Source organism: Pollicipes pollicipes, unplaced genomic scaffold (assembly GCF_011947565.3).
Source record: "Pollicipes pollicipes isolate AB1234 unplaced genomic scaffold, Ppol_2.1 Scaffold_4002;HRSCAF=4701_pilon_pilon_pilon, whole genome shotgun sequence".
Taxonomy (NCBI): Eukaryota; Metazoa; Arthropoda; class Thecostraca; order Pollicipedomorpha; family Pollicipedidae; genus Pollicipes; species Pollicipes pollicipes.
In genome coordinates this window covers 11,124,481-11,196,569 of record NW_023596420.1, presented here as the reverse complement: position 1 = coordinate 11,196,569, position 72,089 = coordinate 11,124,481, and the positions used below count along the sequence as shown (strand labels likewise).

General features: G+C 50.2%; 1 protein-coding gene across 1 annotated transcript; it reads right to left on the bottom strand.

Annotated features, from left to right (window-relative positions):
- Positions 1-12,522: 12,522 nt before the first annotated feature.
- On the bottom strand, positions 12,523-61,078 carry LOC119093188 (muscle LIM protein Mlp84B). The gene is made up of 12 exons (XM_037216102.1): positions 60,940-61,078; positions 40,549-40,838; positions 37,753-37,889; positions 37,131-37,284; positions 20,390-20,519; positions 19,583-19,758; positions 18,645-18,777; positions 17,279-17,454; positions 16,940-17,072; positions 16,076-16,260; positions 13,959-14,073; positions 12,523-13,154 (listed from the first exon to the last, which is right to left on the bottom strand). Exons 1-12 carry the CDS (start codon positions 60,958-60,960, stop codon positions 12,984-12,986), a joined length of 1,821 nt encoding a protein of 606 aa, XP_037071997.1. The 5' UTR covers positions 60,961-61,078; the 3' UTR covers positions 12,523-12,983.
- Positions 61,079-72,089: the final 11,011 nt, after the last annotated feature.

Genomic DNA, 72,089 nt, shown 5'->3' with positions numbered 1-72,089 from the left:
TATACCTCGGAGCAATGACACACAGTAAGGTGTTCAGGTGGAGCAATTCCTGTCTGTTTATGTGAGAACAGCTTAATTCCTTTCTACATGGAAATGTTTAACACGTGGGATGAGCGTTTTCGCTGGTCCCCCGTCACATGTCTGCGTGTGTTAATCGGGTACGATTATGACAATGATGGCATTTGTGTGCAGTACTTTTTGCAGAACAACTTAGCACGGTACCTTAACATATGCTCCGTTTATTTGCCTTGTGGATAACGGCACCGCGCTCGTAAACGAATTATTTGCAAATGCATAGTTAAAGTTGAAAACACAGCGGCTCAAGAAAGGACAAAGGAAGTTGGGTGCTGTTTTGAAAGCGTGACGGGAGTTTGTCCACTGGCCACCGTTTTTTTCCGAAACTAATTATTTTGCTGCACAAGGTGCATCCCAAGGAATTTGGAAACCTCTATTGAGCGCATGATGACTTAGCAAAATATAATCGTTCGTAGCGTACTTTAAAACGGCTAATTAAGTCGTCAGCAAAATTATCTAGATCATCAGTGACAGTAAAAACCGTTCAGCAGCCGCAGTATACAATTCCCAGGAAAAGGCTCTCCCCCGCTGAGAAGCTTCTACCAAGCACAAAACAACTTCCTTGTCTCCTTTTGCTGCCTGGAACAAGATAAATTGACGGCCGTTTTTAAGAAATCGTGCTTACCAAAGCCAGATATGAACGATCTGACGATTTTAATTTGCTTGGCCTTGATCACCGCATGGCCAATGGAATGACAGGATTTCAATAACGTGATTTTCACATACCCAGAACAGGATGAAATTCTGGGGTCACATGATATACTTTGCAGCTGTACCGACCACATTGCTGGTAGAGAACAGATGAATTGTGGACGCAGTTGTTGAAATTCGTTATGAAGCACGACGCGGATAGGTCAAATTTATGCGTTTTAATCACGGCTTATCTGTCATGCATATGCGCGCACACCGTCTTTTTACGAACCGTCCTATAAGTTGCGTCCTACTTGCGTAGTTTAGCTCACCGTTTCATTTCCATTCGTGGGCGTACTTGCCATATATGTGAAAGCAAAGCGGAGCAATTCTTTGAAGGGAACGCCTCGGCAAAGTCACCAGCCCCGGCGAAACATGTCTCAGTTGCAATTAGGTCAATGAGCATAACTGTTCGAACATTCAAGGGGGGAGGGGGTGAATGCAGGGCGAAACACTGATCGCAACGACTTAGTTGTATAAAGCGCATGGTGCAGGACAAACAAGGATGTAAATCTGCTTGTTCTTTTCGCGTCATCATCAACTGACATGAGGAAATGATCAGTGACATAACTTGCTCTTAACGACAACTTTTGAATTGATGATATACTGCTGCATACCATGGTGTTGAAATATAATTTGCCACTTCATCGACGCCATTTGGGATGGGTGACTGGCACGTAACATTCCTACAATGTTCCAGAGTCCCGGTTGGTTTCAATCTCGCGGTCACAGCTCCCAAGGCAGGGGTCGATCGTGCCCGGTTATGTCAGGAAGAGGTCCCTTCAATATCTCTGTTTTTACTCGGAGCGGCGATTCAGCGGTTTCCAATTGGATATCGGCTTAAAGAAATCGAAGATATGCTTGACGCAGATGCATGTTTTACAAAAAGGTCAACGGTGAAATAAAAATAGCGCATATAGGTCACTATATGCACTTAGATGACCTTTGTTATATTGACCCATATCTTAGAACAATAAAGGTACTGTACTTTTAAAAACAGGGTTCGTAACGTCATCGCCTATTTTCATCTGTTCTTAGTTCCTCATCAGAAGGCCGTACGGCTCTAAACCTTACATAATCGCGTTTTGGCAGTGCAGTTTTCTAAGAGCCGTGTTTTAGTCGAATTCGAACTGGTAGCCGTGTCATACGGCGGTCGATTGATCGTGGAATGGCCGATAGAGACATCACATCAATGTGATGTCTGCTTTTTGTGCAAACAACAGCTTCAAGGTCGCAGTCGTCGCGTGACAAACTTGTCACAGGGTTCCCCGAAGTTAAATGGTGTTTGTGTGGTACATGCATGCTAAAGTTTCCTCAAATGCGTGGAGCATGTGATGATCCAAGTTAAAGGATGACTTATATATTTCCTCGCTGGAGGTCATTCCACGTCCTATCACAGCTTTGATCTCGGATGGTCTTGTACTTGAAGGCATTGCGCGAGAAAGCGATGTTGAAGACATTTTAAATTGTTCAGAATCATATTAAGTGACTGAAGAATCATGGCGTGTTTGTGATGAACGGGTACTTGTAGACTGATGGAATATATGGTGCGCTGGTCCCATGGGCTAGTTTGGAGTGATACGCTATCTCGCATGACATGACCTTGACTGTGAGTTCCTTTACCCATGTCATGGAGATTACCGACACGTACCATATTCTGTTGGATGCCATTAGAACCACTGCTTGGAAGATGAGCGGCAACGTGCTGTAGATGGAATTGACCGTATCCGAAAGCACTACTGATTTCCACATTCCTCGCGTCACAGTTCTTTGAGAAAAATGCTACAATTTGGTGATACAGCAGGACGCAGAATGGAACTGTCATGTCGGGTGTGAAGCTGATACAAATCTAACTGCGTTAAAAGTAGTTACGATTTCCGAACCATTCAGAATATTCCTAAGATACCCATGGATCACCGCCAGCTAGCGTTGGCCGGCGTTCCCGATATGGCAGCACTCCATGAAGTACCGCCAGCCAGCGTTGGCCGGCGTCCCATATGGCAGCACTCCATGAAGTATACCACGTTGCGGCAGCACTCCAAGCGTGTTGGCCGGCGTTCCCATATGGCAGCACTCCATTAGAGTAACAGCCCGGCCACCAGCCAGCGTTGGCCGGCTGTTCCATATGGCAGCACTCCATGAAGTACCGCAGCCACGTTGGCCGGCGTCATTTGTACCCAATAATGGCAGCACTCCATGGCATTGTAAATAATTCGCAGATAACAGAGCATGACCCAAGACTGTTGACTTTTCCAGGTCGACTCTACGGAGCGTCTTACAAACATTTTGGATGTGGTCCAAGAAGACATGCCAAGACTTGCAAAGGCCCGGGGACCGTGGTTGGCTTGACCAGACCCTACCATGCTTGCTGCGGGCCTCCCAGAATGCTTACCGGACCATATGCAACTGCTCCCATATCACCCTGTTGAACACTCGCGCCCATATGCCCAAGCCTCAGGACGTCTGCGAGCCCCTGGATATGTTAACCTGCAAGACGAACCCAGCGGCTGTTGTGGCGGAGATGAACCAAAACAAAGGCATATGCGACACCCAGTGCCAGCAGGTGCTGCTCACAGCCGTCGTCGCCAGCTCGCCAATCAAGCGACAGGTGCTGCAGAATGGCGACGTGTTCTTCGAGGGCGCCCCGAGAGAAGCGCTCGGCGGCGCGAACCTCACCTACACTGTCGTCGTGATGTTCTACTCGAACCTGCTCTCCAGAACCATCACTCTGTCCCAGGCCACCCTCTTCGAGTGGCTAGGCGCGTTCGGCGGTCAGCTCAGCCTCTTCATCGGCGCCAGCGTCATCACCATGGTTGAGATCGTCGCCTTTGGGGTGCGCATGCTCACGGCCATCTGGCGCTGTGCGGTGCGCCCTGTGTGCGGCGGCCGCGTGGAGGACTTGGGCGCCGAGTGACTCGGGGCAGACTGCGGCTTCGGCGGCTTCGGCGCTGAGTCTTTGGTTGCACTCAGCAACGTTCCAAAAGTATTTAATTGGTGGGGTGGCCAGCTACTTACCACTTCAAGTAGACTTACTACTTCAAACCTTCTTCGAATGCAAATATGTCCTAAGAGAATCAAACCTGGCTCCAATCAACTGCGATCTTTTATCACATCCTTGCTACTTCTTCCCTTTCCAGTCCAGAATTGCATCCCTGTGCTATAATCCATTTTCAAAATGTCAAGTCTCATGAACCCCTCGCACTTCAAGGTTGGTAACCGCGCCAGACTCACAGCGCATGTACCCACACGCCGGTTAAGAGATCCAGCGGAAGTACGCATATCACGTGATCGGATCCCTACCCTCTGATGGGATATTTCAGACAAGTGGAAGACGTTGGTACCAGTTAATCTTACTGTGACTAGCAAGGCATGTCAAACTTACCCAGTGCTGTTGTGTTAACAGACTTCATCGAGATTTTTCCATAGGTCAGACCACTGAGGTGACGGAGTCCAGAGTTTTTTTCAATTGCATTGATGATGATGATGTGGGGGGGGGGGGTCTTGGGTGGGATGCATGCGCTGCGCTGCTGCCTGGCCGCCGCTGTGGGGGGGGGGGGGGGTTTTAGGTGGGATGCATGCGCTGCGCTGCTGCCTGGCCGCCGCTGGGTGTTTGTGCGCCGCCGGCTGCTGCTGTCGCGCCTCCTCACACGGGCGAAGCTATACTCAGCAGCCCATTGGTCAGCACGCGAACAAGATAATGTTAGAGCACGACTCGGCACGTTGTGACTCCGGTACACCCGACATTAACACACTCTCATGTGGACCGCAGAGCTAGGATGAAGCGGGTGACCGGGGCATTGGCGAGATGGTAGGTCCGGTCAGGCACCATGAACGGCTGTCTCCCCGTGCATGGCTGTGCGCCCTTAACTATGGTACCCCACCTCTACAAACTCCGCTTTTGTAGCTCATAATGTTTCAATGGGGCAAAAACAGGGCACCGGATGCACTGATGATGCGCCCAACTGGCACGGGTCGCATGTAACCGGCGAATCACATCGGCAACGGCCCTCTGGATACCAACCCTGGGAGCCCCTCGGCCTGAACTAATCCGCGCAGATTCCATGCATTCGGCGCCCCATCACACTCGCTCCAAGCATACATATACGCTGCCGCCCACTCACTCTTGGCTCGCACATGGATGGGCCCCCCCCCCCCCCTCTTTTTGTCCAGGACCTTGGCATTATTATTGGCTCATATGCGTGAGTCCTTGTTAAGCTAACTTAAGATTCAGTTAAGGCACGTTTAAACCCTATTTGAAATAGATGATATTAATATGTCAGATCGGCACCAGCGCAGCTACCGAGCCGGCACCAGGTGTCCGAAGCTGGACGGCAACTCGTTCCCTCGCCTGACCTCCAGGTGATGGCTCCCTGTTCGGACGACGCTTCGCGCGTTCTGTCTACGGGGGGCGGCCCATTAGTCATTCGGCCACGCCCACCTCCGCAGCTTTCGGCTGCCGCGCACGCGCCTTAGGCAGCGCTTCGTCCAGCACGGATGCGTTGCCTCCGGCGCTTATGCGCCTTCCCCTCCCGCCTGCCGGAGCGAGCTTTGCAATGCACCGTCCCACGGCGCGTCCTTCAGAGACCTGGAGGCGACAGCGCGCTCAATGAGACGGTGGATCCCCTCGGCAGACAACGAGCACCCGGCATGACCTGCGCTCACGCCTTACGATCTCCTCAGCCGGCGCGCTCCGGAGACTCGGCCTGACCGGCCTGTCTGACGTCCTGTTTCCTTGTCGTCCTTCCTACGGGCGTCGATGGCGGAATCCCTATCCATCCCGAACATCCCGCCATTAAGCGCACATAAGGCCTGGCGTACACCACGTCGGAGGAGAGCGGGCCGTGTTCTGCTCTCTCCCGAAGCATGGTACACCAGCGGATAGACTCGGCTACCGACGTGGATAGTCCAGAGTCCCGGACGGTCCCCACTGGTCCCTGGTCATACCGTGACCTATGCCTCTTCATGCCGTTACGCCTGAGATCGAGTGAGCGACTAAACGAAGAGTCGTGCCTAATGTATGTTCACAATCACCACATATTGCTTCCAGTGGGGAATTCTTTACCACTAAGCACACACACACACACACACACACACACACACACACACACACACACACACACACACACACACACACACCACACACACACACACACACACACACACACACACACACACACACACACACACACACACACACACACACACACACACACACACAACACACACACACACACACACACACACACACACACACATATATATATATATATATATATATATATATATATATATATATATATATATATATATATATATATATGTACATGTATATATATATATATATACATGTGCATATACATGTGTATATACATGTATATATATATATACATACATGTATATATACATATATATATATATATATATATATATATATATATATATATATATATATATATATATATATATATATATATATATATCGCTTCAAATAAACGATATCCTGTTCATGCATGCAGTAAGTATATGTGTGGTATTTTAAATGCACTGTACCCTACAGTACTTGTACTTTTGTCCTTAGAATGCATTTATCTTGTAAACAAGGATCATTCTTTCACTAGATTTGAAGCAGAAAGCAATTATTACAGAATAAATGAAAACATTGTTATCAGGCAGTCGCAAGCAAGTCGTCAGGAACCCGAACCTATAGTCGAAGTCATTTCTTAAAACAAACTTCGCGATCAAGGAGCTTGCATCTATACACGCTAAAGATGTAAAGCAAGTTAAATTAACACATCCACACATGTTTGTTACACGAACAGTACAGATCATACCTACAGACCTGCCTAGTCGCATGACAGCCGGCCTAAGAACGTAAGCTGTTCATGAAGGCAGCCTTAACATGCGCTCGGGTGGGGGTCAAATTGCCCCCCCCCCCCCTAAGGTATTACCAGAATGCTTTCCGAACGGCGCTGCGTAGCCGCGCCAAATTTTGCAGAGCTATAGACAACTGAATAGCGGATCTTTTGACATCAGAAATTGAGATGTACCTTGTACGTTCGCTGAACTATGGCAGGTAAAAGTCAGGCCATGGTTTCAGCGAAGGCAATTTTTAGGGAGTCATCCAATCTGATAAAATAACGGAGTGTTTGACGAAGCCATACATCTCTGAGATGCTTTCTTAGGCACCATGAACATTAAATGAGGAAATTACGTTGGCCTAAGGTCAGGTATGAAGGTCAGACCAAGGTGAAAAACCAACCTGATTTATTGCTCTAGGGCTCGCTGTATGGGATAGTTTGTGGTGCTTATTTCGAATAGTTTGACAGCAGGAACCGCATTATACATCTTCCATTGACCTCTTCAAGGCCAGAATAGGTCATTGACCTAAGAATACCCGGGCCGACACTTTGCTTTAGGAACATACTGCCTAGCGTAATCTTTGTCGCTTATTCAAATCCGAAACTCAGAGCAGTCTTGTGTGATTTTGGTCACCAGGACCTCAAAAGGTCAACAAAGGTTACTGACCTCAAATGAACTTGTGACACTCTGCTTAGAAATAGTTGCCTAGGTTCTGGGACACTTTCGAGACCAATCTGGAATTTGACCATGTTTTACCTTATTTGACCTGAAGGCCATAACCTAGGAAGCTCAAACTTTGACGCAGGTAAGTTCACGTACAGGTTAAGACACCCGGTAAATTTGGTATTTCTAGCTTTCTTAGTTCCCGAGATTTCCGAGGGATCGAATTGACCTCCCATCCGAGCGAAGGGTATCTAGCCGGCCACCCGGGCGCGTGTTAACCCGCGCCCGGCCGGGGGGGGGGGGGGGGGCTTTACCTGACTCTCTCTATGGTTTTTCGAACACAGGTAAAAAACGGATGCTTCCGGAACCACAAAATTGTTACTACCTGTTCACCTATCAAGCTGACACTGTGTGCAAGTTTGTAGTTTTAATCCATCAAGATCAGTGACCTAAGTCAGGTCAGATGTCGAGCTCTAAAACAACTTTGACCTCACATAATCTAGTTATGAGTCAGCTGCCGTTCACATTTACTACAGTGAAATAACATAACAGCACCTACAGTTTGTATTTTTCTGCTTCACGAAACAGACGTGGTCAGTTAGCCGAAGTCAGGTCATCTGTGGGCTTTTGCAAAAAAAAATCATGAGCGCATTTTTAGGTAATTTTGGTGTTTCTAGATGACGAAAAGAGTGCTAATTCAAATGCACGACCATCATATGACCACAGAAAACAGGACGTTGGTCCGGGTCATGACCTGCCTGTATGGATCACTTCTGTGAAACACATGCTGCGTTCAAAATGAGCAGTTTTACTAGGCAACTTTGTACGCAGAGTTTGAACGCTTTGCTGAAAACACGTTGTGATAGCATTCTAATACATCTGAGGTCATAATAGGTCATTTGAGGTAATTAGGTCATTTGAGATCAATAGGTAATTTTCATCGCATTGACTTTTCAAACAATGCAATGAAAAGTCGAATAACAGCCGAAAGAGATAGACGTGACATGCCTGGTGGTCAAACAGGACAAAAGGCGAAGGACAAAATGCTGAAAGAGAGAAAAGTCCCCAGGAATGGAAATAGAGTCTGAAAGAGGTCAAAGGACAAAAAGATGACCGGGTTGAAGTTCGACAGAAATAGATAAGTGAAAAAGGATACAAGAAAAAAAGGTTGACAGGGATGAAAACAGAACCAGAATAAGTCAACAGACAGTACATTGACAGCAAATAGAATACCCACACGGACATGGGTAATGTTAGCTTGGATATGTTAACACAGCTGTAGTCCAAATTATCAAAAACATAAAAGTCGTCAGAATTTTGTGCAAAGTATGAGAACAGGGTAATACTGCGGCTAAGGGGAGAGACAGGTGGGACTGGATGGGACGGGATGGAACGGGACAGGAGCGAGGGGGGGGGGGGCAGATCACACCAGAAGAGACCGGGCGAAAACAAACGAGATAAGACTGCTTTGGTGACAAAGTGTAGAAATTGGCGTAAGTTACAACGGACGACTATCAGACGACGCCCCAAGCTTAGCATTGGTGTCCACTTACCTACGCTGGCAGCGCGAGATTGTGCAGAACGTGTTTCGGAAAGTTGACATAAGCAAGTTAAAGTGTCAAATGCTTACGAATTTATTAGTTTAGCTCCGGATTGTTTCCAGCAGGTGACGGAAATGTACAACAAAATATCGGTGCTGTCAAGATTTACTTCAAAAACCAAACAATACAAAAAAACAAATAACTGGACTCATTTCTAGCAGTGTAAATGGTGGCTCGCGTCAGCGCCTTGCGACGTACGAGATCGGTCTGCTGCGCCACGTTTGAAATCGTCGTGCCAATTGATGCAGGTGGTTTCAAATGCTGACCACGCGGTTATGAGCTGCAGGCTCGCTGTAGGACCGTGTATATCAGTGTATTAGTTGCTGCTGGTTGTGCTATCACCTTGTTTATGCTCTTGTCGTGATGGGCTCACCAGACATACCTAATTTCAAGAACCTATTCCTGTATACCTAATTACGTACCTAATCGCCAGGCTCTGTGAGGCGCTGTGCGGCTCTTGGTTGTAAGGATTTACCATGGAGGGCGTCCCTGGCAGAAGTGTGAGAAAGTCCTGCCGATGTGGAAGGCTAATCGTTTGAGGATACCCGAACCGCAGTTTCGCGGGGCAACGGAGGAAGCTGAAGCGACACATGAGAGGAATCCATCAGGGGCTTCCTGCAGCTAGGAAAATTTTGTCTCTAGGGTGGGAGTACGCTGGTTTAACTGCTGCAGGATTACTACAGGTATGAACCCAAATGCATGATCTTGTTATTTGTGCATGGTGTCGGCCAAGAAATACCATGTTTTTAGGTGGATGTAGTATAACAGGGAGGCAGCTTTGCAAAACACATGGAAGGAAGAGGGTTCAGCAAGAAAAAAATGGTTGTAGTTACCTGCAAAATACACCTATGGCAGACTCCTGCTCAGATAAGACCCTTTTTCTTCTCAGAGTCGAGGGTCGCAACTCAAACGGAAAAAACACACTCCTGTAGCACTGGTTAAGTTAAGTGTACTATTTTCTGCTTTAGCGTCTCATTATTTCCTACATTTCTGCGTTATTTTTAGTGTACATCCAGTGGACATCAGTGTACTATCATGTATGTCTTTCATTTTATGTTTGGGTATATTTTCTGATAGGATATTGCTTAAGGTCAGCCAGTTTAACAGCTGTTCTGAACCCAAATCCGAACTGACGGCGATGAAGAAGCTTGAACCATGGGCACACCACGGCACCTATGCAGACGAAATCACATTGGCATCAATGTCATCATCGCAGACTCGTGACGTATAATCGAATAGAATGTCTGCAGGGCTGGAAGCCAGGTGATCGCTGCGCGGCATCACGTCATACCTATACGCAGCCTTCGCCACCGAACAAACCTTGAGAGTTGTGATCATCGTGACGGATCGGCGGTTTCTTTCGCAAGCGCCTTTCGCTGCCGAAACATGGGCGGGTCGGTACCTGATGTTCACACACCATCCACTGGTGAATTCCAGGAACGACGCGCTGCGAAACGACGTGTCGTTGTCGGTGAGGAGCTCTCGGGGCGCAGAACTCCCCAGAAACACCGCCGTTCTCAGTTTATGGTTGCTGGCCGGAACACGTGGCTGCCAAGGACTTCATGCGGAACTTCGACCGCCCTCGTGTTGCAGTCGCGATTTATCTACAGGACTGTTTCTGCTCCCGTGTATTTCTCATTGCAGTTTCAGTTACGACGGCTTTAGGTAAAATGCAGAGCGATTTGTGAATGACACTGAAGCCTGCTCGCTCGGCGCAGCACACCGTGGATTCCAAATCGACCGCAGAATGCCGGTACTCGCCGCACCACTAGCGACAGCCAATCGACTCGAAGCAAGCCGGCGCCGTTATAGCTCTTTCAAGCCTGCATGGCAAGACATTTCCGTATACTTTGCCGCACATTTCTGCGACAGAGGCCGGCGTATTACACCATGTATTGACACGTTATCGACCGCCCCGCACGGTCCGCTTTTTCGTGTGAAGGCCTTGGCACACAGAGCGCGGTCGGCAGGTGTGCGCTTGGGGGGGGGGGAGGGGGGCATGGGGCCAGGTCGTTCAAATTGATACGCTGCTTTGCGCATTTGCTCCACCCTCGTAGCTCCTTTAACTGTCTTTTCCACGCAATGTCGCTGATTTCTTCGTCGAACATATACTTTTGGAGGAGACTTATACCGATGCCAAATGACCGTGCGGTAATTTTGAGTAGCACGCGGGGCGTTATGTGAGGATTTCAGGTCTTTCTGCGATGTTTGTTATGGTGGTGATCTTAAACGCTGACGTGATCTTTTCGCATCACATTCTTTGCTGGTGCTTGAGTCTGCCGTCTCCGACGCCCATCACACCAATGGTACATTCATGTAACCAGTCAAAATTATACTGGATACATGGGCATGCAGTCTATGTCCTTACACCATGCAGCCCATTTCATCCCGTACATCCCAGTGCCTGTTTGATATGCCTAATAAGGGTTGGAACACTGTCAGCGTAATTTTTTTCCTCTACATTTCCGGATGTTCTCCTCACTTTTAGTCGCTCCAGAAAGGCGGGTTTGTTGTGCAGGAAGCAAATTCGAGAAAAAAAAATGTTATTGTGATCATCTCTCATGACGGCAGCAAAAAGAGATGCGTCTCCATCGACTGTCCTGGGTTTGCACTCCCCATCACTGACGTTACGGTGGCTTTAGTCATGGGTGCAGCGATCTTTCGTAGCGGTAGTGGCGGTGATAATTCGGCGGGATGAGTCGCACATAGGTAACGAGCGCATAGTTTACAAGCGATGGCGGGTTCTCAACATGGTGGAGTACATTTCCTCACTCATGCAAGCTGCAGATACAGCGATACAAGTTCTCAGAGCGATGTCATTATGAAGTCGGTGTTCACTTAGCGATTTTATTTAGAAATTGTCAACATAAAAACTTCATGCTTTTCGGTTGTAACATAATTTTTGTCATGAAGTTTTGGTAGTTTCATGGCTGCCTCATTTGACAAACAGTACGTCTCACTTTCAAAGAGCTAACTAAGGAGTTGGAATAGTCAATTCCGTTTTAGTACATGCCAGCGTTAAGTCCAGCTCTGATATATCACTACAGGCGCATCAAGTCAATATTATCAAAGTGTATGTACTTTTGGATTTTACCGTAGTTTAAGCTGTCTGCCCCATAATGTAATTCAGTGCTTATAAAAACAAGGACAGATTTACTCAGACGCATCCAGCGGCACACGTTTCAACGTAACTAAGCACGGTGTCATCACATACATTGTGACGAACTTCTCCTGGGGCTCGGACTGTTCGACTGAGCAGCAGAGACGCGGACTGCCTCCATATTGTTCAACTGATTTGGGTGATTTATGTTGAATTTTACCATAAAAGCAAGTTTTATCACACGATTACATAGCACGGTGTGTGGTGTGACCTGGCCGAGGTGGCAGCTAACATTTCTTTATTGAACACCGACCATGTTCTATGTGAATTTACAGGGTGGTTCGGGCTGCAAACTGCCTGAAGGTTTGCTGCTTAACTGCCTAGCTGGTTTGCTGGCTGGTTTCCAAGCTGGTTTCAGGCTGTTCAATCAGACACATTAATAACCGATGGCCTGAACGGTGTAGCGTACTATTTCATCACAGCCCCATCGCCATGTCTGGTGACGGCCAATGTTGATAACAATGTGCCAACTAAGGTTTATTGAAAACAGCTCTACACACACTGCAAATCACTCCTCGCGCCTGTCATGAGCAAAAATGTTGTTGAACAACACCTGATCCGATGCAGTTCTTCAACTGGCACGTTGCCAGAATAACAAGCATCATTTTCGTCGAATCTATCTCCTCGGAAATTCGAAAATATGAGGCTGCTGTAAATGTTTGCTGAACTAGTATGACACGAACGTCGCTGCACGAACTGATAACTCTTTCTCTTTACCGCTCAGCGATAAACATTTCATTGTGCTAATAATCGCCACCAGAAAGCCAACGCCTAAAAACCACTCGCGGTAACGCCACCACCTCCTGCGGCGTCATGGCGCGTCCGCGAGGCCGGGGACTCCTCCAGCTCGTGGGCCCACCGACCACCATCGACCGATAAGCCCACGGGCCCGGCTCGAAGTCCGCCAAGGACGTTCGGCGCTGTCACGCCGCGTGCTAACCCATGCTGAGCACACCGGCTCCCTGGCCGTAGCCCACGCCCTTGGGACCGAACTGGCGACCGTAGCAGGTGCGGCACAGAAGCTCGTTTTGGGGTCCACTGCACGTGTTGGTCGAGTCCAGGCTCCGGTTGCATTCTGTGCAGCTGAAACACTGCCGATGGTACGTCTGCAATGGAAGCATATTGGTGAGGCATTTACTGACGCATGCTCCTATTCAAACGTCTGGCTGTTGGAGTGCGTGCCCTGCATGAGGGATATGGCATGCTCTGATGGTTGTGATCCGCAGACAGGACAATGCTGAAAATCCTCCTGCGGCCCGCAGGCGTATCCCCTGATGGGATGTGCAGGTGTAGGTATGCCTCATCGCTGGGTGATTTCACTTCAGTGCCCCTGAAAATCGAGTAAACGTTCGATATGACGTGGCGTCAAACATGAACAGGAAAGTCTTTTAGATACTATTTTTGGCCTCATCAGTTCTTCTGTTGGACATAACCGACCTGCCTTATATTAAAAGGTCTGGTTCAAAGGCGTCAGCAGGCAGCTGGAGGTCTGTATTGTGGGCGAATCGACGTCTCAGCGCGGTGCCATCACGCTCCAGATGATGGGCACTTCTTCGAAACGTCAAGCCAATGCATGCCAATGAATGTTTTTGACTATGTCGCTCTGCGGGTACCTCCCGATATAGGTTAAAGGTCAGTTATTCACGACATGATAACTGTTGCGAGGTATGGGATGTGCGGGACCCATTCGTTGTACCAGAATAAGAACAGGCGTTAGTTGCTCTAGCCCTACATCCCGCGTTTCGATCATGCAGTGATTAAGCTGTGTGTATGAGAGACCAAAGGTGCGGGGTTCGATTCTCCGCGGTGGCCGCCCTTCGTGCCAGAGTGAGAAAAGCGGCGCCATATAGCCTCAGCAGAGGAGTGCGTTGTGAAGCCCCAGTGCCCAGGCAGGCGGTGTGTACGCTCACCCGTCCGTTGTGCAGCATCATTTCGGCGGCGAACACGGAAAACCCGCAGCGCGGACACCCCTCGCCCGGCGCCGCCTTGGCGCCCATCGACGGAGCCGTCACCTGGTCCACTAATCTGCGCGAACACAACCAGGCGCTGCACTGTCAACTGGGGCACTTCACCGATCTAATTTATAGGGTCCGGTCCAGCCCAATCAGGATAGTCCAGATCTGATGCGCACGCCAATTCGCCCTTGCCGGATTTCTCCATCCCGTCCGGTCTGATCCACTTAGTAAAAAAAATCATCAAATGAATCCGTGGCAATCCGCTCCCACAAAAAGACTTTTGAAAAGATTAACAGCGACTTTGGCCATCAGGGTACCTGAAACTTAAGTTATTTGTTGTTTTTATTGACAAAAATGTGCAAAATTTCTCTCAACCAGTGGGTGCTTAGATATATAGCACAGCTTTTTGCCTGTTGGGAATGCGATTTTGCATGGAGGATGGGATAAAGCACATCATATCATCAATTATCTCACAGTTAGTTTGGTCGATAATTCACAAGCCAAAGCACAGACCACATCACCACATCATCACATCACCGAGACCAAAACCGCTTCTGGTTTCAATGACTTAAAGACATGAGCACATTAATTTTTCAGACCCCAGATTAGATGCAACATACCTATACATGCCAGTCGACAGCTTCAACGGCACCCAGATCACGAGCACAGGACGAAGCTCATCTAGTACACTTTCCAAATAGCCAAGACGACCATCTCACCTCATGTGCGATACTTCAGGCGTGTATCCCTTCTCGGATACACCAATAAACGAAACAACCTCAACTGCGACCATCAATTCCTGCTAGATTACCGGCTGCATCAAAATCGTCATCTATGCGCCCGACTTCCCCCTGGGAGATGCCTGCATTTCTCTTCCATTCAGGAAAATGAAACAGTTGCGTTAGTTTTGTACCCAATTGCTGAAAAGGCAGAAACTACCAAATATCCTTTTTTCGCTTACACTGGAAAAATGCGAAAACTTTTGTATTGATTATTGCACATTGCATCACGTGAAGTCACATTTCAACAGTTCCATGCTATTTTTTAGACAAAATAAGAACAGCGCGACAATTTTTATGTTTTCATTCAACATGCTAAAATAAATACTATTGGCACCTTGTACTATGGCGCAACGTCTTAGTCAAATATGTAACGTCCCTCGTACGCCGTGGCTGCAACATGCACAGATTATAATCAGAAGCGCAGGCAGGGGGCACGGGGCACGTGCCCCCTCTCCCCTTTAGGTGTGATCTGCGATCTGTGATCTGTGATCTGTGATCTGTGCATGTGATCTTTGCATCACAAAATTTGTTTGTAGAACGTGTAGCTGTTATTTACTATGCAACCTGTCTGCGCATTGCTTGGAATTGAAAGTAGTGTATTTTATTACTTAAAAGGTGTTTTTCTGGGTTGGTGCTTTCACTGAGCATTTTAGGGACTATTTAGTGATAACGTCCATTTGGTCAGTTTACAATCCCTTCAGTCCGTGTGGGCCAGCAGATTTGAAAACCCGGCTCAGTGCTTATTCATTTTTGGTGGAAATTTCTGATCCGGTCTGATCCGGCTTGCAGATTGATCCACTATCCGGGAATTGCTTTAATCCTTAAAGTGCTCCACTGTCAACCTCCTGTCCTACTTTCAGTAGATCCCCAAGCGAAGAGGTGGAGGTCGAGATCAATGACGGCTGGCCGGTGTAGTGTGCCGGTTACAGCACAACTCCAGACCATGCCTGCAGGCCCGGTCTCGCGCGATCGTAGACAGCGTATGCCTCGGACAAAGGAGGCACTTGAAGACCCAAACCGCAGACCTAAGCCGCATGTGTGCAGACAACCGTTCCCCCATGACACTCTCATTCACTCACCAGTTCTCGTCCTCTCCCATGAAAGATCTCCATGGCACTCTCATCCACTCACTGGTTCTCGCCCTCTCCCATGAAAGATCTCCCATGACACTCTCATCCACTCACTGGTTCTCTTCCTCTCCCATGAAATATCTCCCATGGCATTCTTATCCACTCACTGGTTCTCGTCCTCTCCCACAAGAGATCTCCCATGGCACTTTCATCCACTCACTGGTTCTCGTCCTCTCCCAAGAAAGACACCAGAGTGGGCGCGTGCCCGAAGCCGAAGCCTTTGGGGCCGAAGCGCTTGGCGTAGTCGTTTTTGCAGTAGATCTCGCGGTCGGGACCGTCACAGGCGATGGTGGAGTCCAGGGGTCGCTTGCAGTCGCAGCAGTTGAAGCAGGAGATGTGCCACTCCTGTGCAGACGGGGCGTGATGTGATGTGACGTGACGTGATGCGACGTGACGTGATGTGACGTGACGTGCATGCGACGTGCCAAAGCGTAGCGCGATATGACTGTGGGGCTTGCTGTCAGATTATCAGAGAGTGACCAAATAAGCCAAACCTATGCACATATTTATGTTCGAGTGGATAGATTTTCACTTAGGCAGGTACATATGCTTGGTTGCAATAAAACATATGAACTATTCACTGTTTTTCCCAATCCGCCTTTGCCATGTAGGCTATCGGCACAGCGTAAGAATCCGGATTCCCTGTGTAATTATGACGTTTATGCGTACAATTACCTTACAATCTACCAATCTAAGGTTCACGCTCGCTGTGAAAAGCCAGTTATCGCACTTGCACATCCCAGCGTATCGGCTTGTGCCGTACCTGACCCTAGGAGAGCATCAGCTCGGCGATGAACACAGCACCCCCGCAGCGCGGACATCCCGGCCCTTCTGTCGGCTCGTGCCGTACCTGGCCCTTGGAGAGCATCAGCTCGGCGATGAACACAGCACCCCCGCAGCGCGGACATCCTGGCCCTTCTGTCGGCTCGTGCCGTACCTGACCCTTGGAGAGCATCAATTCGGCGGCGAACACAGCACCCCCGCAGCGCGGACATTCTGGCCCTTCTGTCGGCTCGTGCCGTACCTGACCCTTGGAGAGCATCAACTCGGCGGCGAACACAGCACCCCCGCAGCGCGGACATCCCGGCCCTTCTGTCGGCTTGATGGAGGTTCGGTCCAGCTTCACCCACTCGGGCTTCGACTGAGCTGTCTCGTCTCTGAGAATGAAAACGATCCATCAGCGACGTTTTTATCCACACGGCGTCGCTTTGCTCGGCGATACCATGGCACGACCAAGGCGTCAGTGCCGCGTGGTTCCCTCTAGACACCCTACGCTACGCTCATGACGCATGTCACATTCTATCAGCACATTTTCACATCACCGCACATCGTGTGACATTATGTCCCTTTGTGACAAACTCACGCGACGCTTCCGGTCTGGGTGAAGGCAGCGCCGCGGCCGAAGCCGAAGACTTTGGGGCCGAAGCGTTTGGCGTAGTCGTTCTTGCAGTAGATCTCGCGATCGGGACCGTCACAGGCGATGGTGGAGTCCAGGGGTCGCTTGCAGTCGCGGCAGCTGAAGCAGGAGATGTGCCACTCCTGTGCAGACGGGGCGTGACGTGATGTGGCGTGATGTCATGGCGCGAGGACGGTCTCAGGTGGAGGACATCATTTTCATACATTTGCTTTGTTAGCTATCCGTCTAACATAGGTGCGGGCCGAATGACTACAGCACCCAAAAATTTCCGGTGCGTTTTTGTGGCCGCGCGCAGGCTTCTCGGTCGACGACATCGCTCACATAACAGCTGTGGCAATTACACTTATCGGCGTAGCAATCATAGTGAATTATAAGTAAATACAAAATTAAGTGTGTTAGTTATCAGTCCCACAGAACGCGTGATGTCATCATGATATTACACAGCTGTGCTGTGAGTTACAATGAAGTGAAAAGAAAGACTACACATCTTAGCTCAATATTCTTCTAGAATCAGGCAAGTAGTGCGGCAGCCAAGGGGAGGGGGACCTATGAAGCCTCAGCTCTCCCTCGTCAAATCCGAGCGCACTTTTTCACTACGACACTACTGAATATTATCTCACAATATGGTAATCTGGAAAGCTACGTTGGCTTTAACTTCGTAGACTATCACGGGCAGTGACGCGTCAGCCCGACACCCGTGATTTGGTGACAAAGTCAGCGAACAAACGAATGGATGTGTGAGCAGCTGAGACAGTTATTTCAGGCAGTGGAATAACCAAGTACCAATAGCTCATTGATATGTTAAGTGCTGTACCTATCAGCGTTTGAGGGGTCTGATTGTCTGTTCGTAGTGTGTAGGTGCTGTCGGTGGGGCTGGAACTCGCTTGCAAAAAGCAAAGTACTTTTCTCCCGCTATCCCGTCATGCCAATCCCTCTGGCTGCAAATCCTCAGTGTGTCCTGTCTGGAAGTTTGATAATTTTTCGACTGGAAACCAGATGCAAGCTTAGATGGCTTTAATGTGCTTCTTGGGGCGCTTAAATACAGTTAGTCTGTCAACAGCAGAGCGAAAACTTGATGTAGGCAAAAAGATGACTGTCATTGCACAAATCGTACCTACAAACATAGAAGAAGTGGTAAAAGTTGTGCATGTTCAACTTCCTGCAGCTGCGATTTTTGCATAGCTGTTCCCACAAGCTGAATATACAAGCCTACACAAATATCCTATGTGTAACAAGATACAGATGATGTAATCATTCAAATGGCCAGTGTACAGCCATGTTAAAGCTGCTTGCGTTCATGCAAGTGCCGTACCTGACCCTTGGAGAGCATCAACTCGGCGGCGAACACAGCACCCCCGCAGCGCGGACATCCCGGCCCTTCTGTCGGCTTGATGGAGGTTCGGTCCAGCTTTACCCACTCGGGCTTCGACTGGGGAGACTCAGCTCTGAGAATGAAAACAACCCACCAATGTTGTTTTGTACACACGGCGTCGCAGTGCGATCCAGCTTTCAAATCAATGTTTCACTTAAGCAGTTCAATGCTCAGTGTAAACAATAAGTGGTGCAAAATAGCCCTGGGTGGAATGGTGCTGTTACCATTAGTTTTATTTTCGAATTGGACATCTATACCCCCATTGTCCTTGGCTGGCAGGATGCTAGCAAAGGCGACCATTCTTATAATTTCTATTCTCACTTTTTTATGACGTAAATGCCGGTGATCCTATAGAACAAATTATTGACCTCGATGGTACGAAAAAATAGGAGGACATGACTGAGGAATGCGAGGGTAGCAAAGCGATTTCGTTCAACCCATTTTGACCAAAATGGACTACCCGGGCGCAGGAAACTAACGAAGCTCACCAATGCATCGCCTCCGTTTTTCAATATCACTGTGTTCTGTGGTGGTATGGACTCAAGAGCTGACCCAGGATTTCAAAGAATGCTACAGTGATATGTGAACACAATTGTTCTGCTTCTGCACACGGAAATGAGTAAAACAGAAGCAGCGATCGCTATTGACAGGCATCTCTTTGAGGCAATACCCAACTGACACTCAAGCCAACTGGAAAACTCTCCTCACTTGCCAACTCATAGGTGCGTTTCGCTCGCGACCAGCGTGATGTTTCACCAACTGGGCTATCGGCACGTCAGCATCATCGCGGACGACTCTTCGTGCCACGTGGATGGCATGGTGTCATCACCGACACGGACATGACATCAGCGTGCGCGACATTATGACGGACAACTCACGCGATGACGTCGGACTGCAGGAAGGCGGCGCCGCCTCCGAAGCCGTAACCCTTGGGGCCGTACTTCTTGGAGTAGCAGAGCTTGCAGTAGACGTCCTTGTCGGGACCGTCGCAGGCTTTGGTCGAGTCCAGGATGCGGTGGCACGCCTTGCAGTTGAAGCAAGGCTTGTGGTAGTTCTGGGAATACGGCGAAAGCTTGGAGGCAGGAAGTAAAGCACTTGGGTGCAGCAGCCATAATCATTTGTGTAGGTTTGTTGGCATCATGCGTGGTTTTTCTGGAGTTTATCTTTAATACGCATCGCCAGTTGGCAAAATAGCTGCAATACCGTGAGAAAATGGGTTATGGGATGATACATTATCATGCGCTTTTAAACAGATTATTTGCATTCTTAGCGTCTTTACTATTACCGAGCATTTGGTATAGGTAAACAACGCTTGCCGAAGTTGGCTGTCAGCTTGGGCAGGACGTGTAAGAAGCACTGCGCAAGTAATGAATGTTTGTCACTTAACATGCTTGTAAGGCAACGTGACGTAAAGGCATTTGAAGCGTCCGCTTATAAGTCCAGTTTCAAAGCGTGCAAAGCGATGTCGTCATACCATCCAATAATGGAACCCCTGCAATGAAACCCACCAAAGTGATTGGCTTCAACTGAAATGGATTCGCTATGCGGTCTGAAGTCAACCACGATTAAAAGATTCCGTGGTAATCATAATCCCGCTTCTTCGCGCCGACCGCGATAACATCATTCAAACGAATTCTTCGGTGTGTGTAACAACTCCCCGATTCTACGATTCCGTGTCCGCTCACCCGGAAGCGCGACTTCATCTTCTCGGCCTCGAAGACGGCGCCGCCGCAGCGGGGGCACCCCTCGCCCGGGGGCGCTCGGATGGCCGCCTCCGGAATCGGCACCGCCTCGACGGGCGGCGGCTCGTTCTCTCTGGCAGGGAATCGGAATCCAGCTCTCATCGCGCTACAGTCGGCTTCCGGAACTGACTGAGGGGCTGGCCGTACGCGGCCTCAATGTATGTGCAGGAACACTGATAGCACCCAAAACTCAAAGCCACATGTGTGAACACACTGTCTTATTCTGAAATTCGCCAAAAGCGGGCCATTGTCTGTAAGTTCTTTTACCGGTAGAATATAGGCATACACTTGACGCGTAACGGTTCGGCGCTAGGTCGAATCAGGCACAGCAGCGCAAGCACTGGCTAACGGAGGGAAGTATGTGTGGCAGATGCAGGAGGCTCTGGGGTCCTGTACAAACACGTCAGCCTCACAGCCGGTCAGCAGCAGACACCGGGCTTACGGGGAGTACGTGTGGCAGATGCAGGCGGCTCTGGGGTCCTGTGCAAACACGCCAGCCTCACAGCCGGTCGGCGGCAGACTCCGGGCTTCAGCGGTGTATGGTATCGTCACTATCCGACCACTCAGGAGGGACCCACCAGGGCGGGCGTCGACCATGTTCAAGGCTGAGTACTTCGAGAAGACTGCCAGTCCTACCGGCGCAGGGCCTGGCAGACTCCCATACGATCGAAAGGAGCACTACTTGGGTAGTGGAATAAGGGTTTACCCTACAAGCTCTGCTGAGAACGGACCATGGTCACATAGGAGACCGTAGTGCTGGTTTTCCCAAAACCAGCGGTTCTCCGACATGGGGATTCCAGACGAGTAGTGCATGCGCTTCTCTAGAATCGTCACGTTCAAGTGGTCGCGGACACTAATCGCCCACTTTATGGTCGTCTGCCTAAAGTGCTACATTTTGCGGGGAGGCAGACATCATTAGATTTTTAATTAAACATTTACGGCGTGGGTTCGGGCACGATGGCGGCAGAATCTGGAGGCCGTCCATACTCGTGGCCTTGCGGGGTGTACCTTTTGCCATGACACTCTGGAAGCAAAGCACGGTGTTAGAGCTCTCTAGCGTGTTAAGTCCGTGGTTAGCGGCAAGAAAGCAGCCGAGCCAAGCAAAGCAGGTAGCAGAGAAAATACCCAAGCATCTTCACACATTTTGACCACTCGATTGGGCCACTTGCAACTATTACTATGCCCGGAAAACCCTGTGGGAGCAACTAATACGCTTTGTGGTGCAATAATTCGGATGAAAGCAAAGTTTGACAGGACAAGGAGAATTTACTTAAATGCATTTAGGTACGTCTTGAGCAAACGACGCCCAAACGTTTACGTCTTATTGCCTCCACAGAATGACGACAAGAACATTGCTGTGGGCGGTGCCAAGTTTTTGGAGAAGGCAACTTGAACTGGTTTGTCCACATACTATTCCCCCGGTTCTTTTCCGTAATGTTCCATGTTTTATCATCGTCATTTGCACTTACCGCTGTGGGTTCCTTTAAGGTTTACCATTGCGTGTGGGAATGCCAAGTAAATCTATGGACGAACGGAGATAAATATAGTGTCTGCAAGGAGTTTTTGGAAGCAGAAAATCTTTTAACATGCAACATTTTTACATGCCTGACTTCGATGATCACTGAGCAAAATGAAAAAAGGACAATAACCACTAAGCCTGACCCCTACTCACATTCTGACGCCTATGAGTTCGGATCTTTGAGCCATAGACGCGTATTCTCCCCCCCCCCCCTCCCCCTCCCCCCCCCCCCCCCATAGGCAACCGATCAGTGATGGCGCTGGTGGCAACGTCAAAGCGACGAGCGCATTACGCGCCAGCCGTGCTCAGTGCGGCCCCAAATGAATAGAATAATCGACTTAATATCCACCGTCATCGTGGCTGTCTGTGTACAGGGCTGCACGTGCCGCAATTACGTAAGTGTTCATGAATGGCTCGCATTCCCTTGGCGGTCCCAGCATTTCAGAGACTGTGTGTGTAGATTCCGAACGGGCGCCCACGTCGCACGGACTTCGTTCGCCATGGTCCACTGTTCAGTGGGACCGGTGCCTTTCCCTCCCCCCACAAGCGTCACCGGCCAGGGTGGCCGACCGAGCACGCCCGGTCAAGCCAAGCTTGTAGGCCGTGGCTAACGGTGGGATGCTTCGAGTTCTGGGTCACATTGTGTGCGTCGTCTGGCACTCGTTTGACCAGCTGAGTCGAGAACGGTTGCGCCAAAACGGCGCGCAGGATGAGGAAGCAACAGGGGACGAAGCAAGCGGCTGAAGAGTTGCAGAGATTAAGACACTCCTCGGGTCAATGTGGGGTCATCAGAAGCACAAGCTGCGATCTGGACACTTTGGATACAAGCAGGCACTCTGAGACACTCATGTCGAAGAAGCGGGCACTCTGGGAGCACGCCTGAGATGGCAGGAGCTCTATGGGGGACACCAGATGCACTCACTGCGCCGAGCCGGCGCCCAGAATCCTCCGCAAGTTGCCGCCACCAGCACAGGCTTTGGCCTTTTCTTTCAAATGAAAGAGAACGATTCATTGTTAGTAATACACCAATCACGATCATCACTTAAATAGCTCGGGCTTATTACGTTTTCACTGTATTTTCAGCACTTATATTTTTGAGGGTCATTGGAAGGTACGGTGGGTGTGACGTACGACGAAAGGGTTTTTTGCCGAGGCGTTGACTCGCAAGATAGGATTACGACAAGCGCGCACATTCGTGAACGTATATAGTAAAACATCCATCTCTCGCTTTCTCTCTCTCTCTCTCTCTCTCTCTCTCTCTCTCTCTCTCTCTCTCTCTCTCTCTAATTAAGCCCAAAGAGTAGGTTACTTTGGCCATTCACCCGGTTTGGACTCCCGATGCAAAGTAAATAGTAAGTTAAATTGACTAAATGTGCCGCGAGCTAGCAGAGTGAGTTGGTGCGCTTCAACACCAAAGGCATTACCGATAAAATGATCTGGACCCCGAGTAGCAAGGGCGGTATTCCGGCCCTGAATTGTCCTAAAAAACAAAACTCATGTTTTACGGGACATGACAGCCAGTAGCCAATGACACCCTGAGCCTGGGCTGCACTAGCCTCCAGTCTATCACAGCAGAGGCAGATTCACCGCTTGTAACTCTCACCCGCTGTGTGTGCTAGCACGACTTTACTACCCAGCATCGCGAACATGCCGTAAATGCTTAGCGCCAGTTTCGCTGCCAGTCACGTCTCTCAATCTGAGAGGAACTCACAGACCAGTTCGGATGAGCTCTGCCGTTGGTATTTCTGGTTTGCTGTCAAAGTCTGCCGTTGCTGGGTTTGGCAGACATGTTTGGCGGCTCTGTGGGGAGCCTCGGGGATGTGCCAAACGTACAGGCGTGCTAGGAATGCATTCTCTCCCGAGAGGGAGAGAGCTGTGGCGCCGGGCCAGCGGCCTCTGAATGATCGATGGTTCCGTCCGTCCGAGATCATGCATTGACTTAAACTCAACGTTAACAAGCGCTCAGGTGGGGGGGGGGGGGGGGTCAATTGCCTCCACCGAAGGTTTTTTCCCAGAATAATTTCCGAAAGGCGGGGCGACGCTGTAGGCATTTGAACAGCCAATCTTCTGATATAAAACTTATAATAACTTTGCAAGGTCGCTGATCTATGGCAGGTGAGTCAGGCCGTGGCTGTCAGCGAAAGCCATTGCTAGGGAATCGCTCGACCTGGTGCGACAACGGAGGATTAGACGAAGTCACGCATCCTTGAAACAGTTTTTAGGCTATTGACAGCTGAAGTCAGGATAACGGCTAGTTCCAAGGACCTTGGGTCATATATGAAGGTCAGACCGAGGTCAAGCCTTTATCGCTCTTTTACGGTACAAATTGCTTTATGCCTTGGTTTTTGGTGCTCATCTCAATTGCCTTGATCACAAGGACGTCAACAAGCATTTTATTTGTGTTCACAAATGCCTAAGAAGGTCAGCGACCAAGTATGATTCCCATCAACTTCTTGTTTTTTTTAAGAATATATCACCTAGCGTAGTTCCTACTTATCTAAATACAAATATTAAAAGAGTCGCACAGGTTTTGGTCATATTGATCTTCTGAAGCTCAAATAAGATTGCTGATCTTAAATTCACAACACTGACCCTTTGCTTTGACGAGGATCGAGGTTGGAGCCTGTTGCATGAGGATGTCTCAGGGTTTTCGAACATCAATCTTGAGTTTGATATAAAATAACTTAACCTTGACCCAAATCTATAACGTCAGGAATCACGTAATTTGACACAAGTAAGTTAACTTAAAGTCCAACCTATCATGTGAACTTTGTGTCACTAGCTTTCTTGATTTTTGAAATTTCAAGAGGTGAAATTGACCCCGAAAACATGGCATGCGAGCGGTCGCCCGGGTGCGTGTGAACGTAAAACAATGATTCAAATAGCGTGGGACCCTCGTTGATATTAACGATTTGCACGAAAGTCTGTTATCTGGAATTCCTGCATAAACCCTACGCGAGCGCTATATTAACCCTTGGTACTTTCTTCTGCTATTTTTGCCACTGCGTCACATAGTTTATAGCAAGGTCGTGAAAATGCTTAACTTTTTCACCCAAACGCCTCAAAAATGCAAACTCAGAGTCCAGCCGCTTTGTTTTCCTGTGTTTTTACTATTTTTCTTACCTTAAAGGCTTCAAAATGTTAACACATTTCACGCGATTGCGACTGCCTTAAATGCACTGACAAGTCACACTGCCTTTTCGCCAAGCATATCAATCATACTGCTCACGGCACTTCTTAGATGGGTGCCTCAGCAACCACTTTTGAGAATGACGTTGATAAGTTTGAGGAGAAAGCATTTTTTGATAATTTGGTGTGCTTTTGGCAATTATTTCCAGGTGCCACTGTCCAGCAAATGTTTTGTATGTACCTACTCTGCAGGGTTATTCTCAGTTAATCAAAAGGCGTTGATGATAGCAAATCCCTTTCCACATCCGACCACTATTAGCATATTAGACTTGTTTGTCAATCCGACCAATATCCAATTCGTTGCATCACATTGCATTGTAAGATGCAACTGCATGATTCAGTTCGTTTCGTATTACTCCGCTAACGCAGACTTCAGAGCGAGGGAGATCGGCTCCAAACCTTATTCGCGATGTACACCCGACCGCCGTCTCACCTTTGAATTCGTCTAGCTTCTTCATAGTTCCCAGCAGCTGGAGCATTGGTCCGACCCAGCCGCAGGAAAACCCGCCCCGTACATGGAGCAGCGCGGCTGGAGGTCAGAGACCAGGTCATCGGCGATCGATACCGGCACAGATCCAATGGAATGCTGGCACGGATCGGCATGATAAACAGCCACTGAAGCGTGCGAACGCATGACGTCATCTAAGCTGATTGCTTACAGGCCATGACTAACACATTGCGGACATTTGTGTTGAGTGAAATGGCCTCCAGTTACATCAGTTACCTATCCAAGGGATGATAACAAATATGTTCGTTGCCAGGGAACATGAACGTGTAAAGGAGAGTACGCACGTTTTGACGATTTCTCCTCTTGGGGAGCAGCTGGTTCTTCGACTGACTTTTTCTTCTTTCTCTTCGTCTTCTTCGATTTCGTGGCCTCCTCAGCGGTCTCTGTGCCTGTCCCTTCCGCCGGTATGGTCAAGTCGTTACCTCCCTTGTTTGCCTCTCCTGATGGCGTCACGGCTTCCTCTGGTGCTTCCTTCCCCATGTTGGACTGTGTGCTCTGTGGCGACGCAATCGCAGCCGTGGACTGGTCTGGTGCTCCCTCCACTACCTTTTCCATGTTGGGCTGTGTGCTCTGTGATGATGCAATCGCAGCCGTGGACTGGTCTGGTTCTCCCTCCACTAGCTGGTGTTCTTCAGCACGTTCTTCAGCGCGATCCTGGTCCGATCCAACATTTCCAGATGACTCTGCCGCAGTCATCTGAACTGCACCCTCTACATCAGCGACTGGGAGTTCTGCTGTGGTCTCTGCGGCTTCGGCAACCTCAGGGGTCGCTCCCACGTCGGCAACACTTGCTACCGCAGCGCCGAATTCCCCTCCCCCCTCTGTTATTGTCGCTTCCCTTTTATCAGCTTCAGATCTCACTGCCGTCTCCGCAGCGACTCCTGCCTCACTGACCCCTTCATCAGACACAGAGACGTTCCTCGTTTGCTCACTAGTATCATTGCCTGCTGCCACGTCTTGGATATCAACATTCTCTGCCATGTCTTTGCCATCAGATGGGGCGGGTATCGGGTTGACCGAACCATCCACATTCTCAATAGGCTCATCCAGCAGAGCCTCCTGCTCCTTCGCCTCATTCTCCGGCTCTTCAATGACTGTTGGCAGCACTTCCACCATGTCATCGTCCAGCGGAAGCTCGTCGATCTGGTCCAGTATGTCGTCCATCACCTCAACCATCGGCTCTTGCCGTGGGTCTCCCTCCCGCTCGAGCACAGCCTCCTGCGCCTCCACCTCTACCTCGACCCGGGCGCCGGTCCCCAGCTCGGCGTCCTCTGGCTCCTCCACGGCCGGCGGCGCCACCTCCTCCGCCGCGCCGGGCTCCGGCTGGACGCCCTCGCCGCGAGCCGTCATCGCGCCGACACTTGAGGGTGCGTGGGTCTCACTGACCGGGCGGCGACACGGGTCCCGCGGGCGTGTCACCAGACCGTCGGGCAGCGCAGGTTAATTCGGTCCACCGCTCTGGCCGAACGCCACGGGCACCCGCATCGTCCCACGCCTGAACACGCCACTGCTGACCGGGCTAATGGCCGTCAAGGTCGCAACTGTCCTCATGACGCCAGCACCGAAGTGATGTCTGGCTGTGGGGGTGGCGAAGATGAATTGGACGCAGTTGGAAACATGCTGACTGTGGCTTTTTCAAGTTTGATTGCACCCGCTCTCAGTTTATCCTTTTGAATGGTTGAGAAACATTGTTTTTGCCTTTTTATAGTATTTCCATGACACAGCATGCCTCCACTCTGCTGCCATTTCATGGCAGATGATAATGATAAGAACTTCACCACTTGTGAGATCGTTACATCGACGACTCTTCGTTTCTACCTTCAAAATGACAAGTAATGACATCGGCACTCTATCACCGCGGCGAGGTTGTCCGTCCCAGCACTGACGCAGTAGTTGTGGTATTTGCCGGATCGTGACACTAGGTGGAACCATGGCCTTTTAACGCGGCCATTGTCATGTTCTGCTCACGCGAGCGCTCTTCTTGAGCGTCGGACACGCGGGCATTGGCCCGAGCTATGAACCCCGTATCTGCCTACGTTAACTTGTCCTGAATGTCATAGTTTCGACAGTCTGGTACTGGTGGCTCGGTCGGTTACAGTGCCTGCCATCTGATCTACCCATCCGTGGCGGAATGGATGAGATTGGCTTCAGGCGCTCGCTACTAGCTCTGACTTGGATGGCCTACGACCGTTGGCAGCGGCCGCTGTTCAGCTCTGGGGACATCAAAGGGCAGGGAGGACCGAGGCAAGCATTGCAGCACCTTGAGCTTTAGCAGGTAAGTTTTGCTGTAGACCCTGGATTTCACGATCGGGTGCTGGGGTGCGGGCTCGCGCAACAAGCGCTGCTCAGTGTTCGCGCTCATCGCAAAAATCCTCCCAAGCGTTAGGTTCGGACTAAACTCTACCGGCTATCTTCAGACAGTTACCACCATTGCACACGGAACTCGTTTTCTTCTCCAATTTCACGTCTGGCCACATTGGGAAATATTTTGGGGAACAGGGGCGCAAGGAATTTTGGTTGGATCTTAAGATGCCGAACAAGAATCTTATTTTGTCCGATTTCTACGTGACTGGCAGTGGCTGGCAGCTGTAGCACGCCTATTTTGCTAAGCATTTTATGCAATTTACCCGGATAGTTTTACCTCAAGTATGACTTAAATTACGATTAGAAAGGCATGAAATTCTCTACGAGTTGTACGGGTACATATGCGTCAAATTTGCTCTCATTTTGTCACCTGCTTTGGTGGGAGTACAATGCACGTCAAAAACGAGGAACAGGCCATTCCCAGAATGTTGTATGATGTTGAATAAATCTGGCATGACTGTATGGTCTGCGAGGTTTATGGAGACGGCTTCTCGCCGTGCATGTGAATCGGGCGCTTGGTCTGCAAGAGTGGCAATTTTCCCACAGTTCTTCATGCAATGGGGCTCGAAAGATGCTGTTCGGTCCCTTTTTTGAAACAATTTTTCATGCTGCAAGAGCCATGCGCAGGATTCTTATCTTTCCATCACTAGTTTTATGAAAGCTTTTCCGTGCTGTACTAAGACTCAATTTCGCCACAATTATTTCAAAATGCTGATGGTGAAAGATCGTTGTTATTGTCTGCCTCAGTCCTTTGGCAGTTACAAGCCATAGTTGAATGTACAGACAGTGCAACGCATTGCGTTTGATTTGCTGGACAATCCTCAAAACACCGAAACGGTTTGGCCAAACTGTACTCATCGCGCGTGAGCTTGCTGCCGAAGGTGATGCTGGCGCCAGGTTGAAGGATGGATGATATGACCCGCAGACCGCAAGATGCCTAATCCGACACTCTGCGTGATGGCATGGTGCGGGGCAGATTAGTTCCCGTCGAGAGCAGTGCAGCTCAGCACACAACACAGCACACACCCCTGAGGTTTGTGATAACTACTTTTAATTATGAATATAGTTCATAAATCATTGCCTCCTGCAGTATTCAAGCGTTGCTTGTTGTACAGAATGTAACGGGCTACAAGTAACTGTAAAATTCCTGTTGCCGGATGTTATGGTGTCCAAACTATATTTGTATTGCTTTATTCAACACCAAACAGACAACAATGCCGGCCTGCTTACGGCGGACAAAAACGGAGCGCCCTCGTCTAATTGACTGTCGAATGCGCTGATCTAATGCAGCATTGTTAGGGATGACAGCTCTGGACGAGCGCATTGCATGATGGAAATCGGCTGTATGGGGCTGGCGGCTTGCAGGTGACCGACCGATTACCTCGGATCTCTCATTCAGCCAGAGCAATCAATCGTGAGGCAAAACAAATAAGGCCGAAATACAGCGATGCGTTTTGTGCAGCTTAACGCCGATTATCCGCTGATTATTCAATGCAATTTAATATCCAATGATAGAATAACACCATCCCAAGTACCAGGTATAGCACATTGTCTTAATATGTTCAAGAAATGTGCTTGCTAGCCGTGACCACAATGCGCGTGATAGGGAAGGTAGGATGCAATTACGGACCTGAACACTCGGCACGGCACAGTCTGGACACCTGTGTCGCTCTTCGCTCGGCCTGCGGTCTCAGAAGCTCGCTCGTTCCCTTTGGCCCGGGCGTTCTCGGAATGTCTGCCTTTGATCTGGCCACTCAGTCATTCTCGGTATGTCGACCTCCGATCTCAGTCTGTCGGTCATTCTCAGCCGCTCGATGTGTCGCCTCCTTATGATCGTCTGGCGATCCTTACATCAACGCAGCAGCGCTAACTATTGTTGACAACTAAAAACACATTTTATTTCACTGTAGGAGCAGAATATTTACTGCATGACATAGAAGGATATCGCATGGTTTCACCGTAATTATATGCATTGGCATGCGCTGGTTTACTGGGAGTCGGCATTTATTCGTAAGTGTATGTATATATAATAACCACGTATAAGACTCCTCCTGGGGGGTCGATCACGTGCCCAGCGGCGCTCCCTCCTTTGACTAGGCGCCTGAGCCGGGCCGGCGGCCGCTGCAGCTGGTCTGCGGCAGCCGGAGCGTGGCCCGGCGTCGACCGACGCCATCGCCCTGTCCCTGAGCGGGCGTACGTCAAACGCTGCGACGTCAGCGGGCGTCCGCGCCGCTGCCAGCTGGCCGCCGGCGCGGCGGGCTCCGCCGCGGGCCCGGAGCTTGGCAGCTCGTCACGAACGGCGCCGGCCGACGCCAGCGGCCGTCACGCTGTGACGAACGGCAGGTCGCGATCGGTCGATGCTGGCGTGCCTGGATAACTTGTCGAACGGCACGATTGACGCATCTGGCTCGGGGAAGGGGGTGGGGGGGGGGGGGGGGGAACACAACGTCTGGTTCGCAAACTGCTCTCAGTCTGTCCCTTCGGTGTTGTGCTCACAAGTTTACGTGTGAACCCTTAGTTACGCTCGCCTTTTGCTCATAAGTTTACGCGTGAACCCTTAGTTACGCTCGCGCTTTGCTCACAAACTTACGTGTGAACCCTTAGTTACGCTCGCGTTTTGCTCACAAGTTTACGTGTGAACCCCTAGTTGCGCTCACGTTTTGCTCATAAGTTAACGTGTGAACCCTTAATTACGCTCGCGTTTTCTCACGGAGGCAAATTCAGAGTCGTCGCGTAGGTGCACGGGGGAACTGACCGAGTGGAAGCAATTGGAAGGGACTTTCCATATCACTTACGTAATTGATAGTGTCTGCTTCTGATGATGGCTGAGTGGTTAGCGCCGCCGGCTCCCACGTGGGGACCCGCGTTCAAAGCCCGGTTGCGCCATGTTTGCTGAGCTCTTTATGGCCACTGCAGTCGCTGGCTACATAGAAGGAAGCGCACAATATGTGCCGCGTTCCCTTTAAAAATAAATGCAACGTGTGCATGCGTCTGCTTCGTACTTGTACCGTAGTATTTTGTCTCAGCTCGTTGGCGTATGGCTCTGTCGGACAGCAATGGCTATTTTGGGCCTGCGATTAAGGAGAGGAGAGGGGCGGCTATGATATAGCTATACAGCAGCCGTCTGCGAGAACTCGGCTGCCGGGCCCAACACCACGCAGGGTTTGGCTACTTAGTTATTTGGGTTAGAGCTGTTTCGACCAGAATTGATCATTTCAGGGCCATGGGATGCAGGAGACTGGATAGCAGCGGGACAGGGCTACATGCACCTGGGGGAGGGGAGCTACCAAGCTTAGCCCACACACGGACCCCTCTGTGGGATGTGCGTTGAGCGCCCGGTCAGGATCCCCCTCCAAAAGACCTCTCAGCTGACTCGTGGCTGGCGCATGCAGCCTGTCCCGGACAGGCAGGGCGTCGCGAGAATGCCGAATGAAGCAAGGAGAAGGATAAGAAAGACAGATGTCGCACAGCGGCCCTCCTTCGTGGTTTGGGGGAGGGAGTGGAGGGTGCCGGCGGCGCTTACGCCGGCTGGTGGCTGACTGAGAAAGCGCCGCCTTCGCGGCACGTCCGCAGTCAGGGCGTGCGGAGATGCAGGGTGAAGTGGTGACTGACGAAAGAGGGGCGTATGACTAAACTGGCACGTGAGTCGATTGACAATGGAACACGTCTAACGTCGTGGCGCAGTGGCAAACCGCTCATTGTCACCATCTGGTGGTCGAATCATGAACTAGCGTGTTTGTTTCCTCCCAGTTCTAAACTTTCTAGCAAAACTTTTCAAAGAGCAGCACGGTTCTTATGCAGGGTTTGCGCCTCTTGTACAAAAAGCGAGAGACGGTGGCTGAACGGATAAAAGGACCAAAAGATGAGTCTGGAGTAATTTTTGCACACATGTTTGGAAACGCGTGGATTGGCTTGATAATAACGCAATTTGAATGCGCTGCCACTTTCAATTTGTTTACTGATCACTCACCAGATGGCAGCCACTATATCGAAACGGATGATCGGATGGCAGATAGATGGTTCAAATCAATGTTGTCTTTCTGACAGTGCAACATAATATTATTTTATTTTCATCAAATGTGTCTGGAATCTCCGGGTTTCATCAAACGCTGCTGTGTGACTCTGACTTCAAACGCTTTCGATAGCGGAAATATGTTATGATTCCTGACAGCAGACTAATTAAAATGTCCGTTATGTCTCGTTCTGGCAGCGAAGGACATTTCTTCTGTCTTCGTCGGAAGTTAGCTTCTAGTGAACAGTTCATTTTTCTGAAGATTAAGTCCGAACCTTTTGAATGAATGAATTTCTGGCATTAGAGCTAACGCTAAGAAGCGGTTGTTGCTTTGGCCTTGCCCTTGCCATCCGATCGCGAAATTCCTGCTGAACGGAAGAATTTGGTGGCGGAAGATTAACATGATTTAGTGGTCGGCACGGTCCGCCCTGCCCTCTGACGTCACCTGGCGTAAAGTGCGGCCCCATGCCACTGACTGCAAGCCATTCCAGTCAGGGGCAAAAATAGCGAGCACCTTGAACCTACCTTGTTACGAGTGGGTGAACTGGGAGACAAGCACGCTATCCAGCTGAGCTATCCAGCTGCACATTATCACGCTATCCAGCTGAGCTATCCAGCTGCACACTATCACGCTATCCAGCTGAGCTATCCAGCTGCACACTATCACGCTATCCAGCTGAGCTATCCAGCTGCACGCTATCACGCTATCCAGCTGAGCTATCCAGCTGCACGCTATCACGCTGTCCAGCTGAGCTATCCAGCTGCACGCTATCACGCTATCCAGCTGAGCTATCCAGCTGCACGCTATCACGCTATCCAGCTGAGCTATCCAGCTGCACGCTATCACGCTATCCAGCTGAGCTATCCAGCTGCACGCTATCACGCTATCCAGCTGAGCTATCCAGCTGCACGCTATCACGCTATCCAGCTGAGCTATCCAGCTGCACGCTATCACGCTATCCAGCTGAGCCTTCGATACACCGTCATAAGTTGAAGAGCAATATCCGGCTGGCTGACCCCGTTGAGAGAACCCATTACCACGCGAGGAAGATGAAGCCCTGACGACGATCCCTTGCAGCGCGGGTAATTGCGTGTCCGCAACATAGATACGCGGCGGATGGAAAACGGGTTCAGTTTGCGCTGCAAATACGGCTGAACGGATGCTTCGGCCTTTGTATCGAATGCCTGAAGTACCGTTCATTATAAACACTCAGGGTACCTTGCGCGGCGGTGACATTTGAGACAGTTGTCAGTTGCCACGTAAATGGTGCCAAAAACTCAGCTACTGGAAGAAGACAGCTTCGGCAGCCATATAAATGGGCTTAGAATTGCTATTTGTATACTTAAAAATGACCGAACTCCCATGTATCAGTGGATACCGGCCTGCCCTCGCTATGATTTTCCGTTTTTCATAACGCGGACTGATAGGGGGATGCAACCTCCCCTGAAGATTCCAGTGTAATGTTGATGGAGCGCATAAAACATCAATGGATTGGTCTAAACAAGATCTGGCGATAAGGGTATATCTTATGTTGTGGTTCAATAACTGATCTCAGTGGCAGGCCAGAGTTCGAGTTCTATTTTAGAAAAAGGGACTTTTCATCTGCAACATCATACATCAACATCAACCTGCGACATCATGCCTTTTGGTAATGCAAAACTTAAACAGCCGCGTTTGTTGTTTAACTCAGAGCATAATGGTATACATTTTGTTGCGTTCGTGAGTACATCTATGGTACATGACTCCGTTCATGTGACGGCGTCGTCCCTCCGCGCGCTCCGCGGTATCGTCGGTCGCCGCCCGCCCGCCCTCTCAGGCGGCAGATCGCCGTGCAGTGTTCGTCAAAAACCGATGCTGCTCCGGACAAAACTAGGAACACGCTTTTTGTGTCAAAAACGTGCAATGGATGCCCTGTAGGCTAGTTGAGAATTTGGGCACAATTGCACAGCATGCCGGAGAGGTATCCTCAAACAACCTCAGAGGGGTTGCATCACCCCCACCCTTTGCTATCAGGGCAGGGGTAAAACGATATCAAGAAGCGACTGAGATATGTCATGAAAACTATTGCCATTTCAGGCCAGTGTCAATGATCACGGGTGAGGAAAGTTAAGTGAATGTGGTCTTTGAAACCTTAAGGCGTCTGAAACACAGAAAGCAGCCTGACGACAATTGTGACGACTCTGTCGACAAAATGATATCACAGCAAAGAATCCCCAACTAACGCAACATAACAACCGGATGCATCAGCACCAACAGCTGATTGAAAGGCAGACGGCTGAGCCGAAAGGCTTCGATGCCCCTGCCACGCATCAGATTACAAAAACACCGTGGACTTCAGCGAATCCATTCAGGCTCCCATTTACTGAACCCAATACATTTGTGTAAATCGCAGAGGGATGCTCAAATTACAAAATGCTAAGCCGAGTGGTTCCCATGACGCATATCGAGTGTGAGGCCAAAGAGAAGCTCGCTATAGGACATCAGCGTGACAAAGCAAACGCCATTCGAATCATTTCTTAACGTTCCTCCCTAAAAAATACCGTTATAAGTTCGCCTGAAGACGGCGTTTGTAATTAATCCTCGGGCGAAAATAAATGATGCGTAGCGATTCAAATATCTCAATATCTCTATTTTTCATTTCTGATATCTACATTAAAGCTGACGTGTGCTTCTTACGTAAATCGCCATTAAACCTCTATTACCGCTCATTGAAGTCTTATAGAAGGTGCGATTCGACGAAGTCGTCACAAGGCGCTCGTAAAGACATTTGCGAGAGATGACGTGCTGGGTGAAGCTCACATAAGGATCCCAGCTATAGGATCTCTGAGCGCTTGGCAATGGGAAGACAGTTTCTCTTAGGGGCAAGAGTGCTACCTGAGCGACTGCTAAGGATGAAAATCCACCCTGGATTATAGGGTAATGAAGCCTTAACTGTTCGCTGTTGCCGCTTGACCAGAATGACCCTGGACCTTTCATGTGAAACAGCCTGGCGTTTCGGAAAGGAGGGAAGTAATAAGAGGCCCGTGGCTGAGACTTCTTAAACATCCCCAATTGGCAGAATCCCAGAGAACAGTGCTCCATGCCGACCTGATGTGCCATCGGAGGGAACTAGACGGCAAAATTGTGGGGCCGAAGTTTATTAGAGAAATGAAGAACAAATCTTGCTTGGTAAGAATGGGGAGTGACTGCGTGAACTGGAATGAAAGTCGGTAACTTATAAAGACAAATGGGAGCGACGGCAGCCCAGCAAAGAGGAGCGATGGACGAATCCGTCAGCAACTGCAACTGCAGCTCCAATCAGTCTATGTTTGATGTCTAAGGCATAGTGGCGGGAGTGACAGACTAGATGCTCTGTATGGCGCGTCACACCTGACTTCTCTCAGACGTTTGTGACCTAGGAGAACCCCTCTCCCTCTCACAAACTCCTTCAAATATTGCTACGTCCTCATTTCAAGTTCAGCTCTGCTCCTGAGCAGTGAGGTTGCCATGCGTCTCACTACGACTTGGCTAACCGCACAACTGCATTTACTTCTGGAAAAGTCACAGGGTGCAACACGCTACTGAGGAAACCATTTGGTGCTAAACTGTCAGTTTGAGTGAGCAGTTGTGCACTGTTGTCATGAAATGTCACAGGGGACATGAAAAGTGCGAAATTCAAACCATCGGTGAAAATAATCAAAATCGTCTCGCAAGGTTATGAGACCCACGAAAAAAATGAATTTTCTCCTGGGCCTATTGTGGTAGTGAGTGAACTTAAAACTAGAACCAGCAGTCCGCGCTATACCATGCGAGCTACTTGATCATATGGCGCCATTCACTCGTTTGCGCAGCTCGTCATGCATAAACGTGAGTGTCACATAAAACATTGTTTGTTTCATCCCCTTTAAGACTTTTTGAAAACCTGATCAGGAGTGACGTCGAGAACGAGAGCGAGGGGCGCAAGAGGCAGACCACATTCGCTGTGTTGGCTGCCCGTTCTCTCGGACGGGAAGGGGCACTTATGTTAGGCTACGCACTCACGACTGGACTTCAGAAGCAACCCACGCCGCCCCCCCCCCCCCCATTTGTGGCACCAGGACTGCAAAGAAGTCTAGGTGACGTCAGCCCCTTCGCTGATCCTCCTCTCGGCTTTGGCAGCGTTTCTGCCGCCTGGCACAGACAGCAGCTAGTCTCGGAACGGTTTATTGTGCAACATCATGTTTGTACACAAGCCGAAGTGACCGCGCGGGCTTTTGGTGCGGATCGGCCGTGCCCCCGATCCTGCCGGGTCGGCGTGGCGGGCCGGGAACGGTGCCCGCCGACTCCGGAGACTCGTCAGCGACTCGACGCCGAGTCAGAGACGCGCAGGCCGTGGCTGCCGTCGATTTTCACAGCGCGTGACTACGATCGGTTAGGACGACTCGATTTCGCGGAGGGCAGCAAGCGGTTCAAACGGAGACTTCTGCGACCGACGTCACTGGTTCGCCAACATATTAGTGATCTAGATGCGCCGCGGACAGAACGTTCCTTCGATCTATTCACTTCCCGTCGCCTAGGTTCGGACGATGGACGTCCGCAATAGATGGCACCACAGAAAGACAGTGCTGTCCCACCACTGAAGCACGGGGCGGAGGGGCTGACGAGCGATGAGCGAATGGAATCATGAGGTGGCAGGAGACCGGACCGGAGTCGCTGGTGTTCGCTTCTCTCGGCGGCGCCCGCTGTCTTCTTACTTGCTGTTATGGAGAAAAGCGAGGTCAGATGCAGCGAGATGGCAGACGCCCGCTGTGCGCGGAAGGTTGCTATCGCTACAGACCAAATGCGACACGGATAAAATCAGGCTGCCGAATCAAATTGAATGAGGACTTCAACAGACGTAACAGAGGCCACGTAAAAAAACGCGCGTGACAGACCGACAGCGTGAAAGTGATTACGGGGCATCAAAAAGCGAGAGAAGAAACGAAAGCGATTGCAGCGACATCTTTTACAAGGACAGACAAACGCGAGCGTCACCTAGACAAGTTCTGAGCCGGAGAGAGGGAGCGTCGTGTGCGATCCTTCCTCGTGGACCCGGCTGCGGTCCCACCGTCGTCGCGTGCCAGCAGCACTTACGAGAACTGGCTTCCAGTGTCCATGCTGAGCGCACCGGCGCCACCGCCGAAGCCGTAGCCCTTGGGGCCGTACTTGCGGCCGTGGCACTGCCTGCAGAACAAGACTTTCTCGTGCTCGCTGCAGTTGGTGGAGTCCAGCGCCTTGTTGCACATGGCTGAAATCAGAGCAAGGTGGTTCAGCTTTCGGGTGATTGCATGCCATGGGAGCTGGAGAGCTGTCCTTGCACATACCGAGAGTGCAAAATAACGGCTACAGCATCCCTTGTGAGGTACATATCACGTGAACGAAACGGCAACGATCAGGAGGGATATGTGGAAAATCAGTTAGCTAAATAGTCAAGTCCCGTATCTGTGACAGCACCATAAAGCATGGACACAAACCCTTTTTAAAACTTGCTTCCGCTTAGTCCGAATCCATCTTTTTAGACTCATAATACAAATAGCGAGCATCCTCTTCCTCCTCCTTCATTATTGCCATCGCATGCTGCCGATGCTCCAGCAGCTGGTAAAGTAACCTTTAAAAATGTAAATTTCTGCCAGCATTTGCCACCCAAAGCGGTTCTTTGAGATGAACTTTGGGGAAGTGGGGCCAGCGTCTAGATCCTTGGCGGACAACTACTCACAGCACTTGAAGCAGGTCTTGTGGTACTTGTAGCCTCCGGCAACGCGCTCCTCAGCGGCGTAGACCGACTTTTCGCAAGTCGGGCACTTCGGCACTTCTGGGGGCTTGAACGGCATCTTTGCGACTTGTCGGGACTGTCTGAAATGAAACACACCGTCGTCACAAGTCCTGCCAGACGAAACAAGCGCGTGGATTTGCGTAAAATTTGATGTTTGTTTGGTTCATTTGTGTTGTTTGATTCGGTCGGGAAGATCCGAAGTTTGACTTGAACACCAGGAGCTGCGTATGGAATATTTTTAAGAAGGCAGAACAAATATTGGATTTTTTGGATATTCTTGTGGAGATGGTAATTACTGTCCCTATTTCTACCAAGGTAACGCTGCGGCAAGAATATGATTGAAAGGCTAAGCAGCCTGCGGCAACGTGCAACGCCATGACCTCCTCGGCTTTCGCCTGTCGATCGATACCAGTATTACCTGGTGCCCCAAGCTCCAGTTGCGCTACTCCGTAACGTATTGCAAACTGATACTAGTGCTGTCTGTTGAATACGGCCAACAACATCTGAACCTCAGCGTAGCGCGTCACAACAGAATTGCTGCCGACCGCGACGATCCGTAACAATACCTGTCAGTGATTGTGATGGCAAGGCTCCAAAACAAAAGGAGAATAAATATTTAGGCCGCGCTCTCACTTAGAAAAATCTCAGGGGCACCAAGCGCAGCGCCGCAGGATAAGCGACCACCGAAAATGCGCTGGTGAGATCGGCTCGCGAGTCACAGCCAAGCGCATCCGGTGGCTTCGTTGAAACGGAACAGTGACCCCTGTAGGGGCTCCTGCCCTCTTCGCTAGGCCCTTTCCTGCAGGGCTCGGCCTATGACCATACTGGGGGCGGTGCACCAGATCTCATCCCAGCGAAAGCAGGGACCATGGCCTAAGCTGTGCGCACTCCCCCACTACCACAGAAACCAGGCCAGCTATCCCGGCGACGGACAAACGTAGCAAAGCTTCGACTCGCCGCCACCACGCGGCGCCGGAACGCGCCCAAATTTGGACAGGCGTCTATTTCAGCTGCGAAGCTGTCCCAGTTTGTTCGTGGACGCGTGAGTCAGCGACGCTGCCGGCCATCTCCGCGAAAGGAGGATAGTCTGGAAGGATCCATTGCGCGAATAGGTAGCGGCAGTCGATCGGGGACCGGAAAGATGTCTGGCGAGGCTTGGTCTCGTTTGCATGGGCTTCGTCCAATGCCAGCCCTCTGATGTCCGCACCACTCTCTACTACTGCGATGGTAAGACAATCAGAAGTCACTCTACCACGGCGAACGCCAGAGATTCTCCCGCTCTCATCCATCAGGAGCGCTGGCAGCGTGAGAGCCCCGCTCGTTGCCGCGCTGCTGCGGCGCGCGCCCCGACGGCTCCTCCCGCTAGCGCGGGGCGTCGGCGGACGGCGGCGCCTCTGCCGAGCCGTGACCGCCGCGAGCGCGGCAGCTGCTGTCAGATCTGGGACGCTGAGTCCCGCCGCCGCTCGAGGCGGTTACTAAGATGCGGCGTGGAGCACGCGGTCTCGCCAGGTATGCCGGTATGCGCGGCACGACATACCGACACGCCGCCGCCCGTTGTTGCAGCGGTGGCATTGATTTTGGTGCGCAAAACAGCGACGTGAGCAAAAGGTGACTGTTTACTGCTGCCAGTCAGGTGCTGAATGACTGCACTGCTGTTGGTGTAGTGCTGGCCGGGATGATCAGAGTGAAGCCGCATCGTAGGCACGTGTGGATAAACACACTATGCGGATAAATGAGGAAATGTCACTCGACCGAGGTTGTCCTCCGGCATGTAGATCTGCCAACACGTACCGACTGGGAAAGGGTGTCAGTTTCGGATCGGTACATGTGTTTTCGGGGGTCGTGAAATGATGACGAGTAACAAGTGTCTAGGGACAATGGTTTCAAAAACCCAACCATTTGAATGTGCATGCCGATAAGTCGTAAGCCTGATCATAACAAATGAAGTGGGTAAACTAATTATTAGGTCTAACATGCCGGTCGGCAATGGCAGACCTCAAATACGGCCATTTAAAGTGACAGCTTATAATTGTTAATCACGAACCAATCATTTAAATGAACAAATACACCAAAGGAGCTTTCTGTTGCTTGTACGCTAATAAATATTTAGCTCAGGAATTAGGCTTAGGAATTTGGGCTACGTCTGGCATAGCTACTTCCTTAAGGTTAAGCTAATTTGTCTTTTCCTAAACATGATTGATCCGACAACAGCTTGCATAAAAACAACACCAAGCCGAAGCTGAGCTTCCGTCACCTGTGACGTGTGAATTACGTCACAATGCGGGCAATGTGAGCATTCATTTCGCCGTGTATGCAACTAAGCTCTTTAAACGGTAGGGTTCCGAAACTACGATTAGATAATCAATCAGCTCAAACTCATTTACAATCATTCAATATTTCTAAGGCATACACAAAGCCAGCATTACAAGGAACTGACTCCACCCTAACGCCGATCATAAACGGAAGGCTATGTTCCAAAATGCAGGCACCCTGAACCCTCAACTCGGTAAAAGCTTATCCCCTTTCCCACTCCACGTGGAATCCCATGACCATGCCCCCTCAAGCAAGAAGGGCCTGCTTTCCAAAGCCGCCGCCCCCTGCGTTTACGCCACCGCAGACGCCGGCACATCCACGAATCCGCAACACATCGCGGCAGCAGAGCGGGCTTCTCTGAAGCGGCGCGGGTGATCACATTCGCCAAAGCTGACACCACATGCCGCGCTCGGCGGCCCCTGTCACCTGCGCTGCCGGAGGTCGGGGCTCTGCTGCTGACCCGGGGCGCTCTGGGCACAGACTGCGCTACGACGTTCCAGCCGCGCCCCCTGTTCGACTTCCAATTCAGAAATATCGCCTGAAGTCACCGGCTGAGAATAGCTGGCAGTGCCGGCGGTGCTGGATACGCCGGTGGCTGGCGACGCGGCAGATCCCTGGGGGGGAGGGACCTGGTCTCCACGCCCACGCAGGGTCGGGGCGGGGCTCTGAGAGCGCCAGACACGCCCACCGACTGCTGTGCCAGCGCGGCGTGACCTCTGGAGACACACAAAGTCACGTGGTTAGGCGTGATCATGCCGCGGCCGTTCCCCGCACGAGGTCACGGTTGGGGAGACGGCGCCGTGGCCGTCCCCGCGCGACGTGACGGTTGGGGAGACAGCGTCGACGCTGTAACCGCACGACGTGACAGTTGGGGAGACGGCGCCGTGGCCGTCCCCGCACGAGGTGACGGTTGGAGATACGGCGTCGACGCTGTAACCGCACGACGTGGCAGTTGGGGAGACGGCACCGTGGCCGTCCCCACACGAGGTGACGGATGAGGAGACAGCGCCGTGGCCGTCCACGCATGTGGCGACGGTGGGGGTGGGGAGAGTCGGCGCCGAACAAGAGCGCCTCAGAATGTGATGTTCTCTGCGGAAATGTCACCGTCGTAGTACAACAGCTGACCAGCTGTGCACAACAGCTGAGCAATGTCTGACGCAGGGTGCCTTGCAAATGACCATGATGACGTGCTCATAACGCTTACTTGACCTGCACACAAATTAAAGCAAAAATTATCCTCATCATTTAACACGCGCCCTGGTGGCCACCTAAATACCCTTCGCTCGGGTGGAGGGGGGTTAATTTGATCCCCAGAGATCCCGGGAACTAAGAGAGCTAGAACCACCAAATTTACACAGTGTGTTGACCTGTACGTGAAATCAATTAGGTCAAAGTTTCAGGTTCCTAGGTTATGACCTTCGGGTCTAGAAAGGTTAAACAAGGCCAAGTTCCAGGTTGGTTTCCAAGGTGCCCAAGAAACCTAGATAACCGTTTCTTAGCAAAAGGTCGCATTCTCATTCAAGGTCAGTGACCTTGCTTGAACTTTTGAAGGTCAAGATGGCCAAAATCAGACAAGCATGCTTTGAGTCTTGCATTTGACTTAGGGACAAATATTACGCTGGGCAGTATGCTCCTAAAACAAAACGTTGACCTTGGTCATTTTAGGTCAGTGACCTATTCTGACCTCTAAGAAGTCCATGGAGGATGTATAATGCGCTTCTTGCTATCAATGAACTCGAAATGAGCACCAGAAACTATTCCATACAGCAAGCCCCAGAGTAACAAAACAGGTTGGTTTTGACCTTGGTGTGACCTTCATACCTGACCTTAGGTCAACTTAACTTACTCGTTTAACTGCTGTGTTGCCTAAGAAATCATCTCAGAGATGTATGGCTTCGTCTAACACTCCGTCGTTGGATCAGATTTTAGGATTCCCTAGAAATTGCCTTCGCTGAAACCATGGCCTGACTGACCTGCCATAGATCAGCGACCTTACAAGGTGCATCTAAATTTATGATGTCGAAGGATCTGCTATTCAATTGTCTACAGCTATGCAAAATTTGTCGCGGTTATGCCGCGCCGTTCGGAAACCATTCTGGAAAACCTTCGGGGGATCAATTTGACCCCCACCCGAGCGCGTGTTAAGGCCTGATGGCTGTCCAAGGAGACCTGTTGCGTTTCATTCATCAAGCAGTGCAATGGCCTGAGCTGGAGCTACCTCCAGGAACGCGCGTCCCCACCGATTTGGACGCTAGCATCTTAAACGTATCGTTTATCGGTGTTTTGGAATGTTTTGATGCATTTCCGTGTGGAATGAAATGAGTTGTGTCCCATAAAAACAAATAATTCCAACTTTAAGAGAAATAATGTCGGCTGAACTCTTTTCTGTTCTGGTTGAAAAATGGCATATCTATGCAAGCAAATATGCAGGCAGGCCGCTTATCAGTTTGTTGCAATCACGTGGCAAATGTAGAATACGTGTATTGATTCAGACATCCACCTCATGTTCATAGTTCGAAATATTATTGCATGTAGAGCCAACTGCACAGGATTGGGTTGGGTAAATCAACGAGACATTTGGTCCGTTTCCGTTCCGTAAATCCAAGCCGAGCCTTTTAATTAGATGGCTTTCCGTGTTTCCGGATGGATGCTGAGGTCAACTTCAAAAATCCATTGGCATTCTGGTGCTCTGTTCAGCCGATTAAAACCACCCGCTGCCCCACCGTGTTACTTTCGTGCCGCCATGGCTCTGGCATACCATCGACATATCGCCGTCCGAGTTTGGACATATCGCCGCCCGAGTTTGGACACATCGCCGCCCGAGTTTGGACACATCGCCGCCCGAGTGTGGACATATCGCCGCCCGAGTTTGGACACATCGCCGCCCGAGTTTGTACAGATCGCCGCCCGAGTTTGTACAGATCGCCGCCCGAGTTTGGGCATATCGCCGCCCGAGTTTGGGACATATCGCCGCCCGAGTTTGGACATATCGCCGCCCGAATTTGGACATATCGCCGCCCGAGTTTGGACATATCGCCGCCCGAGTTTGGACATATCGCCGCCCGAGTTTGGACATATCGCTGCCCGAGTTTGGACTTTTTCAACTTCATAAAATGCCTGTTGTAGTTTTGTCTCGAACGCTTCCATGTGGGGAGGTTATAATTGTTTCTAAGCTGCCCGATTGTTTGGCTCCGAGGTTCTGTCAAATCAGACACAGCCAAGGCGTTGGAATAGGGAACATAATGTTCTCATGACACCAAGGTGTAGCAAGCCATGAAAATGTTTCTTACATATCCATGTAAAAATTAGGATGGTATTGTGCAATATAACCGTGGTCAACGACATGTGCCAGCCAGCTACCGAAATATGCGTGGTATTTCTGTTTGTGAATGAAATGCCACATGACAGCTTCAGCTACCTTTTTGTCATGTTATCCTTGGAGAGCTGTGGGCTCAATGTGAGGATAGGGGGATGCTGCTTGATATTGGCTGTTTACTGCGGTGTAATTGTGTGCATGTACAAAACTACTCCACATTTGTATAGGGTTTTGGTCTGATATAGCCATTGTCAAGACCATCCCACGCAGTTCACAGCCGTCTTTTTCAAATTCCGTCTCCTGGATGGCTATATTTTGTTTAAGGTCAAGAAAAATGACCGTTGACTTGTTCGGGTCTGGAGGACGTGAGCACGCAACGTCACATCAACGAACAGCACTTGACTTTCAATCAGATTACGTGGTACAGTTAAGTCTTGATCGCGCATTGCGTTTTTTAATGCATGATGCAGGCGTCTGGGTTTCTAGTTTCTAGTCTAGGTTCTAGTTTTTAGTATCGTTTTACTAATTTTCACGGACATACGGCTGGGAATCGAATGACTTTAGAAAAGCGCCGTACCCGCGAATGCAAATGCGAGTGAAAACGTACCATCTTAGAAAAATGTACAAGAACACCAGAAGAAAGTTCCGCGTGCAAACGACGATAGAAGGTTTTTCACACGCAGAGAGCAGCAAGCCACCTTGCGGCAAGTTCGGGTACTTTAAGTGATTCATCCCGTCGGCCACAGTGGCAATTCTGACGCGGCTAATCTGGCAGTCACTCTGACGTCATAAGAATTTTCCATGATGTAATCAAACGATAACGTGTTGAGAATATCAACTAAACATTGAAATTGTTTTACCCACGGCAGTCTTTTACTCTTCAAAACACACAAATAGTTACAAGACTGGTTTGTCCATTATGTGTGGTGTTTTTTTCGCTGTCTTTAGATGTTTGACATTCCCATGAAGTCTTTGGACATCTGAAGCAGTTCAATATGTGCAGAGATGTTTATTTTTGAAAACGATTTTGATGCACAGTCTAGGTCCAAAAACTTTCCCTCTCCAGATGTGTGTTTCCCATTGCTCACTTGTTTTTGACATACGACAATTCCAGCTTAAATTTTACCTCGATCCTGCAAAATCACCTCGCAAATATTGGAGTCCGGAACGAACATTGAGAGAGCCAAAACACACATGAGGGAAGTGAAGTCACATAAAAATGGAAATAGACACCGCTGAATGGAGACGTAACTTTGCATCATGAGGCTAAGGCTTTAGATGCGTCTATTCAACTGTCTCTCGAGGCCTTAATGTACCATTACACAAGAATCTAGAAATTGGCAAACGAGAGAGTAAATGGGTAGGATTTGCCAGGATTAGCATATGGGTATGGATATGAACGTGCATGTACATAGAGGATGTGAGTATAACCATCTTACCCATGGGGACTTTTAATAAGAAGGTTGAGCGTGCATCCCCTTGCAGTTTCAGATGGATGATGAGCTGTTTATGAGCAGAAAAATGACGACATTGAATGCCCAAGCTAGCATAATTGTTAGAGATCAAAGTAAGTACCAAATCTGAAATGCGTGAGAACTAGGCTAAAAAGGGACGAAACCCATGGAATGCTATGGTGTCTCCCACCATTGGTGGCACAGTTTACGCCGGAAGCGTTTTTGTTTTGCATGATGTCCTGATTCGTCCTTTTACGTTTGTTGCACATTATGATCCAGTACCATGCGACAATATTAGAAAACTAGAAAATGAATAGGCACATGACAGCGAAACAAAAACGCTTGCGTGACAAAATTTGCCATCTATTTTGACAGGCTCGGCGACGAACGATGGGGTTTTTATCCTGTCTATCCCCGTTTTCGTGCATTCAAATTCGTTACCGACTTAGGTCACTAACTAATAATGCTAGGATAGCAAGGGCTAGTATGCATCAGCATCGTGCACCGTGCTGAAGCGGGTTTGGCGTGTTTAGCTCCTTCAAATGTCAAATGTCAGTTTGTGCTGCACGTCCGAGACTGATTGACCCCCCCGGCCGTTTGGCGTCTGCAACATGGTGTCGTACATGAATCAAATGCAACATTGGCTTCGAAGTGCTTCGTCTTGTTGCGAGCATTTTTGAGTGCTCATTTTGCTGAACGAAGAGAACGGGACGGGACCCGACGATTGGGTCGGAGTCTATACCGAGCCTTTTTGCCGTGCGAGCTCTTACCTCTTACTCTGTACGCGTCAGTCATTTCAAATTACGTGTTTTAACCCTCGCTCTTATTCGCCATTATCCATGACGCGAAGAATGGAGGGAGGTTCATGCGCACCACACCCCTGCCCCTCCCTCCACCTAACAGTTCAAAAACTTGGAATGATAAGAGTTTTGCGGAAAATACAGCGAAATTACCTAAACAAGATTTCGCAATTGGCTGTAAGTTCTGCATTGCTATGTTCGTAACTCACCTCACTTAGACACATCACCTAACTCACCTCACCAAGCCACATCACGGGCGAGCCTCTGCTGAAAATCAGACTATCAGAGATTTGCACCTCGAAATATGAGATATACAACGACGTAACAGCATGGGTCGTCATCAATGGACTCGTCGGATGCCCTCAAGTCCCCGCCGCCCGTGATCACTGGACTCGTCGGATCCCCTCGAGTCCCCGCTGCGCGTGATCACTGGACTCGTCGGATGCCCTCGAGTCCCCGCCGCCCGTGATCACTGGACTCGTCGGATGCCCTCGGGTCCCCGCTGCGCGTGATCACTGGACTCGTCGGATGCCCTGGAGTCCCCGCCGCCCGTGATCACTGGACTCGTCGGATGCCCTCGGGTCCCCGCTGCGCGTGATCACTGGACTCGTCGAATGCCCTCGAGTCCCCGCCGCCCGTGATCACTGGACTCGTCGGATGCCCTCGAGTCCCCGCCGCCCGTGATCACTGGACTCGTCGGATGCCCTCGGGTCCCCGCCGCCCGTGATCACTGGACTCGTCGGATGCCCTCGGGTCCCCGCTGCGCGTGATCACTGGACTCGTCGGATGCCCTCGAGTCCCCGCCGCCCGTGATCACTGGACTCGTCGGATGCCCTCGGGTCCCCGCTGCCCGTGATCACTGGACTCGTCGGCTGCCGACCGTCACCTGCACCGGCACTAAATTGCCGTATCGGTGCTTCTAAGAAAGTTTTTACTCAGAAACCAAAAGTGTACGACCACATTTTTGGCTTAAAAGTCGTACAACGGATGTCCTAAATGCACCAGATCCTGATCCTTCAGATCCTGGCTTCGTTCGTCATCCCAGCCTCTGCTCCGTGTCGGCTTCCGTTGCCAAATCGTGGCTGGTGTCCTTTTCGCTGGAAGCGGGTTATTTTTCGTGGCTGCATCGCAATCCCGTTTATCTTAATGACAGCTCCCGGCTGCTTATTATCCCAGCACTTGTGAAAACACGGTCTGGTCGTCGTAGCGGCGGCGTGCGTCTCCCTCCCAAAATACCCGTCCGACACGGTGCGTCCTCAGGCCGCGGTCCGACGCCCTCCGTCGGTGCGCCGCCGGTGGTGCCAGAGTTCGCGCCCGTGGCCGACCCTCGGCTGGCCACAATAGCCAGCGCGCCGTCGGCACGCGTCGAAAACGTCGCACCGCCGGCTGGCAGCATGCTGAGCGATCGGCGCTGACACGCGGGGACAGAAACGATGCGCGCTGACGAATGAGGCACTGATGACCGCTGCGGCCGGCAGCGCACGTTAGACTCTGATGACCGCTGCGGCCGGCAGCGCACGTTAGACTCTGATGACCGCTGCGGCCGGCAGCGCACGTTAGCTCAGTTCGGATGCCGACGCAGGAGCAAAGTCTTTGTACCGATGACGGCACTCAGACTACATGAGGAGTTCATAATTCTAGGGAGGTGTTCATAGTCGTAGAGCTCTTACTGAACCCGCAAAAAGATCGGTTGAGGCTTGTCAGCTTTTTGTGGCCATCAAAATCCTTACAGGTCCTTCTTCTTGACGGCTGAATGTCCGCTGTTAATGGTATAACACAACCAAGGCAGCGTGCTTAATGGGCAGAAGCTAAATGGCGATCAGCCAAAATAGTGACACATGTGCATACCAAGAAAGCCTGAGCCATAGCGCTCATGGGAAGTTAGCGGGCGGCCGCCTAGATACCCTTCGTTCGGGTAGTGGGGGGGGGGGGGGGGCAATATGAATTCCCCCGAGATCTCGGGAACTAAGAGAGCTAGAAATACTAAATTTACAGGGTGTGCTGACCTGTACGCTAACTCACTTAAGTCGAAGTCATATGTTCCTTGGTCATGACCTTCGGGTCAAAAAGGTCAAACAAGGTCAAGTTCCAGGTTGGTTCTAAGTGTCCCCAGAACCTAGATAACCATTTCTAAGCAAAAGGTTGCATGCTCATTTAATGTCAGTGACCTTGCTTAACCTTTCGAAGGTCAAGGTGACAAAAATCATTCAAGCGACAAAGATTACGCTGGGCAGTATATTCCTAAAACAAAATGTTGAACCGGGTCATTTTAGGCCAATGACCTATTCTGACCTCTAAGAAGTCCATGGAAGATGTGTAATGCGGTTCATGCTATCAATAAATTCAAAATGAGCATCAGAAACTATTCCATATAGCAAACCCTGGAGTAGCAAAACAGGTTGGTTCTGACCTTGGCGTGACTTTCATACCTGACTTTAGGTCAATGTAATTTACTCATTCAACTGTTATGTTGCCTACAAAAGCATCTCAGATATGTATGGCTTCAGAGATGTTCGTCAAACACTATGTTGTTGGATAAGATTGAAAGATTCCCCGGAAAATGCCTTCGCTGAAATCATGGCCTGATTTTGACCTGCCATAGGTCAGAGAACTTACAAGGTACATCTCATTTGTTTTACGTAAAGCGATCCGCTATTCAATTATCTAGAGCTAAACCATGTTTGGTGTGGTTACGCCACGCCGTTCGGAAACCATTCTGGAAAAACCTTCGGGGGGTCAAATTGATCCCCACCCGAGCGCGCGTTAAATGACGCGTCATTTCGACGCCGGCTTGTCGCCGCAGTAACCAGCGCTGTTTTCCCCTGTTAACAGATCATAGCAGAGGCCTGTTGTTTATTTCAGGACCCCTATTATGCCCTAATCCCCTGGCCCTCATCTACGGCATATGCCATGACGAATGTAAGTGCTGTTCTCATGTTAGGCCGACGCGGAATAATGCAAACAATGTGTCCGATTTGAGTATTGAGTTCAAAAATATGTTTTGGACGTTGTGGGACCGTTTCAGTGGGATGTTGCCAGGTGCGGGGGCTAGTCCAAGCAATTGATTTCAGTAGCCAAAGGAACGGTTGGCTGACGTACAGGACGACGGACTTCACTCACATCACCCAGCTGCGCTCCTATATAATAAAGTATAAGTGTGTGGCATCGAGGCAATTATGCGCCGCTCAAAATTGCGCTAAGACAAGTTGTTGTGCGTGCATGTATATGCGTATGAATGCATCTGTTTTGTGTATTTGCGTACCGTAAAAAGTCGTTTCTGATTTTCTCACCGTGGATGGTGGTTGACCGCACCTCAATTACAGGTTCAAATTGGGATTATCTGCGTACGAAAATCCGCATTCGAGTGTATACAGTTTATTGAATAGCGAATATCCAATATACGAACCCTTATGTATCAAAATTAATGTCATAATGTTATATTATTATATATATGTAGTATATATTATATTCATTATATGCATAGTATTCAAATACGCGTCACAAAAAGTGCGCGCATATTTTTCAGAGCATAAATGCTGTACTTAATGAACATCAAACTTCGGCCTCACTGTGGTGTATTTCATAGGGTTGCGATACTTAACACCAAATTTGAGTCTTATGAACAAAAGGATAGTTTCCATTGCACCACAGTGCTGGTATCTACACCACTAGTATACCATATTACATATTTACCATACTACATATTTACACACATACCATAGATCATATTAAGTTTCAGGACGCGACAGCTCGCCGAGCGTGTTCCATGTCTTTATCACCGACAGCATTTACCGAACATTGCATCCTAAAGATGGAGCGCAGAGAGGTCGAAGATACCATCAAAGGCAAGCAGCAATGTCGTAACTTTCTACAACGCGCTCCAAAAAGTGCTCCACTGGGCACAGTGCGTTCCTTTATGTACGTATGTGGCCAAAATAATATTTATCTTTAAGATCTCTGGCAGCGTTCTTTCTCTTCGCATTGTATGCTTACAGTTTTACAATGCGATCGCTAAATATTTTATTGGGACATTCAGCTGTAGGCATCTGGATATATTCCAAACATTCAAACATAAAAGCAAGCCCGAATGTTCGACCCCCATCAAAAACGTAAAACGAATGGACCGTTTAATCGAGATCATGCTAAAGTTGACTAAGTTTAGATCATCTACTCAGATTTTCTTGCGCGAACTTAGCGTTGTCCCTCTCCTGTCGGCTTACACTCATCCAAACACGATGAAACCGTCGAGCGAAATTCATCCCCACTCGTCAGAGGTGATACTGGAAGATGTCCGAACTAGCCGTCTAAAAATGTATTAGACAGTTCACCCTGTCCCGCGCTCAAACCTCCCTAAGGCACCCAGTTGCCGCCAAGGCTGAGACATGGTTCTGAGGGGGAGGAGAGAAAAGGGAGGGGGAGGGGAGAGAAGGGAGGGGAGGGAAGAATCGGGTCACCCATGCTGAGACATGGTTCTGAGGGGGAGGGGAAAGAAGGGAGGGGGAGGGAAGAATCGGGTCAGCCATGCTGAGACATGGTTCCGAGGGGGAGGGGAGAGGGGGAGGGGGAGGGAAGAATCGGGTCAGCCATGCCTGGACGGCTCGCGGGAGCTGGCCTCTGAAAGACACCCTCAGACTGCGTCGGCGCACGCGACCGACGCAGTAAACAAACTACCCACGTGCCGGGGCCAAGCGCAACAGGTGCGCGTCCAGAATCACCAGAAGACGCGGCGCCGGGCCGGGCAAAATGGGGGCCCCAGCGGGCGACCGCCGCTCCACGCCCGTCTTTGTCCGGGCCGTCTTCAGTGTGGCCGTGCTAGATTTGTGCAGTGAAGCCATAGCTACTGTAAGGCTGTCTGATGTATCAGACAGCCCAACGTGAGGCCGCGCGTTCACTTACCAGTCAACCAGTACTTACGGCCTGTTTTTCATGCCTGGGAGTTATGTTCGATGATGTAATTTGTCAAAGTTCAAACACATTTAAGTCAGTCAGTGGACACAGGAAGTCGGTGGACATGGGAAGTCAGTGGACATGGAAAGACGGCAGACATAGGAATTCAGTGGACATGGGAAGTCAGTGGACATGGGAAGTCCGTGGACATGGGAAGTCAGTGGATATTAGATGTATAGAAACGCTGACAGCCGAATTCCTGCCGTTTGTTTTCTTTCAGTGCTACCGGCAACTTGGTCGGCTTCACTTCCACTATTTACTACACCGTTTACATATAAGACACCCAGTGTGTCTTATGCCAAGGTTTAAGCCAACAGCTCTTAGCCGCAAGCATAATGTCCAGCGACTTTGAGCAACTCTTGATTTCATTGACGCGTTTCACACCGAGATCGCTTCCCTGGGCCTGATGCCCACATCACCTCAACACCGCCAGTCGTGCATCGTCTTCCGCTGCAGGAGCACCGCAGGGCATCCGAGGTTGGCTGCCGTGCAGGCCCCCGTCCCAGTCGACGTCCCCCGTCCGGACCGGCACTGCCAGGAGCTGATGCGTCGAGGCCTGCAGCCGGGACCGGCTCCGTCCGACATCCCGGCGCCGTGTTGGTTTTGGAGCGGCCTCATGCAGCCGAGGCCAGAGCTCCTAACCGAAATACTCTGGACGGGAGAAGCGGCCGGACGCTGCGCTCGCAGCACCGGCGGCGCCGCTGCGGTGACCCGAGAGAGGTCGGGTCACCGGCCTGCTGCTCTGGCGCCCTGCGAGCCGAAGGGACGCTGCCTGACTCGGCCGGCGTTGCCGCCGAACGCCGGAAACAGCTGAGCGGTTGACGACGCAGACGGCGGCGCGGACCGCTGCATGAACGTCTTTGACACGAACGGTGCACTGGGACCGCCTGTCAAGCCGATGCCAGCGCATAAGGGAACATAATTTATCATATGATAATGCTCTACAATCGTGCTTGCCATGACCTCCGATGAACCCATTTGAGGTGCAGTCTGCGCTGGGCGGATTGTCAACATTTTGACTTAAACCAGAGAAAGTGTAAACTTGCGAGGGTCAATGAGATGCGTGCGATTTAAAGCGATTGTAAATGCTAGACCTATGTTCACCTTGCATTTGCAGAGCCCTGCGTGGTGAGCTGTATAATGTAACTAAAAACTTTGCCTTCACTCTTTACTTACTTTGCCTTCACTATTTACTTACTTTGCCTTCACTATTTACTTACTTTGCCTTACCTTTGCGTTTGATTTACTTTGCCTTTCATATTTGGTGTCAACTACTAGCTTAATGGAAGTTAATAGATGAAAACATTCCATTGGTGCATTGTTATTGTCTATGATTTCATATTAGAATATTGACAATAGAGCGTGCGATGTGACTTACCCGAGACCATCACTGAGAAGCTACCGTGTGGTGCAAAGTGTCACCTCGGTTGCACAGTTAGGTAATTCGCGTACTAGCCTTGGTGTGAGATCTTTAATGCACATCTGACCACGATAGGTTCTCCCCGTTCGGCTCCTTCCCAAGAGGCAGCAGCAGCTCAGTAGGGATCGTCCTGCCGCAGACTAACGCTAAGCGAATCAGTTACCGCAGCCACTATTCGCGGACTTGGACTGCCTTCAAATCGATCCTGCAGTCTGGCTGTCCTCACTCGGTGACACCCAGTGGCCCGGCTGTCCTGACACAGTGGTACATTGTCATTGGACTCCACACCACCTTCCGCTGATTCGAAGGCAATCCACCAGGCGACGGATGCGTGCACGTAAAGCGTGCTCAATCGTCCCTTACCCGAGTAAAAAAAAAAAAACGCCGGCGGGCATGAGCTGGCGTCACTTGCGGCAGACGCCAGCTGGCGCAGCGCTTGCCGTGACGTCCCCGCCTCAGCGGCTGCCGCTCGCGCCAGCCGACCGGCGCTAAAACCAGCCGGAGCCGGCGGAGCATGGCTCCACGGCGCTGGCGCTGGCGCTGGCCAGTCAGCACTGCCAGCTCACCGCCACCCGGGTACCGAAAAACAAACCCCAAGGCCGCGGCGTGTGTCACCTCCGTCTAAGTATAGTGACGGCCGTCCCAGTCGGTCAGAGGCGAGCTTTTTGGGTACTTTGGCCGGCCGGTGCGGCCAAATTTAGAGCTGGGTCCGGCCTCTCGGAAGCGCGTTGTCCAGCACGGCGTCCGGCGTGCCCCTGGTGACCGATGGAGTCGCGCCAGGGGTTCTAGACATGACGACGCATCTCGCAGGAATCTCACGAATTTTGCCAGAGGGGCAAAGGTGTCGTTAAAAGGAATGTTTGGTGCGTACAACTCAGCTTTGTTTTCTGTGGTTATTTATGTTTAGGCTGAGCCTAGCTTATCTGCTCTAATAACTACCTTATCCACCATGTGTCACCTGGTGGGCAATGAACTGTAATCCTTAAATAGACAGATAGTTTATTCTGCTTTGGGATGACGTGTATGTGTTCGACTCTCGAGTTTAGGACGTGCGGTCTTCCCGAAAATGAGAGCATGCTTGGACGGGAAGGATGAATACCATGAGTTAACTCAGAGCTCGGACACCACACCGATAATATGGTCTACCGTTTATCGACGTTGCGACAACGGCAATATGTAAATTTTGTCGAGACAGGTAGCGTTGACAATGGACAGCATGGCAACATTTGTCGGCACTGATATAAATTTGCAGCGTTAACTTTCAAACGTTCGAAGCGCTGGACTATGATGGGGCTCACCATGCATAATTTGACGGCGCGGTCTGCTATGGCTTTGTCACGTTGTAGAAAACACTTAATGGTTGTGTTTTCTAGCCCGGGGAGACCCAGGAGCCTGACACCAGCAGGATGATCGGGCACAACGCCACGACACAGCAGCGCATGTTACAAGCGCACCTGTAATGCATGCTGGTCGTGCTACATAATGCATATGCCGCTCAAGGAAAGGATGGCATGAAACGTTCAACCTACCCATACTCTTCGCTCAAAGCTGCGGTTTTTTAGACACCACGGCATAGTGATATTGTTGCCTCCAAAATTAGCTTTAGTGAGCAGGGGCGTAAGTTTAAGCTGTTTCGGCCGTCAGTAACCCCTTCAAACGGGGGATAAAAAGGGGCCAATGCAGCGGCTATCCTCGATAAACACCAACACCGAGACTTATCTATCATCTGTCCCTCACAGGGAACACAAACTGAGACTGTGCGAGGCTTGGGGCGAGGCCTCACCCACGTGGCTGGAAGCCTCTTGCGGTGTTCCACGTCCGGAGCGGCCTCCTGGCCGTTCTCCTAGGCGATGAGAGGCTGACGCATGCCTGACGTCACCAGCATACCTCCGGTGAGGAGAGACGGTGCTGGCGCATAGGATGGGTGGTAAATGAACAGAAGTGGGCGCATGTTGCGCTACTTTGTTATTGTTTATTACCAACGTTACTATAGTTTTTAGTGCCGGGATAGAAGACGCGGATCCAATGTATTTTACCACCCTTCTATTTATCGGCTTATTGTATAGCACCAACAGGGAAAATGTGGCGTAATACAGCAGTGGTGAGATCGAGCACTTAAGTTGCATTCTAGTGCATGATCATAATTTTTCGACCATGGAAACTCTTTAATGGCGTCATCGCCAGGATTAGTGCGGACCAGTCGGCGGTCTGACTTCGCACCTGCAGCTCCCGGCGCCTCTAGCCGCACCACTGCGCGTCTCGCTCTCGGAGACAAATGACCGCTGCTGGCAGCGTCCCGCGCCGGCCGTGTAACTCCCGTTCGCAGAGGCATGACAAACGGTCCCACGGGCCCGGCGCCGCGGCTCGAGCGGGCCGGAGACGCCGCGGCGATCGCGACGGCGCGGCGCAGTGAGTCAGCCGCGCGCCGCCTCCAGAGCCGGCGCCGCCCTCGAGCGCCGAGCTGACTCAGGCGCCTTTTCTGGAGCGCACGCCAGGCCGATAGATGGCGGACCGGGCGCGGCCGGTGTCGGTTACCGTGCAGGCGCCGGCGCATGTTGAGCCTGCCGCCTAATAGGGGCTCGGCGGCCCCCTGCCCGCGCCGCTGCCAGCCAGGGTGCCGCCGGAGCCGCTTTTTGTTCGGCAGATCCAGCGGTCCAGCGGGGAGCGGGCGCGACAGTCGGCCGAATCAGCCGGACTGGCTGGGGGCCGACCGTCACCGCCACCGCCGCCGCCGCCGCCGCCACCGCCGCCGCTGGCTGGCTGCTATGGTACGACGCCGTTGATGCGAAGGTGTTGTGACCAGGCCATGATTCTCGATGAATCTTCTAGTTTCGGTCCGCGAAGAAAGGGAATGTCGGATCCGCCGCACCCCGCGATACCGCCAGAGACATCTACAGCAGTCATACCCCACGTGTCTGAGAAACCCCTCGTGATGGCAAGAAGGAAACACAACCTTCTGTGTCACCTAGATTGAAAACTTCTCCAGTCCTGCACCCTGACGGGAAATGCCAACTTGACGCTCAATTATGTGGCTGAGCGACGGACAATGCAGGACGGCCTCAAACAGCTGTGTGCAAACAGCAAACAGGTGATTCAGACAGCTGTGTGCCATTCGAGTAAAGCTGACAGGAAAGTTGAAAAAGGCAGGTGGTGTCAGTAGCGCAGGCAGGGGGCACAGCGGGCACGTGCTCCCTTCCCCCTTAGGTTCCGAGGTGCCCTTCGGTCCCCTCGGAGCATGCGATTAAGGGACCGATTGGAGGGCGAGGGCTAGAAGGGCCTGAAAGACAGGCCGGAGGTCGCATTCAGGGACCCAGGCCCGCAGGGCCAGGCACTCTAATGCCAGCCAGAGGGCCCCGCGTGCTGATCAGGGGCCCACTGAGTCGGTACGGGCCTATATTTTGGTCAGACACCACCAGCAACGCACGGTCGGCTCGATGGCGGCATGGGTCCAAGGACCCATTCCCCAACCAAAGTCAAAGAGCAATGTGATATGAAATGTCCCTCTAAATGGCTTTTTGGATCGGCAAAGGGGGTCGCGCAACAACGACCATCGCAAAATGATGTTTCCGAATTTCTTTCAAAATCAAGTCGTCCGGTTCAAAGATCACAACGGGCGAATAACTTTTTTCGAACTTTATGGTTGTTCTCTGGACAGCTTAACAGTTACAGAAACACAAAAATAGATATTTTAGCCTACTCTTCCAGTTCCACCACCAGATTCCCAGGACTACTTCGCGGTGCTGTACAAGCCAATCTGTTAGTAACGTCAATCTAAAAATCACATACGTGAAATATGCGCCCCGAGTATGACCACATGTGCAATTTTGTGTACTTAAACGCTCAAAGGTGCTTCATTCAAACGCATCATCATTTTCGTCCACCTGCTGGCTACGGCCTAGCGCTGGTCGCAGGGATGACGGCCCGCGGTCGCCGGTGAATGCAACGCCTGGCGTCGAAGTTTTTATTGCTGAGATATGCGAGCGCGCTTGCTCAAAATTACGTTACACAATTTGCATCACTAACCACGATTCTGGCTGAATGTTGAACATATCCAGTTAAACATGGCTTGACCGAGTAATCCACATTTTGGAAGCCTTTTGATCGTTAAGATACTTTTGCGGGGTTCTTGGTATCCTTGCACAACCCAGATAAAAACTCTGACAACGTTTTTGCGTCCTCATCATATCAGAAAGAATCCACTGAACTGTTGCAGGAGGAAAAGCGCCATCGATTTATTTCATGCAGTCACGCATGACTTTTTCAGTTCATTGACTTAAGAAACTCCAGGTAGAACTGATTTTGCGGCAGCGCCCGGCTCCCATTTCAATTATAGAAGGTAAAAATGTGTAAGGTCTATATATATATATATATATATATATATATATATATATATATATATATAAAGTGTGTGTGTGTGTGTGTGTGTGTGTGTGTGTGTGTGTGTGTGTGTGTGTGTGTGTGTGTGTGTGTGTGTGTGTGTGTGTGTGTGTGTGTGTGTGTGTGTGTGTGTGTGTGTGTGTGTGTGTGTGTGTGTGTGTGTGTGTGTGTGTGTGTGTGTGTGTGGTGTGTGTGTGTGTGTGTGTGTGTGTGTGTGTGTGTGTGTGTGTGTGTGTGTGTGTGTGTGTGTGTGTGTGTGTGCGCGCGTGCGCGCGCGCGTGCGTGCGTGCGTGCGTGCGTGGTCTAAGAACGACATGTCCCCATTAACAAATGGGCCGTACCCAGCGATTTTGTTTTGGGGGAGGGCCTTTATCATCCCTGTGCCCCTCCCGTTTACCAAGGCTCTGGTTGTATTTTTGGATGGTGTACATACGTAGCAACTACACCACGACAGTAGCACGAGCTGCAGAGTTCCACAACTTACATCCAAACTTACGTACTGAATGGTGTTGATGCACAGATGTGCACAAAATGGTTCACATATATTGTAAATGAATACAATGTCTACTAAAAGAAACACCAGCGGCAGCAAAGTGTATCATTTCTTGAAGTATCCACCAGCCATGTCTTAAATGTCTATTCAAACTCGCGTGCATGCATACATTTTCCAAAGATTCATGCCCAACCCAATCCAGCCGTTACTCATCAACACGGGAACCTATGGGTTTGCCCAGTCTACGGAGGTCCTACTCCCTCGTCGGCGGGAACATTGAGTACACCAACCATCCTGTCAGAGAGCTTTACCTATTCCTGTCAAATGATCTTAACAATGGCTTCGGAGGGCGTTTGCTTACGTTAACAGACTGAAAACATCGCTTCCATTGTTCATGCCACCAAACAGATGTCAGCCAAGACGCATCCACAGTGAAGCAGAGCTGGATCAAGAAGCTATGAGAACCCCTCCCCTGTCGACTGCGCCGCACTCCTAAAGCCGAGGACATACACTGACAGCATGCAACTACATTGCCCGGGGCGTCTCTCCCTCGCGTCTCGTCTCATCGGGGCTCGATAGTGTTGTGTTGTCTCTTACTCCCCCAGCACCCACATCCTGCTTGCTCGTTCTCCTCCAAGAATCGTGACTCTGTTGTTGGCAGCCATCGACGGGGCACGGCAGCCATTCACCACACGGCGGCGCTCAGGGCACGCAGGTCAAATGCCTCAGAGAGTGCGCACCGCGAATGCACGTATGACGAGTGCGACAAGCCAGGCTGGCTGTAACACTGCCATCCCTTCCTTCCTCCTCCGTTACTTCATAACCTTCAAAAGACTCTCACTAGTCCATAGCGCTCCAGCCAGCTCGCTTGTTTTGAAGGTGTTTTTCCTTCATTGTGTAAACAAGCACCTGATGGCCACTCTTCTCTAAGTTAAACATGCGGGCTTTGTCAAGCCAACTCGTTTCGGCTTGAACAAACAGTTTTTCTGCAAGCCATGGGCAGCTGCTCGTTTTTGTACCGCGGCTGCCCTTTGACGTCGGAGCTCTGTTGTCAGCCACCGCGATCGGGAGCGGCCCTCTAGTGGATTGGACGTACTGCCACCTAGGACAGCGAATGTGCGCTCAGCCCATCGGCAGCGTGAGCTACACGTCCACAGTGCAGGAGACTGCGTAAGAATGAGGCTTAATTCTCAACAGCGCAGGCTCAATATCAACCAGCTTGATCAGATTATCTATGCACTTTGCGATGTACCTAAGTTCCTGATGATAAAAAGAAAGCACGTGAGGATAGTCCTGCTTTCTTACAGCAGTCCACCTGGAGGGCTTCGTCGCACCAACGGTCTATCCGTCCCGCAAAGCCGGCAGTTCCACTCACGCTAAGCCATGAGTGGCTGTCCTACCATTAGATAGATTAGACGGCTTTTTAAGAAGATTTTTGGTCACCCACTGATGAGTGGGAACAAACCTCAAGACTCGGTTAAGTGTTTTCTTTAAAAAAACATTCAGTTTTTTTCTGTAGGACACCAACAACTTTTTAGACAAGGCTTGTAATGATTCGCAGGATAAAGGGTTATCAGAGGGCAGCATTTTCTTCAGGGTACATGTTAATTTATGTGACAAAATGCCAGTCAATGAGGCTATCACTACCGTGAAAGCTAAGGTAGACAAACATTTCAACAAAATTGGTGCTTTCGGTCCATCAAAAGATCAAAAGATCTGCGGTCTTTTAGAACACTGTCTCCAGAATAATGTTTTCTCGTTCGGAGATGACTTCTACCGACAAAAATTGGAAATATCAATGGGGGAGCCCATGCGTTCCTCCTCCGGCGATGACACTCTTAGACCAATTTGAAACGAAGGCCCTGGCCGCCAGCCCATAAAAACCAATTTTCTTGGCTAGATACATCGATGGTTATGCAGGGACACGGACGCACGGACAGCGTGCCCTCGAACGGTTTTTACAGTTCATGAACAGACAGCATCCAAATGTAGCTCTTACGATGGAGCATACAGGGGGCGGAAAGGGGGTCCCCTTTTTGGACACGCTAGTCGCGGTGGAAAGGAGGAACAGCCGCGCAACTTTAGAAGCGGATCTCTTTATCAAGCTCACCAACTCTGTTATGATTCTGCACTGCGAATCTGCATATTCAACTTCTACTAAGCACAAAAAAATTCGTATCATGTCCCATAGGGCTGATGAGTCCCACAGGAACTCATCAAGTAATGAAAAGGAAGGTGCATAAACAGAATATGGGCTTTGCTTTTGGGTAATGGATATTCTCCGCGACTTTTAGATAGAATGTTGGAAGAAGTAAAAAAGTCTGGAGCGAGTGGCGGGCTGGGTGGTGGGAGGCGAGAACGCGCCCTATCGGAAGACGGATTCTTATCTTTCGGTGGCCATTTTTTGGCAAAACACGCCCAGGCTGAAATCGAGGGAGGTAGGACCCTCAGCATCTTTTAGGGCTCAAAGTCATCTACAGAGCACAGGACCACCCAGACTGGAAAATAAGTGAATATATTTTTATAGAAAGTCGGCGATCAAGCCTCAACATACAGGGCTCATCATGGCCGGTTACGCGAAAGTGACATGTGCCTTTATGTGTGATGTGTGCTAGCTTAAAATCGTTTACACGGGTAAGTGACGCCTGACGCATGCCGTGTGATGCCTGTTCAATCGAAAGCACTTGCATGTATAACTGATGATCGATGTGTGATGGCTGTTTACTTTAAGCTCGCATGTTTGAATGAAGTGTCATGCGTGATGCCTAGTTGCTTGAATTCATTTGCATGTACACGCATGTTCGCGTATTCTAATTCTTAGATAGGCACTGTATCATGGTAATGGCTGGCAATTGCTTTTTCTTTCATTCCCTGAATGTTGGTGTCCCGTAAAAACTGTGGTTTGCTGTTTCAAAACAAAAAGCAAAAAAGTCGAGTAGGATCATCAGCAGGCGATTTTGAAATCACCTCTCCTATTGTTTCGATTAAGACATGTCGAAAAATCGATCCGACCGTACCTCCATTCTCCTGATTTTTCCAAGGAATAAGGATATTACTTCTGTCTTATCTTGTTGACCCTTTCTTTTGTCCAGCTTTTGTTAGCAGGTAGTGTAAACGTAATTCACGAAGACATGAAGTCACGAGCGCTACCTGTAACCAAACTTCCTATAGTGCTGACATCTGTGTAGGTTGCCTGCACTGCCCCTGTTGCTATATTTGTATTGCACTCACCATCGTACGCTTCCATGGAAGCTATGGGAGCATGGATTTCGGATTGGACCAGAAAAATAATCCGAGTATTTGAAATCAATATGCTTGCAGTTGTAGCGCCAGATCACAAGCAATTATCTAGCACATTGATTTTGTGTCTGCTGCTCTGCTGCTGTCATCTGCGTCTTTTCTTGTCATATGTGTGCTGCCATCTATTTTGGAACGCATAGGCATTGGAATGCTTCATTACCCTTTTGTTATTGCGAAGGACCTGTCTGAGCTGTCACGTAGGGCACAGGAGCTGCCACATAGCACAACTGTGCTTTTCCAAATGGGCAGATGTAAATCAACACAAGTTTCAGCCACGCGTTGACACGTTAAGTAGCTCCAACACCGGATTTAATGTTTGTCCTCTGCTGCCAGTATCATCTGTAAACCATGCGCATACGCTCAGAGCATCGTTGGAATATTTTCCCTCAGATGCCGAAGCGCGTGTCATCCCGTCCACGCGCGTCTGTCAGCTTCACTCTTTATTCGCGGTAGAGGAATGGAGAGGAACAGCATGGAGGTTGTTCAAGGGAAACCGCTAGCGAGTGAACATTTTCACACGGTGATGCCGAGGTGGGCACTGTCTCTCAAGTTTCATTTTCGGAAATGGTGTTCTCTTTCCCACCCGGCTCTTCCAGAGATTAAAGGCCGAATTGACCGACCCACCCACTGTCCGAAAATTGCTGGCGCTATAGCTCGGCAATGTCTGGATTATATTTGAACAAAATCAAATTATCAACATTTGTACTTACTGTGTTGTTCTCAAAACACATTGCCGTTGTTTATGTAAGCTTGACCGAGATTTTCTGAAGAGAGTGCTTGGGACGTTTTCCGCAAGAAGCCTCCGCTCCGCTGTACGCCGACATCTCGGGAACGCCCGCACTCCCCCTGCTCCGCTCCAACAGTCCCGCTCCCCGCGGCCCGGCGACCCGACCACGACACGGGTCACGTGGTCCCGGACCAATCGCCGCACGCCACGCTGGCTGCGCCCTGGCGCGGCGCGCCGGCCAAGGTGACCCCAGCCGGCGGTTCAAGCAAACGGACCGCTGAACCGGCTCACCGGTTCGGCGGCCCTGGCCGAACCGGGCAGCCTGCCCAGCCCAATTATGCTGTGTTATGCAGTTATGCGGACTCCTCACATGAGAAGCACTCTAAGCGCGTTTTTGTATTGACTTGATGTGTCACTACACATTGTCATGCTTTGTCATGCTTGGTCATGCTTTACTGCATCTCACAATAAAGACTGTTTTGCTCATTTCAGTCATCTGGTAGCGGCCTGTTTGCAGCCTGTTCTGCATTACACGGTGAAAATACCCACTTCTTCATCTCAGGCAAACCCATACCAAATCGCTGGATGTCTTTAGTCGACCCGTCATCGTGGTCTCGCGCCAGTCACGATGCCAACAGTAGTACGTACGCAGGATAACTGAGGTCATATAATTTTAAGAAAAGCATGTATTAGCTCATAAACTTGCGCAAATAAAATCGCCTCATTTGGGCAAGCATTTCAAATGCAACTAAGGTACTTATCTGGTGTACCCAAGGCCAACCTGATTTTGCCTGGCGTATGTGTGCGGTTCGAAAACCGCAAACAAAGGTGTTTTCTTGGAGGAATGGAGGACCATAATTCATGTTACCCCACACGTAATTTTATCATCTACTGTTACGCCCTCTCTGGTGTCAAGTTTTGTTTCTGTGCCTGATTTAGCTGGTTCTGAATGTGCAGGTTTGTGTCTCTGTTTGTGTCTGATTAAGGGAACGGGACGCACGTCGCTGTGCTGTCTTTTGTGGAGCGTTAGCGCTTGCAGAGGCTATCTTGGCGCTTAGGGGCAGTGGCGCAACCTGGATTCGAGCCCTGGCCCCACGCGGGGGCCGAAAATGTCAATCTCTCGACCATTCCGACCGCTGATATCGCCTGTTCACTGCACTTCACCCGTTCAACGATCCGCCGCGCTTCAAAGTTCCACGTGTTTCTGGCTCTTATCGCCCTTCGCTACGGCGCACGTGGTGGACCGCGACCGTGTTCTCAGATAAGATAACCTGGCCTGATACCGTGCTGCGGCGCTGGCGGCGTATGCGACGCCTGTGAACTGGCGCTGACTGGCAGGTGTGTTTGGAGGTAAGCCACGTCATCCATTGCATCCAGGAGTGAGAGCGTCAGTGTTGTCTCGATTGCTCTCGGCAGACGGCCATGTTAAGCGGACTAATTGTCACCCAGTTTATTGCAGTGTGTTCTCTGGGATCGCTCAGAGAAGAAAACCTCATCGTGTATACTCGTGCATGGCCTTGAGGACAATGCTGCTATCAAGTTATGAAAACTGTTTTATTGCTAAGTGTTCGCATCATTTTGCAGACAGCCAGCTTCCCACACGCACGCATGTTTTCCAATGTGCCCAGTTGGGGAGAGATTGAGGTGGTCAATGCAGTCTGTTTCTTTTTTCTACAAATAATCCTAGTTGGAAAAGTATCTGACCACAGTGTTTATGTGCGTAATGATATATGAATATGATATGTGCATAAAGGTATGTACATAATGAAACATGGCATGCAGCTACGAGGGAGCGGGAAGAACTAAATATGTTATGACATGTCACATGATACAACCATAATATTTTATAAAAAGCTGGCTGTACGGGTACCGATCGACTATTTCTGGGTTCTCGGTGCCGTATCACCATCTCCATACGCCGTGCCCCCCCCCCCCCCCCCCCTGATTTCCTCCCCCTCCCGTCCTCAGGCCACTCCCCGGCGAGCTGTGACGTCAGAGTGCAGCCAGCCCGCGCCGGCCAGGCGCTGGCTAAAAATATCGTCTCGGAGGCGGCGGTGTCGGTCGGCCAGCCGGCCGCGCCGCACGGCCCGACGACGTGCTCAGGGGCCCCGTGAGAACGCTGGCGCTGCACTGTTCCGCGACGTCGAAGTGCCGGCTGCCGTAGTGGAAGGCGACGCTGGATGTGCGCGGACGCTGCCGGTGCCCGGGTCGGCATGGGCTGCATCAGCTCCTACTGTTCTCAGGGGACCTACGACGTCGTAGATGGTGAGCACGAGACACGGCGTTGTTTCGCGCATACGGAAATGCGACGAGATGGTCTTTTTGAGGAATCGTTAAACAAATGAAGGGAGTTGCATTTTGCGTTCAAACACTTGTTTGTCCAGAATCAAGGTGAATGAAATACGCGTTTATGAATGAAATGTGCATTGTGTGGGTGGCGATATTAACACGCTTACCTGCGCCACCATTCATTGCATGTGTTTACTGGCTGGTTCGGATGTGAGCATATCGGTAATAGCTGCGATAAACATTGATCAATATTTTGGCAGCCATGTCACATCAAGTGATGATCTTGGCTTCGATTGTTTGCCCATGCCATGATCAGCGCAGGAAAGAGTCTGTCAAATATTCCTTGGCCAAAAAACATTGCCATCGAGATGCAGATTAATGCTTTGTCCACGGAATGACCTTTGCGCAAATTGATTTATGCTGCTTGCTTACATTACCCCTTATTTGCGTTCTAAAAAAAAATCCTGGAGTACAGTGCTGATATGCTTTATTCTTGATCTTTCTTGACGTCCATGCCTATGCATATTTCATTAAAACAGCTGTGAACCTTTTCATACGCGCGTCAGTCTAACAAGGTGATGGCAGATATGATTGTACCACCATGTACATTCATTACGGCGAGTCAAGGCGAATGGAGCTCATTTCCCCTGGAACCTAAACGAATGTATCTTATCAGATTATTGTAATATCCTGCCATCCGAGTCTGTCCGACAGGGTGCACCGATCGCTGCGTTCATTCATGTTTGCATTGGCATATAAAGTTACCAGATAGTAGCATATTCTGCTGGAATATCGGCCAGCTTTGTATCTTGCAAGATCTGACCATTTTAGTCGACAAGGTCGGTCAATTACTGTTCGCACTTTTGGTCACGGATGGAAGTATTGGGCGAATGCAAATATGCTGGCTGTGCGTTGCTAACAACAGACCGGGCTGTGGATCGGTAATAACCATGTCCCACTTTTTGAGACTTCGACTACAGCGTGCTGTATTGCAGGACGCTTTCGGGAAAGATGGCATTGGCCGTTTCCCCGCTCATTATCGGGGCACCTGTGCTTCGGACAGCGCTGAGATTGCCTAACGCGTTGTAAGATGTGCATTCGCTGACACCTTGCAGCTGGCTTCAAGTCTCTGCGTGCCCCGTTTACTGAGATCTGACATCAGTTATGAAAAAGACATCCGCTCGAAGACGGATGATTCCATAGCTTGAACACAGATACACCCCGCGAACATCACATCCACCTTTGCTGGTATGACGGATCATTCTTGTCCCTGCCAGTGTGAGTGTTCTGTTGTGGCACCTAGTCCCCGATGTGTAGACATGCGTTCCACCAGTTTTATAGCCTTTTGCAATTTAATAGCTCACGTTAACCATGTCGTTGCAATGGGTAGTTTAAGTCTTCGTGACATTGTTCAACGTTTTATAAATAAGCTGCCTGATCAAAACTGCCTGCATTTAAAACACGTTCAATCATTACAGCATTTACATATTTCTGTTCCATATTTTTCAGGTTTGTGCCGCCTTTTGGTACAAACTTCATGTCCATTGAATTAGTGACTAGAAAGACATATACGCGTCGAAAACGTGATATGCGGGGCTGGACGGAACACGGATGAGCTGGCCAGTTAAAACACCAAACTTCTGGTTAGTTGACGTTAAGATTCGTTTTGTCTGTGGTTTTGCTCGTAATAATGGCACTTATAAATTTGTTGTTCACAGCGTACTGATCAGTGACGGAATACACAGCTTTCTTTGAACACAACCATACTAGTTTTGTATGTTTGCTAATCCACTTTTTGTCCAGCAAAGGGAGACATGAAAGGAACACCGAAATCAGATACAGAAACGTCTTATTTTGCTACCGTGTTCCTTTTTTCCAATCCAGCATTTTCGAAGAACCACCGGGTATTACGTGTTAGCGGAAAACTCTAAGGGCGACAGGGTAAAATCAGTGAGGCGCCTTGCGCGACCTTCCTGTCTGTAGAGAACTTGCGAGATTCATAAGCGAGTTGGAGTGGATACATTCGCCAACACTGCACAGTTGGCCTTTTGCTGGCCGACTAACCAACACTGCATTTGACCATTTAGCCAACAAAAGGCTTCCGATTTACCGGATTAATCGGTGACAAAAACTGACACTTTTGCGAATCAATTGGTCACAAAATTGCGAAAATGAAAATAAATGTCAACAGACAAGACCACATGTTAAGAGATTATCTCAGCTCGTCGAAACTCAAAGGTTAGTATTGGCCTGTAGTCGCTGACGCTTGTAGCGTGGGCACATGTCGAAATGTTGACGTTTCGCTGTATGAGCAAGTTGAGCCATAAAATGCTGCATATGAGCATAAAATATAATAGCTTTAATCAGAATAGTTTTTAGCGGGTGACTGAAACATACTATGTACTATATCAGTGCTGATGTCGCAGATCAGTGGTGACACATTGCTTTTTCAATGCCCCTAAGATCAGTGCGTCTTGCAGATTTTTCGGCCAAGATTCAGTTCACACACTAAACAGCGTAAAAGACCAAATAAAAAGGCTTATTATTTGTCGTAAGAATCGAGGCTGGCTACAGCATCTTGCCACGAATGTGATGCACATGCTGATCAGGCTGACCCTGTCAAGTCAGCAGCCAAATGGCCCTCTTTGGCGAGCCATATACGAACGCTTGTTCTGGAAGGCTCCACTACGCGTTTCGCTTTACCACGACTGTGGTCAGGATAACTTCAGTTGAGCTCAGCTCCACCAAAACGGGGCTTCAGCAACGACAAGTGGTGTGTCTTCGTGGTAATATGGTAATACTCGCTCGCTATGGTAATACTCGTGGTAATGCTCGCTTTTGCGAGCATTTTGCGCGTTGCAGCCAACGTATTTATAGAAAGGCAATGCCTGTTAACTACCACATCACTAACTTTTTCCCAAAGATATCACCTGTGACCTAGAAATTAGTCATGAGTAGTTTAACTCGGATAAATGCATGCCACCAAAAATAATGACACTGCTGTTGTTTATATATATATATATACGCATACATATGCATGTACACATATATGCATATGCATATATATATATATATATATATATATATATATATATATATATATATATGTACATCTACACGCGCCCTACACATTGAGACAATAACACAGGAAAGTTTGAGTTTGATCTGGAATGCTGTGGCCATTACATTTTATAATGTTGAGCTGCATTCTTTTACAATTTCCAGGGAGTTCACAAATTTGGGTCTAAATGAAACCTTCAGACTACAAAGAAAAAGTGCATCACCATGTGGGGCAGAAAATGTTATCAGCTGGTAACTCGCAATCGTGCGCATTTCAGTGAAATTTGTTTGTTGGGTTGACCTGTTACTGCTTTATGATGCTGAGAGAGAGCTAACCCATACGATGTTGAGAGGCCTTACAACATGTGGCATATATGCATCTCATAGTCATTTACGCGCGCCTCAAACGCGCACCAATTATCCAGTCTACAAAGTCAAACAAGTCTCCGCTGCGCGGCGCCAGAGGCCGGACGCGCGCGGAGAGACTGCTCCTGCTCCGCTGTCCGCCGACTCCAGTGTCTAGTGCTACCACACGGACCAGCCAGCTGAGTGCTTGTGGCCTCATCCGAACGAGTGCTTCTGATTGTGCGTGCGTCAAGGTGATTTGAACGAGTGTGCATGGGTGAGAGTGGCACTTGAGCCATCTCCACGGGTGACGCGATCGGCGACGGGTGCGTGGCGGCGCTGGCCGGCAGTGATCGGCGGGGCGGTGAGCTCATCGTCCCGAGCTGCAGGCGTGCCGCGGCCCTTACTGTCCATGTGCGCGATGTTCGGCAGTCATCCAGACTTCGCGTGAAGACGTGACGTTGCAGTCAGCATGCATCCTGAACTGTTGCGCTGCCCGATAGTGCTGGCAGTCGTTCGCCTGCTGGTGCTGGCCCCGGCCCCGTCACGTGCCCGACCCACCGCAGCCGCAGGCGGTGCGGGCTCACCGGAGCACGATCAGCTGACCGAGCGAGTAGCGGCCGCCCGACCTGCCTGACTTCGCCGTGCTGCCGCCGAGCGGCCGGCTCACACGCGGCCGGCGACCCTGCCTGAGGCCGCGCCCCCGCCTGGCCGGCCGCCACGACCAGAGGCGAGCCAAGGCCCGCCCGGGGAGGGGTGCGCGGCCGACGGCGAGAGTCCAGGGGCGGACGGATCTGGAGGGTTCAAGCACGAGCTGGCCAGCTGTACATTACCCAACTCGATGTACAACCGGCGAAACCCAAGCTGCCGTAACTGCGACACGACATCGCGCAGCACGGCTATGGCGTGATCACACTGAGACATGGCCCAAGCCATTGGAGGCAACTGTGGTGGACGGACCTGATCGGGTCACAGCAGGCTCCAAACTGGAGTCGCTGTGGGTCCAGATCCGCGCTTGCTCACGAAAAGTGATAGTGTGCTCACTGTACCGGCTCCCGACACAGACGCAGGCCCGAGTCACTGCGGACCTCGGTGAGCTGTAGCAGCAACTCCAGAACATCATCACCCGTCACAGTGGATCCGTCATCACATCCGGTGACATCAACATCAACACCTGCAGCAACAACGAGAAGGTTCAGGTTCAGAGAGTTCCTCACAGCATACTCTCTGCAGCAGCGGGCCCACGTCCCGGTCGTCTGGCTCCACCATCGATTGTATTTGTACAAACGGCGGTGTTGAGCGCGCCGGCACGCTGCACTGTGACTATTTTCCCATGACTGGTCACGTGCTCTAGTGCCGCTACCGGACTACCAACGTGCGCAGTGCGCATTGACGGCCAGATGCTGGTGGAAGCTGGACTTGACGGAAGCGAATCGACGTCTCCAAAATGTGGACTGGGGCCCAGTGTACGGCAGTGTTGATCCCGGAGGGCAGTGGGACTATTTCCTTGCAGTGGCTCGTCCTATCGTTGGTGCTTTAGCACCGACGAGACGTTTAAAAATGCGCAATCCCACAGCATCACCTGCCACGAAAGCTACTAAGGACCTGATGACCCGGCGGCGTGCCACACTCCGTGATTATGACCGCGAGACGTAGAAGGACCTGAACCGGCAGGTCAGGTCGGCATTGCGTCGTGACACACGGGAGGAGATTGACATACGTGTACGGAAGGGTGGGCCGGGCTCGGTGTGGCGCAGTGTGCAGCCTGTCGTCTTATCTAAGCAACCAACCAGGTCCACACCTGATGCGGACGCGGACGCCATTAACCGGTACTTCGCCAGCATTGGTACCGCGACCGCCCGCCAGGTGGACTCCTCGGGGCCGGAGCTGGCGTTGCGCCTGCCGCGCGTGGGCACCGGCCGGTTCCAGGTATCGCCCGTCACACAGGAGCAACTGCGACGCGTCATAGTCCGCATGCGTAACGGTACATCGTGCGGTGCAGACGGATTGTGTATCCGGTTTTTCAAACTGCGTATTGACACCATTTGTCCCGTGATCGCCCATATTGTCAATTCCAGCCTAATAGCCCATATAGTTCCTGACTTGTGGAAGCTGACAATAGAACATCCTATCCAAAAGACGCCAAAATCCTCTGATGTTTCTAATAACAGGCCTATCTCAATTGTATGGACTATCCCTAAGGTTACCGAACGTGTAGTTTACGAGTAGCTGTTTGCATATTTTACCTCTCATCTGTTTTCGTCTAGTCAACATGGTTTAGATCATATCACTTCACTGACACGGCGCTTCTCACGGTAACCGACAAAGTTTTTGGGGCCATGGATCAAAGGGAAATCACCTTATTTTGCCTACTGGACCTATCCAAGTGCTTTGATGTTATCCCACATGATGGACTCCTTAGAAAGCTCCAGCTGTACAATGTTGATGTACGTTGGTTTGCGAGTTACCTCCAAAACCACTTTCAGCAGGTTCTCGTCCAGAACGCAGGTGGCGCCTCCTCGCTGTCCGCGCCATTGCACAACCCGATCGCAACCTACCAGGGTTCAGCGCTCGGCCCGCTGCTGTACAGCATTTATGCTAATAACATGCCGCTGCATGCTCATGACGCATGTATTGTGCATTACGCGGACGACACGCAGGTTTTAGTGAGTGGGAGGCCCGGTGACGTTAGTACGCTGATCACATCCATGGAGCATCATCTTTCACACCTGTCCAAATGGTTTGGCAAAAACGGAATGAAAATTAACGCACAAAAAACACAGCTCATAGTCCTCCGCACGCGTCAAAATCTTCGGAGCCTGCCACCGATTCGCATCAAATTTATGGGCGCCACTGTAGCCAGCTCTCCTTCCGTTCGAAACCTGGGTGTTGTATAGACCAGTACATGACGTTCACTGCGCACACCAATGACGTCGTGCGGCGATGCACTGGCGTTCTTATCGGCCTCAGCCACAGCCGGCACAGTCTGCCTCAGGCCACACTCATTACTCTAGTCCAGGGTCTAGTCATCTCACTCACCCGTTACTGCATCTGTGTGTACGGAACATGTGATGCTGCTCAAACATGACGACTGCAGAAGCTGCTGAACTTTACAGCACGAGTCATCTCTGGGCGTCGGAAATATGATCATGTGAGCGATGTTTTACGAGATCTCGAGTGGATGTCTGCTGACATGTTCTTGTATCTTACACTGACACTTCTGAAACGTATCTTGGAAAGATCCCAGCCGGAGTCGCTATCTGATCACCTTATCCATAGACGCCATGTTCACCATCGCACGACGAGGCAGGATGATATGTCACATGTGCCGGTGATCAGATCCGAATCGGGAAGGCGGCGTTTCGCTTACTCCACTGTGACCGCCTACAACGCACTACCGCAGAATATTCGCGAGCTGAGCCTTCCACAATTCAAACACGAGTTGCGTAGTTATATCCTGCAGCGGCGGATCAATGACGGATAGCGACGCCTACTTCCAATGACTTTAGCGAATGTCAGGGAGTGCGTTCTGTGTATGTGTGCCTGCGTGTGTACGTGTTTGCGCGAGCCTCCCTGACGTACAGTGTTTTATGTCCATGATACGGGCTCTATAATAGCCACATTCTGAGTGGAGTGAGCTTATGACGTGTAATAAACACATAAATAGATACATTTTATCACGAGGACGGGTGGCCGGTTGATTGTGACGTGCTCGGCAGGAGAGGGGTTAATATGACCCCTGAAATAAAACAAAACAAGAGAGTCTCAAGCTCTGAGTTTACAGGCAAGGAAGGTCTGTGTCTGAACTTGCTCATGTCAAATTTTGAGATAGGCTTCGTCAAAATGCCTGTTGACCTCAGGAGCAAATGAGGTCAAACTGCAGATCGGTATCCGAAGTACCTTCAGACCTCCTAATGCAGCCGCCTCAACCCTAGACACTTGTTCCAAGCAAAATTTTAGTTCATATCACTTGGCTTCATATTCAGTTCATATCACTTGGCACGGATGCTCCGCACCGGTCGGAAAAAAAAATACGATTGGTGTTGATTATTTTGCGTCATTGGCCTCGACTGACCGGCAAGAAGTCCAGATGAGATATATGTTGACGTTCCTGCGCTCAAGATATCCGACAGGAGATTCAAAAGCTTCGTCTTAAAGCACGTTGTTTAGTGAAAGAGCAGTTTGATTTTGACCTCGGTCCGACCTTTATACTGACCCGAGTTCAATGGCATTAGTCGTAATTCTAACCTCAAGTGACTAATTGCCTAAGGAAGTATCTCAGGTATTTATGATTTCATTCAAAGGGGGTGTACAGCCTAGGGGCGTATTTAAAAAGCATACCATAGTGAAATCTCAGGACTAGTTGCGCCTAATACAAACGGTTAGTGATGCCACCGCAGCACCGTCAAAGCAGAGTAAAGATGTCAATTAAGTTATTTTCGAGTCCAAACTGCGCTGTCGACGCCTTGTACCAGTATTACGCTCCTTCCTTACAGTCGCGACGATCCTCGTCATCACAACTACCGTGCGCTCCTCTACTGGTGCGAATAAAAGAACGTTTGTGATTGGCCCAACGGGAAAGGGCTGAGAACCGCATTGGTCCGAGTCTGAACCAGTGCGTCGCATGTATCATGTGATGATCTTATTTCCGAACCCAAAGCGCGCCTCAAAAAGAGCTGCTGAGGTAAACGCCATAAGGAAGGAAGCAAGCCAGTGGCGTAGCGTTTCGTTGAAATCGCCGGATAATAGCCTTATCCTTGCACATCTTTTCGAGTAAACAGAGTGCTTCAAGCTTTCGTAGTATCTATTGCACAAACGTTTTCGCACACATCGTCTTTCTACAGTGCATTTTTAGGCATGTAGTAAAAGCAGTTCGCTTTTAGACTGAATGCCATATAAGCGTTAGTCACTGCCACTCTTGACGCCGTGGGAAAATGCTGAGTTGAAAAATACAGCACGGGGCCAAATCAAGCCTGTGTTTTCTGCGCACCACTCGCATGCCACAAGATATTTACTTTAATAAAGCAGCACATTTTGCTGGAGGATGGGTGGGGCGCTGTGCCCTAATTCAGAGACAAAAAGAACATTAGAGTAGGGTGTGTGATTCGGCCCGATGGCTTGGTCGCTAAAACCGGCAGCTACATCCGTAAAAGCAGCCGGATGTTTAACATACGGCTCTATGCCCCCCCCCCCCCCCCCATAGAGACAAACGTTCCTTGTATGTAGCTGTGCACATACCGACACTAGAACACTCCCCCTCTTCGTAAAAAGTTGTGGTTGCCCTCACCACCAAATACAAATTGCAACAACTGAGCGGGTAAGTGATGCAGTAACCTTCACACACCTTCGGCCATTACACAGACAATGGTTTGTGAGGCGTAACTGAAAAGCTATGGAGTACGGGATAACACAAGTCTTTTATGGTTAACCCTCAACCAA

Excerpts from the sequence above, each read along its gene's own strand:
- LOC119093188 (XM_037216102.1), bottom strand. The coding sequence starts at position 60,960 with ATGTGTTTTGAGAACAACACA. Across the intron at positions 37,285-37,752 it reads CAAGACCTGCTTCAAGTGCT|CCATGTGCAACAAGGCGCTG; the intron begins GTGAGTAGTTGT and ends CTCTGATTTCAG. Across the intron at positions 13,155-13,958 it reads TGATGCTGCACAACGGACGG|ACGTACCATCGGCAGTGTTT; the intron begins GTGAGCGTACAC and ends CTTCCATTGCAG.